The 62497-nt window shown below is 46.1% G+C and overlaps 2 protein-coding genes across 2 annotated transcripts; one reads left to right on the plus strand and one right to left on the minus strand.

Moving 5' to 3' along the window:
• The first annotated feature begins 441 nt into the window (after positions 1-441).
• On the plus strand, positions 442-48758 carry LOC149336145 (lysosomal alpha-mannosidase-like). Its single transcript, XM_089552617.1, has 16 exons — positions 442-591; positions 2774-2920; positions 3748-3817; positions 5336-5375; positions 5471-5544; positions 7349-7476; positions 9679-9804; positions 17139-17330; positions 21843-22055; positions 25600-25718; positions 32929-33048; positions 36164-36236; positions 39658-39744; positions 41961-42179; positions 45849-45980; positions 48522-48758. The coding sequence occupies exons 1-16, from the start codon at positions 442-444 to the stop codon at positions 48756-48758; spliced, it is 2127 nt and encodes a 708-aa protein (XP_089408743.1).
• LOC149336146 (uncharacterized) lies at positions 27251-31262 on the minus strand. Its single transcript, XM_089553606.1, has 2 exons — positions 30527-31262; positions 27251-27323 (listed from the first exon to the last, which is right to left on the minus strand). Exons 1-2 carry the CDS (start codon positions 31165-31167, stop codon positions 27251-27253), a joined length of 714 nt encoding a protein of 237 aa, XP_089409732.1. The 5' UTR covers positions 31168-31262.
• Positions 48759-62497: the final 13739 nt, after the last annotated feature.

Here is a 62497-nt window from a genome sequence, read left to right on the forward strand (position 1 = left end):
ACGCGAACACACTGAACACAGGGTCTCCTGCGCATCACTACTTTTCCGTAAACTTTGCTTCTTTTCACACAAGGTTTTACGGTGTCTTCTGCATATACAAGCGGGGTCAGCAATAATGGAAACACTATTATCGGATCTTGATTTCCTGACGCGACTATATGACATTTAAGAAGTGCCCTGTGGGGAGGTGTGCAGCGTTAATATGTGATGCAATATGAGGCAACGTACTTGCTCCCAGTATATATCATGCTCCAGGCTTCAAAAATGTAATCGTGGTCAACCGCGGTACCAGTTTGCGTGTACTAACGATACACGGTGTACTTTACGATTACTGCTATGACCGCATCTTGTTTCGCATCCGTATAATATGCATTTTTGTCTCTTTCTTCACGTGGTCCATGGGTGCAGGCCCGTGTTTACACGAACAACACGGTAGCAGTGATGTCCGGAGGCGACCACACTTTCACCACCGCCAGGGAGCGCTTCGAACGGCAGGAGTATGTGTCGGAGGCAGCGAACCGCATTGGCTCCGAAAGGGGAAAGGAGCCGCCTGTGAACGTCATTTACTCCACTCCAGCCTGCTACATACAGGTATAAGCGCTTTTTTCGCCGCTCTCAATGCTCGCTTAGCTCGTATACATCAAGTGAAAAAAAAAATTAAAAATTTTCCTGGTGCTTCATTGAAGTTACGGTCGTATTGAAGCTGCTCAGGAGGTCGGCTTTGCCGCTCTCAGCGGACTAGTGGAATCTGATGCAGGGCGAAATGTTGAGCATGTTGGTAGTACCTGATGACGGATACTTACCACTGAAAAAAAAAGGAGGTGACAAGTAGAAAGGCACACACGGTAATCACTTGTCGTGTGCGTCTTTGTACGTGTCTCGTCTTTAGGCACTACGGTGCCGGTAGAATCGTGCCTTGTCACCGACACCGTGGCGCTCTTGCCGGCAAGAATTAATAGACAGCTTTAGCATCCCCTGTACCCTGTTACCGTTACCGCTTTCAGAGTACAGAGATCCCGCGCGCCGTCAGTTAGCTCATGCGTAGATCATCTTGAAGGCGCCAGATGGCGCCAGCTACCTGGCCGCTGCGCAGATGCCTGCCGTATCGAGGGCAATAAGCACGTGCTCACTGGCGGTGGGAGGGCTCCTGGTACTTTGGTAACAGTAACTGCGACACTCTACACGGCATGCTAAAAGAGTCTAATGTAAACGCCGCAATCTCTTCGGGTTGGAAAGCTCGCCTGCAGTTACCATCCGTTGCCGGTTCCACCAACTGCCCTATTTCCTTCAGACCTCGTCCGATGCGACGGATGTTTTGGCAATATCGTTAGCTTTCTGTTTCCATGCTTGCATCCTGGGCCTGCTAATTTTTTCCGCTTTGAGGGGTGAAAATGAACATCTTGTATGATCAATCTGCTCATTCTTTAGCAGTTTTATTTTCGTTTGGTCGTTGAAGTCTGCAGGGTGTACCTCAGCAAACTTGCTTGCAAAAATGCTCCCGTGATTGCATGTCTTCTAGACTAGTCGGTCTGTAGCAATGGAGGGACAGCCAGAAACATGCGCCATCAGCACGGATTCGGGACAAGTGATTCTAGTTCCCTTGGAGGCCACCACACGGTGCATGGCTTTGATTAACAACGAATTGTGTGCTGGCATCATGTGTGACATAAGAAGGGAATGGCCTAGCCACATTCCTCCACTCTCGCATTACCCTCCTTCCCCGGTAAACGCCCTCCTCACTCTTCCAAGGTTAGCACCCTCTTGCGCTCGCTGCGGTGGTTAAACGGACCACCCACTCCACCAGTACCGACACCCAAACCTAGGGGCGGGCGTTTAATAGCGGCGCTTTAATACTGCTGCGCAGATACAGATCCTTGGCTTCTTATCGTTAAGCGAGATTTTATAAAACCCAGTTTTTCTGTCCAGGAGACTCAATACTTTCGATCCAAACAATTTTTGCTGTATATCCTCGTCCCGCGGCATCTGGTATTCCGGCCTCTTTTATGTATGCATCGATTGTCAGGTGTATGCATATTCTTAATTTTCCGTCTTCCTTTTTACAATTACTAGAGGGCTTACCCATTCCGTCAGTTAAGAGTCATTTACTATAATTTAGCCTGTTCCATTCCTTTCGGCCCGTCGCTCAATGTGGTTCCCGCAGTGCCAAGGGTACACACCGGGTTTCTTCAATGACTGAAATGGAGCTTCCGCGGTGCACCACCTTCTAAGGGCGTTGACTGCTGCCGGCGCCTTTAAATATCCCGCTACATTCTTCACGCTTGTAAAACTAATCGTTAGCACGCAAACCGTATTTCGGGAAACCAATCCGAGCCATTCACTTGCCTGCAAACTGAGCAGCGAAGACGTCCTTTCTTGACCAAGAAAAACGTCATTTAACACCATAGGCTACTGATGGCAACTTGGTCCTTTCCCTAGCTGGTGAAGATAATGACGAAGTCAGTTGGTCAGCCTGGAGCTAATAAACTCGTTACCTGTAAGCTCTCTTGAACCCAAGCGAGCGAGGGAAGAAAGCTGAAAGGGAAGAGGATGCTGTTCTAGTATGAGGTAAAATAAGGGGTGCGTGGTTTTGCTCCACGTTTAGAATATTGCAGACCACCACTTCTTGCGCAGTGTGTGCCCGTTCGTTGTAGGCGCAGGCGCCGAAAGATGTGCAAACGCCAACAATTTTAAACACTTTTGGGAGGTGCCTAAAAGAAAGAAATTTCATTCACTTTAGCCATTTCGTTTGTGTTTTTGTGCGTCCTCTATACAGGCGCTGCACACGGCTCGTAGAGGCTGGCCACGGTTTAAGCAAGATTTATTACCATACTCGGACGAACCAGGCCGAACTTGGACAGGATTCTACACGACCAGACCGAACCTGAAGATGATGGGGCGATACGCTAACGGCTTTCTTCAGGCAAGCGCCCCGCCGAAGTGGTGTCCAGAGGCTGGCTGCGTTGCCTGCGCTGTTGCGCTGAGAGCTCTATAAAGGAATCATATGTAACCGAATTGAAAGGAAAGAAATGAAAGCAAATTTTTTGAAGGAAGCGGGGAAGGATCACCAAAATATTGTGAAAAAGAAGGAGGTGTTCCACCCGGAATTGTTCTGTTGTGAAAGAACTAAATCATCCGGTCTGTGTCTGAATGAAGAGCTTTCGCTATTCCAGTTTCTTTGCAAGACTGGATTTTATGGCAGTAGCCAACATTCTTTCCTGTTACCTTTAGCAGCACTCATGATTTCTCATGCCAGCCAAGTTCGCCAAAATATGTCCAACAGTGAGGCGCATCACTGGCGCCTTTCTTCCGCGGTGCATTTCTGTTCGCAACCTACTGAAATTAATCGCACAAAATGAGCTTTGTAAACAAGGTGCCAGACCATCGTTACAAGGGCGCGTTGCAGGGTCAGGTCCTTGGAGGCGAGCCAGATGGTCCACGAAAGGGCGGAGGCTAAGCAGGGGATGGAAGGCTGTATAGCATTGTGTGAGGCGGTATTATATACCTGCGTATGTGTGTGCACATTCAAAACACTAGAGTGGGAAAGGGGGAGGGGAAGGGGTTGGGTACCGGCACAATTAAAGTTTGGCTGCACCAATGACTGAATTGTACTCGGCGAAGGATACGAGCCTCACGGATCGATAGTGCTGCGTGTGTTTTTGGGAGTCATGCAGATTTGTTTGAGTAAATGCTATAAACTGTACATTAGAGCACAATCTTCATCTTCTCCCTCTCTTCAATCCTCAACAGGCTTGCAAGCAGCTTTCAACTCTTGGACGTAAGGACACTACACGACATACACGACAAGTGAGGAAGCTTGGTAAGCTGCAGATATTGCCTTTACGTTTCGCTAAGTCACCAATTGTTTACGTATCACTGTGGAATGTTTTCTTTTGCATGTCTCTAATGTGTTTTGAGCGCTTCTCTTTCCTATCTACTTCGTAAATATACGGTTAAACATATTCTAGAGAAAACTGTGTTCACGGCGCGCCCTGCGGTACATTCGAATAGTGGGAAGATCTGAACCACATGTGGGCACCAGGAGGGACGCCTAGCTTCCTGTGGAAGTGATCTGAGTTATTTAGCCAGTTCCTTAATGGCTACCTTCTTTCTTAAGCCCATGCTCGACTCTCTGCATATCGTTATTCCTTTTGTCGGCTAGCTTACGCTTATATGGCTCAGTTTTATAGCTAGGCCAGTTCTGTTCTGTCTTGCTGTTGAGGCATTCATGCTTCTACGTTTCTTAACCACATCTTGCGTCTCCTGAGAGGACTTACTAGTATCCTGTCCAGCTGACCGGCCGCTTACTTCTATTGCGCGCTCAGTATTTATATTTTTCAGATTATCATTAAGGACATGAATACAATACCGTCGTCCTCATTGGCTAAAGCGTTATATTGTTGTGCAGTGGAAATGTAAATTTACCTTATTTTTCTCTTCTTTCTTACCAGTTTCCTAAGTTGTTTCTGCAATTCTAGGCTAATTCCAGGCCTTATCACCCTGTGGCCAAAACATCTCACCTTCGAGCACCTGGTGAACCTGCACAATGTGAGGCTACGCGCACAGAGTATAAAATCTGAGTTTCCATTAGTGGTCTGCCCGGAGCCAGAGATTCCTAGCACCATCCGCTTTGTCGTGGGTCTGACCACCGCCTTGGTCAGTGGTTCCGCAACCGCTGGAGACGGACAGATGGCGGTTAGTTGCTGTATGAATAAATGAGGATGTAGAGTACAACCAGAGTGACAAATCCTGATCTGAGGTCAGAGTGCGGTTGTCGGCTCTGGCGGCCGGATGTAGGCCGACTTGTGCTGTAGGTATTTAGTGTGTTTTAAAAAGACACTGAGAACGAATGGAATTTCGACTATACCGATAGCTTAACCTTGCTTAATCCAGAATGCACTACTCTCAGGGAATGTGTTTCGATAAGTTATAGAACAGGTCGAAAAGTGAGATACAGGTGTCGCCGCTATCGGCTGTTTTCGCAAGCTAACTGTGGTGACGCCTTGTCATCTTCTACGGCTCGTATCCCAAAAATCACGATGTGGCATCACCTATATTCAGTTCGCCACCATGGAAACCAATTGGATCTCCACGTCACCGATTTGAACCAACTAGCCAGAAAGAAATGTCCTGTTCTGAAATCTAGTTTTCTCAGCTACAATTACGACTTTTCCTGCTGAACAAATATCCAACATAGCGTTAGAAGCTATAAATATGATTTTTCGAAGTACATGAAGTGAATGGAATTGATCTGAGTGTCCCGTGTGTGGTATCGGCGGCCCCGTTTGCTATATAACAACGCAACTGTCTCTTCTTTTTTATTCCTCTTGGTGTACAGCCGAAGCAGTCGCCACGCTTCAGCATCACGACGGCATGACGTGAGTGAGAGAAGCGGCAATCGCCGATGGTTTTGAGCCACCCTCATAGTTTAAAAGTGACCGATTCCTCTTCGTGGGCCCCTCCTTCCATCCAGGGGCACATGCAGTGAGAAAGTAGCCAAGGACTACGCCCACAGGCTCTACCAGGGCATACAAGAATGCGAGGCAAGCAGTCGCATCACTTCGTTTGATTCAACTGTCACTTTTGTTCGACGAATTCAATCTTTTGCCGGGTTACGTAGCTTAGAAGTAGGAAGATGTCCTAGAAGTCCACTTTACAAGAGGCGGTCACGAAAGCTAGACCTCTTGAAAAGTTTTCTCCGTCCCTCCGCCCGTCACTACAGCATTGGCAAGGTAGTGTGGATGCCTGAAGGTCATTTGGCCTAATAAAATGACCGCGAGCTCACTCATAGGTATAAGCAGAAATCACGGTCTCCTCCAGCTTTTTGTTTTGTTTTGTTTCCCGTAGCGCCTGAGTTCAGCTCACGCGTTTATCGCACGGTGGCTATAGACTATTTTGGGGCAGTGCTCGAACAACAGTCAGCCTTTTTCGCAATATGTGGCGCCCTCTGGGGCGCGGCGAAAATTCATCTGGCATTGCTTGAAAACAAATACGCTAGGCAGGCGCAGGTGTGATCTGATACCACGAGGAGCTAGCTGAGCCTGCGAAGTGGCATGTGTGTGCCTGACAGCTGCCGCCATCTGTCGCATGCGCCTATCACTAACATGAACTGCGCATGCGCAGTAGAACCTTGCAGTTTTGTTTCAACCAGTGGAGTTAGAGTAATAAGAGGCGCGCATGCGAGCACCGGACTTGTCAAAAAGGCCGATTGCACAATGAAAATTGTTATCTCGTCGACCGCTTAATAAGAAGGAATTTCAAGCGGTAGCGTCATGTTGGCAGCTTCCATCTAAGAAAACGTCTTTCCGAGTGGCAACAATAAAGAAGTAGCTGAAATAAACATTTCCTCCACCACTAAGACACTAAGAGATGGAACTAAGTGTTGTCAACTTTGCGGATGCTGAGGGCACAAAACCATATGTAGAGCAAGGTCAAATTGAAAAGCAAGTAACGCCTGTGAACAAAACAAAATATTTTACCTGGGTAGTTCGTGTTAGCCCCTGTGTAACAGTAGCCTGATTCATGTTTCTCGGTCGAGGGTCTAATGAAGAACATCTTCATTACCGATTGCAAAGGAACATCTTGGTGCACTGCAGGAAAGAAAAGTACTTCAGAAAAGTACGACATTTGCGCATCCGCGTTTTATTTCAGCATGAGAGTACCTTTCCGGCCGTCGTGACTCTAGAATTCAACCAAGAGCTCGGCCAAACTCCATCACAATGCCCTTCCGCCCATTACACTTGGTTACTGTGTCGGATAAAAGACGTTACTATTGGAATGAAAGCAGCTGAAAAGAACGCCGAACCGGAGCCTTAACGCCATTTTAGACATCGGAGTTGTAAGACGCGGTTCTCTTTCGATCTACTTTCCCTTAGACCACAATCTTATCTCCTGGCTGGCTTAAACTCACTCTGTTTTAATCAATTATCTGCCATCTCCGAAAGATTGCGAGTGATGAGAGCTATACTCGGAAACAACTCAAAAGACAGCAATTGGCCCCAATCATCTATGGTCCGCAAGGTAATATGTGTTCCCGCTAATCAATCAAACTACGAAATGAAATCTACATTTCAATATTTTACTATAATAAACATGTCGCACGCACGAAACTTAATCCCCTTAAAATTTTGTCTTAGCCTTTAGTTAAGGTAGCCTAGAATACTTTACCACAGGACAATACACATTTTTTCCAGGAAGAGCAGTCTGAAGTGGCCGTAACTCAAAGAAGCTTCATTTTTAACTAATATATTACCCGACTATACCTAGAATTTTATTGCATAGCTGCTGTAGCAGCCGCAAAGCGGTTGTCTGGGTGAGTAATGCCATCTCACTTTGGTCTCGTTGCAGCGAGTGATCAGCGCCAGCGTCTGGTCGTTGATGAATTCCGGCGATGCAGAGTTCTTCGACCACTCCGATCGCCTCGGCTTCTGCCATCTGCTCAATCAAAGCGACTGCGTCCACACTTTAGTTGAAAAGCAGGTCAGAGAAGTTTTCTTCGTGAGCTAGACAATAATTCCACACGTGCGGGTGCCTCGGGCTTTAGGCTGCATAAATGCCGTAGCAGCTGTTGTGCGATGATGGCGGAAACTCTCGCGTCCGCCACTTCCAGACGGAGAATAATGCCCACGAGCAGCGAAGCCATAAAATAACGCGGGTCAGGAATGGAGCTCTCACGAGATAACGTCAATTTAATTTGCTAGCCCAGGTGGCACGTGCTACCTAGCGGATTCGAGAAGAATGCCAGTAACATCTATACAGGGTTTTTAACCTAAGACTTTACACACTTTTTAAAAATAGGTTTTTGAGTCAGAAGAGCGTTTCTTTCGGTGTATCATTGTCAACGGTGAAGTACATCAGAATACACCTAAGGCGTGCTAACTAGCAGGCTAGTTAACTAATATTGAACAGTCGACTGTTTAACTATTCTTGTTAGTGTCCTTAATTATCGAGACACATGTAGCCCAGCCTAAGTAATATTCATATCAGTGTTTGGAATTTCGAAAACGCCCTTGATCTCGGCGCTGGGGCAAAAAAAAATCTTGCTTCCGTCGCACCAAAATACATGCGCTTTCGAGAAGCTTGCAGGCAAAGCAACCTCTATAGTACACGTAACTCGTCGATTACCCTCGCCATCGAGGCGAGGGTAATCGCGTTCTCGAAACTGTAAAAACTGATATTGATATTTCGGAGCAATAGCGCAAAGAGGACAAGGGACCAAGAACGAGAAGACACACACAGCGCTAGATATTCCTTGCGGTGGGCTACACGCCTCTCAATAACTAAAGAGCCTAACAGTAATAGTTAAAAAGTTAACTATTTAATATTAGGTAACCAGCCTGCTTGGTGCATTTCTTAGCATCACTATGAGGTACTTCGCCGCTGGCAATGCTATGGCGAAAAAGAGTTCTTCTAACTCAACAAGCCTTTTTGAAAGTTTTGTGCAGTCTAAGGTAAGACCCTGTATATTTATGGTCTACGACGGCATGGAACTGCGCGTGTTCAGAAAGATGAGTTTCTTGGTATGGTATGGTATGGTATGGTATGGTATGGTATGGTATGGTATGGTATGGTATGGTATGGTATGGTATGGTATGGTATGGTATGGTATGGTATGATATGGTGTGGTATGGTATGGTATGGTATGATGTGTTACGGTAAGCTATAGTAGGGCATCGTGTGGTATGACATGTGCGATATCGTATGATATGATGTGGTAGGTTAAGGTACTGTAATTGCATGGTATGTACAGTACGGTAGGTATACTATGTTAAAGTATGGAATGGTATGGTGTGGTAAGGTATGGTACTGTTCATTGGGGTATGTTATGGTGTGGCTGTAGTACACAGGATCTGACGTCCTAAAGGTGCGCGGGGCCAATGAGAGGCATTATTGAAGCCTCCGGAGTAACCCTTTTCCCAAGCATTTCCCCTCAGAACTGCCAGGATCACCACGCTCGCTACAAGGCCTAACCAGGGCTGAAGATGACCTCACTTAAGGTCCAACAAGAGGAAGTCCCCGGTATATCGGTCTACCCATGTGTGGGCTTACTCTTCGGAAGTGGCCGTGCCGTGGTCTACACCACGTAAGGCTATAGGATACTTTTTGAAGGGCTGTATTCTTCGTATCGCAGCGGTGGCCGTGGCGTTTCCCCATCCCCATCGCTTGTGGTAGGCGCTGGTTTCGATCGCTAGTGCCGCCGGGTAGAACAGTTCCTAATGTATACAAGCTACTACCGGCCTGGTGATCAGCCTGTCTGTGGCTAACTCCTTGGAGAAAGTCTTTCTGGTGAATAGTAGTTCCTCCGGAGACTGAAATCTCTTGTGTTACAATGCCCAGATATAGGACATGGGTCGTCACACATCCGACCCTCGCATGCGGGGTTTGCAGCCTTTGAACTTCAGTGCCACAGGGTACACATCGTCTTTCTAAGGTCATCATCTTTCCCCCGGACTGGTGCTGGTTTCAAACGGCGGAATACTTGCCAATTAAGTCTTTCCCATGACCCAACTTCAAACGTTTTCTCGCCCCGTTTTTTACAGCTATCAAAGAGAACAGACCGATCCCTGAAGAAGTGTGTCATTTGCTTGCTATATGGTTGCTTCCCTCTGCAATAATGACGGCGGGGAAGTTGTTTGAAAGTGACCATTAGGTTAAGTATTGTCTTTTTTTTTGGCACCGCAGTTCGGGGTTATTGTGTACAACCCCGCCAGCGTGACGATCTCACATTACGTTCGACTGCCGCTGAGGGTCCCTGAAGAGTCCAAGGTCACCGTTATCGGACCCGGGGGTGCCAAGATAGAGTCCCAGGTAAGGCTCTTGGTTTCCATGACGAAACACAGCACAGCTTCTTCCCTGCACAGCTGGAAGTCGGGCAGAAGAGTGTACGGAGGGTCTGTCGCGTCCGTGGTGTCCAGAAATCTTCATACCACTAGCAGTTCACTTCCTCTGACGTTCATTATGCTGCTTTCTAGTTCTTTTCACAATGTCCCATCACAGGCTGCATGCAAAAAAAAGATTTCTTGTGTAAAAGAACCGTCCATAGATAAAGATTAATAATCTCATTTATATATATGTATCATATATTTTACCCGCCGCGGTGGCTCAGTGGTTACAGCGCTCGGCTGCTGACCCGAAAGACGCGGGTTCGATCCCGGCTGCGGCGGTCGAATTTCGATGGAGGCGAAATTCTAGAGGCCCGTGTACAGTGCGATGTCAGTGCACGTTGTGTACAGTGCGATGTCAGTGCACGTTAAAGAACCGTATAGGTGGTCTAAATTTCCGGAGCCCTTCACTACGGCGTCCCTCATAGCCTGAGTCGCTTTGGGGCGTTAAACCTTAATAAACCAATAAAGTATTATATATATCACAGCAAACTCACGTGCGTAACACTCCGATAAGGCATTAGTACCCGTGACCCTCCTTCCTTTCTTTTCAGTTTTCATGTTTTCATACTGTCATTAGGTCATAAAGAATTGCTTATTTTCCTACTGTCAATCTTTTTCAGCAAATTAAGGCTACTTTCGCTTTAACCTGTCCTTTTATCACATCCCGTTTATTTTATTAGCCGCATCTCAGGTGTATGATGAACAGGTACCAATCAAAAAATCAGTGTAGGCCCGACATTAGGCCTCTAAAGCTGGCCAACACTTCAACGCGTGGCCCAAGACTGACCAACGAGATTGGGCCCTGCCAGCGCGGTTGACAGAGTGCTTACATTTGCCGACCATCGCAGACAGCGTCGCCTTGACCTAGGAGGTCAACATAACATTATTCTCCAGCTTAGCGTGGTCAACTGCTAATTACTATTTAAAAGTTACCTTTATTCGCATCTGTATACTATGGTGACATTAGCGCTGTCCTGTACAGTCTCAGGCTTACCTCATTGAGTTTTTGCCCTCTACCTGACCTCGATGTTTGTCTTACTTCCCTCCGTTTCTATTAGTTGCAGCTAGCTAGGATAAAGTACGCAGAAAAATACACGAATTATTAATCTTTATTTTCCAAACAGTGACGCTTTGACACTCCGAAGAGGCTACTGGTTCCATTTTTCATAATTTTCGGCATTGTTCGATACAACAAAAAGCCCTGCTTCTCTTTTGTGCCTCCTGAAACGTGTGCAGCAGCTTAGGAATGGAGATGCCGAACACTGCCTGCCCTTTTGTCATGTGCGCCCATTAGCGACTGCTTGGTTACTGCACTTTCAACATGAATTATGCCTGATCCGGGTAGTCAACCTTGACGTAACCGAAAAATTAGAAAACAGATTGGGAACGATGGATCTAGTAACCTTATGTGACCAAAAGTGTAATGGAGGCACACATGTTAACAAGGACGTACCTGAGACGCCAGTTGTACCACACGCAAAGTCGCGACACAACAGGTTTGTGCCTTAAATAATGTTAAGATACGAAACAGCTTATTTTTCAGTTTTCTTGAAGTATTAACAAATGCCGGCAATGTAACTAAGCAATCTCTCAAATCAAGGCATTGATGCTCCTGAGCTGTGTAAAAGTGGTCTTTCCCCTGTTCGAGCCTGTACAGCTGCACTTCTATGCAGCTGCCACTGCCGACAAGCGCCTCATCAGGATGCCAACAGAATTGTTGAAATCTTTTCATCCGCACGATGCGAACTAGCTGGTCTTCACCAAATAAGAAAGAGTTGTTAATACAGATTTACGAACAGAAACATGTAATTATATATACATGTCCGTATATACAGGGTGTACAACTCAAATCGATCATTTAATTATAATTAATTAGGGAACGCAACTCCTCGAAGAAAGCTGTGTTCATATATTTTTTTACAAATATCTTGCTGGAAGAAAAAAAAGGAATACTTTTTGTAACAAACAATTTTACTTCAAGATAACTTGCGAGTTGTCCATTCGAACCCGATAGTAAAATTAAAATATCCACAGGACTTATGAATTGCGTAGATTGTAGATTTTACGATTTAATGTCTCGAAAGGACACGTGGAAAATGAGAGGGGCCCCAGTGGAACGCTCCGGACTGATTTACGCAATCTGTAGTTCTTTAACGTCTGCTGATATCGAACTACATCCAAGCATTTTGTGCTTCACCTGAATCCAAAATACGGGCGCCATTGCCTGGATTGAACCCGCGACCATGACACCTGCAGCCGAATGCCAGAACAAGTGAACCACCTCGGGAGCTTCATAAATTATGGTTCATTTGCTTTCGTAACGGTATCGCTCATGGCACTGCTCTTATTTTTAGCGATCTCAATATTCGGCAGCATATCTGCAGCCAAATCCCGCTAATTACGCATGCAAGGCAAGGACGATCAACGCAAAACTCTTCCCATATGGCGCTAAGTGCGCGTGATGGTTCAATTCCCAGAGGCGCAGCAACACGTAAACCTGATAACTGGCGCCACACTTCACGTTCTTCTAGGAAGAATAAAGAGGCTCCTCACATAAAAGCGGCGTAAAACAAAGAAACAGTTTCGCGCAGAACATCGGCTACGTAAGTATACGCAGTTTATGATGTAAATTTCTAGTTGAATACCTCAAAGCTATGGCGTGCTACGGAAATTGTTCCTAACGAAATAGTTAAAAAATATGCCTCAAGTATCCATTCACGATATCGGGAGGTACTAAAATAGTTCATCATCATCATCATCAGCCTGACTACACCCACTGCAGGGCAAAGGCCTCTCCCATGTCTCTCCAATTAACCCTGTCCTTTGCCAGTTGCCGCCACTGTATCCCCGCAAACTTCTTAATCTCATCCGCCCACTTGACTTTCTGCTGTCCCCTGCTACGTTTGCTTTCTCTTGGAATCCACTCCGTTACCCTCAAGGACCAGCGGTTATCTTGCCTTCGCATTACATGCCTTGCCCAAGCCCATTTCTTCCTCTTGATTTCAACTAAGATGTCATTAACCCGCGTTTGTTCCCTCACCCACTCCGCCCTCTTCCGGTCTCTTAACGTTACACCTATCATTTTCCTTTCCATAGCTCGCTGCGTTGTTCTTAACTCAAGCTGAACCCTCTTTGTTAGCCTCCACGTTTCTGCCCCATAGGTGAGTACCGGTAGGATACAGCTGTTGTATACTCTTCTATTCAGGGATATTGGTAAGCTACCATTCATGACCTGAGAGAACCTGCCATATGCGCTCCACACCATTCTGATTCTTTTAGTTATTTCCCTCTCATGATCCGGATCTGCGGTCACTACCTGCCCTAAGTAGACATACAGGGTCTGTTCTGAAAGTAGTAGGACTGGTTTTTTCCTGGGCGAACGGGCGAACGAGAGGTGGTCTGCGCGTGCAGGATCGTTGAAGGGGGATATTGGGAATGCTGGGGAAAATCGGCAGTCGGCTCTCGGCCGTTGAAGAGAGGAGGTCGCTTGTACTGTAAACCCCTGTCGAAACGTCTCGTCACGCAGAATCGTCGAGCGTTTACTGGATCAGCGATACGCGATCAAATTTTGAGTAAATCTTGGTAAAACGGGCAAAGAGACTCTCAACATGATTAAGGAGGCCTACGGTGACGCTTCCATGGGTAGATCAGGTGTTTTTAAGTGGCACAAGCTTTTCTGAGAAGGTAAGGAAAGAGTGGAGGAAGACGACCGCTTCAGACGCCCTTCGACCAGCAAGACTCACGAAAATCTGTAGCGAGGGAAAGATTTACTGAACAGTGATCGTGGAATGAGTATCAGAATGATTGCTGATGACTTGAGTCAAACCCAAGTTTTTGGGATCGCGACAGAAAACTTATCCATGAGGAAAGCGTGCGCGAAGTTGGTGCCGGGAGTGTTGTCAGAGGAGGAAACGGTCCTCATTCATCATCTGAATGAGGACCCCGATTTTTTGTCCAGCACAAGGCGGCAACGCTGCCTCAGCCCCCCTACAGCCTCTACTTGGCCCCGCCAGACTTTTTTCTATTCCCAAGAATAAAATCGACGCTCGAGGGGAAACATCACGGACCGGTAGAGGCGGTTCAACAGGCCGTGACGAGGGAGCTAAACAGCATTCTGGTCCAGGCGGTCCTGGAGGCGTACGAAAACTGTAAAACTGATTGGCAGCAGCGTGTAGGTGCGGAAGGGTGCTACCTTGAAAAATTGTAATCGTTTGTACTATTCTCTTGAATAAATTGTGTTTAAAAAATGAGTCCTACTACTTTCAGAACAGACCATGTATTATCTTACTACTTCCAGCACCTCGCTACCAATTGCGAACTGCTGTTCCCTTGCTAGGCTGTTGAACATTACTTTGGTTTTCTGCATGTTAATTCTTAGCCCCACCGTTCTGCTCTGCCTGTCTAACTGATTGATCATGCTTTGCAGTTCTTGTCCTGAGTGGCTTAGCAAGGCAATGTCATCAGCGAATCGAAATTACTCAGGTATTATCCATTAACTCTTAACCCCAACTGTTCCCATTCTAGTCCCCGGAATACCTTTTGTAAGCAGGCAGTGAAGAGCATTGGCGAGATCGTGTATCCCTGCCTGAATTTTATTGCTGACTTTATGGAGAACTATAGTAGCTGTGCAATCGTTATAAACATCTTCCAATATTTTCACATAACACTTTCACATAGTTCCAGGAGGCACTTAACACTGCTTACATGCTTGAAGACGGAAGTATTAGTGCATCATCATGAGCGTTCGACCTCGACGCAGGTTGCGCACTGACAAATGAAACACAGGCGCGCCTCGGAACGCTGATAAATAAACGATGAATCCACAAAGGTTCCAGTGGAACACTTGGACACTCGGTTCAAATACCTGTCGCGAGCTAGCCTCAAACTTGACTACCAGATGTAGGTTATGTGCAACGAGAACTCGAATCACACCACTCGGAACGCTGTAAGACACACGGCTAATAATTTTGATATGAAAATCACTGTTTGGAGGAAGGAAATGGCGCAGTAGTCTCACGTCTCGGTTTACACCTCCACGGCGCCTTAAGGGAAGAGGTAAAGAGTCAGGGAAGGCATGCAATTAATGTGCGTATGTCGTCGGTCCAAATCTCTGTCGCAAGCTAGCCTCGAATTTGATTAGCGCATCTAAGCTATATGCAAAGAGAAATTGTATGGCACAACAAAGAACGCTTTATGACAACCGATTGTGTCAGAGTTTTGGTACGATTGTAGTCGGAAAACGCGCTGCATTGAGGTCGTCCAGTTGAGAGCATACATAGGCTACCAACATGCGTATGATTACCTGAAATAGTAGTGTTCCGCTTGCTGCGTGTGTCCTACGCCCTTTTGATTGCGGCGCTCTGTTTTTCCTGAAAACGCGCTGCATTGAGGTCGTCCAGTTGAGAGCATACATAGGCGACCAACATGCGTATGATTACCTGAAATAGTAGTGCTCCGCTTGCTGCGTGTGTCCTACGCCCTTTTGATTGCGGCGCTCTGTTTTTCCTGCATTCGAAAGGATTTTCTCAACCACTTTCGAGTACACACGTGCCAACACTCACACGCTGCAGGCTTTTCTCTTCATAGTACTTGTAATATTTTAGCATTAAAAGTGTACTATTTAATATTAATTCACTAGGTGAATCTCGACATCAAGCAACCTAATTCACCTTCTTTTTTAAGTATAAATTGAAACTCTTCCTTCCTAATATGTGAATCTCATTACAGCGCTGTCATTTATCTTACGTATCACTGCATCCTACAGTGCGTTATTGTACTTTCTTCTATATTTTATTTCTTGTATTTAAATCTGTCGGTTTCGGCACTTCACGCTATGTACTACCTTGTTATTAGGGGTGTGCGAATATTCGAAATTTTCGAATATATTTCGAATATTACATTTTTAGTATTCGTATTCGATTCGAAATCCAAGTATTCGTGTTGTTTCGAATACTCGACACGACGCGAATGTTCGTATCTAGCCGAATATTCTATTGCGAGCACCGGCTTTCATTTCGGTCCGCAAGTCCTATCGACAGAGACATAACAACATGGCGGCGCCCAGAGCAATGCTCCTTCTAGCCACCATAGCAATGCGTAACGTTGGGCCATGGAGTAGCTGACTGCTCTGGTGAGCTTCTTTGTGGCTATACCTGCGAAGCTGGTATAGTCAGGGCTGTGCACGAAATACCTCGCAATACTTGCCAGTTCAGTGCAAATTGAGAGGGCATTTTCTTTGGCTGGAGAAGTCGTTTCAGCTAGAAGGGAACTACTTCTGCCTGACCATGTGGGGCAGCCGGTTTTCCTTCATGACAACCTTTTATGTTCATCCAAGCAACGCGCTTTTGTGCTTATGGCAAGCTAGCCTTGATCAATGCTGTGTACTAGCCATCTTATCTGATATTTCCACTCTTCTAAGAACAATGTTCGAGACTTCGATACTTTTTGTGCAGCCACACACACCTTTTGTGCTCATTTCATCACTGATAGTTGAACTGTGATGTTTTTGGGTGCTCAAATAAGTGTTTTGTAGTGGTTAAATGCGTCTGTCCTTGATTATTCGATATTCGATTCGATATTCGGAACCAAGTATTCGTATTCGATACGTATTCGAAAAATTTGATATTCGCACACCCTTACTTGTTATTTATTCTCTGTGTTAACCCTTCTGGTTAACATCCCTGCCTTTCCCCTCTCTTTATCTCTCTCTCTCTCTCTGTGTTTATTCGCAATAAACTTTGCAGAGACTGATCTTTTTAGCTTCTGTCTCGCATTTCACTGATTATTTCTATATTGAAATTTATTCTCTTGAGGGGTCCCACCTGCGGTCTTGCACCATGGTCGCTGTAAATTCATGCAACTGTTTTTAGAATCTAAAATAAACTTTGAACTTCAACTTCTGCTATGGCAGTTATCCACTCACTAAATTTAAGCCGCCCGGCCATCGCCGACAACGCATCGTTTGTTTCTAAGGGGTGCGGGAAATGCAAATTTTATAACACTGTATACTGCATGCAGTGAAAGCAATTAGGCACTAGAATAACCCCGTACAGAATGAGCCGTTTCTTTGACTCAAGTTTTCTTTTATACAGTCTGAAGTTTTCATGGCCAGAACCCGCCTTTTTTTTCTAGCTTTTAAATATTATATCTTTATTGAAACCACCAAAATGACCAGCGCTTGGAAGAGCTAAAAACTGGGCCAGTCCCTGCACTGCCACATTCCGAGTGGGCGCACTTCTTGGGTCCCGTGTCTCGCAGGTTGTGCCAGTGGCATCGCACCCCCACCACATCCCTGAGAGCATGGGTTTCGCCACGTCGTCGCTGGTATTCCATGTAGAAGTGGAACCTATCGGCGCCAGCATCTACAGAGTGCATTGCGACACTTCGGCTTACGAAGTGCCTCCAAAAGCCTCCGAGGCAGGCCAGCAGGATACCTTTATCGAAAACAAGGTACGTAATAATACATTCCCGTTTTCTTGTTTTAGAAGGCAGCTCTTGGGCGCGCGTTTGTTGCTTGCGTGTCGTCGCCGGCGTTGTAGATGTAGTCGGCGTAACATGCTGCCTGACCATGCACAACAATTCTGGACAAAGCCATTTTTCAGCGGAAAACCTTTATGAGCTGCAATTTCTTTAATATAGAGTAATATTTCACTATAACAATCAATGTATCATCACACGACGGCAGTCTCGAATTTTTTTTTCCTATAATACATTCCCGTTTTCTTGTTTTAGAGCGCAGCTCTTACGCGCCTGTTTTTTGCTTGCGTGTCGTCGCCGGCGTTGTAGATGCAGTAGGCGCAATATGCTGCCTGACCATGTGCAACAATATTGGGACAAAGCCATTTTTCAGCCGGAAACCTTTTATGAGCAGCAATTTTTTTATTATAGTTTAATATTTCACTATAAAAATCAATGTATCACCACACGACACCAGTCTGGAATTTTTTTTCTATTAACGTTTTTGCTATCGCCAAAAGCGTTCCCCGTTGATTTTCTATGGGAGTCTTAACTGTTAGATGCGATCGATGGAAACACTTTAAAAGAAAGATTTTGCTATATATCGGAAGAATTGACCAATACAACCAACATTTCCGTAAAAATATCCTACAAATTTCCAATTTTCAAACTTTTCGTCCAAAATTGTTGGACGTCAATCGTGGCAGGTAGTAGCAGAGCGAAACGCCACCTGCCATGGTGAGAGCGGCGGAATGGACAACCTGAAGGTGAGTATTCCACTGGAAGACCCTGGAGGGTGGCTTGTATTCCGCCACCTGCCATCGGTTGGCCCAAATTTTGCATTACCAAATATAGTAATCGTCTGTGAATTTTTCTAAGCCAAGAAACGACAAGTTGCCGACTATCTCCTCCAGCACTAGACTAAGTGTGTGGTATTAATTACTTTTTAATTTACCCTCAGGACAACTCCATCCTATTTTTCCTCTGAGTGAAAACGGATTACATCACTTCTTTTGGTTACGTTTGGACACTTAATCGGCATTAAAAGAAGCATTTTTGCTCAGAGAATTTGGCTGGAAAATGGAACATTTTTTTCCTCGCCAAACCACTCAAATCGATGTCGTCAACACCGAAAAGGCCTCCACGATCACACACCTGAAGCAAATGAGGGCGTATCCTGGGCTCTATACTTCGCGCAAGAAAATCTACATAGATGTTATTGCAGTTTGGTTATGAAAACGGCTGATGGCAGCGATACATGTAGTTAGTTCTCAGGCGAAAGCCTTTAATGGGTCATTCTCCCGTCCGTCCGTCCCGCGTTGCATCCAGCGCCTAGGGTTACTCATCGATGAGCGCAGCTGCCAAAAGGTGACGTCATCTTCGTCGACAGGTGGAGCTGTCGACGCGGCGGCGTCGAGCGCTGCTCCGTCGTCAGTCGGTGTGCGGCATCTAGTGGAGGAGGATGGCTCCTAAGCGGTGCAGCCGTAACAAACATAGGCAGTCAATGGCAATCGAAGTAGCGCGACAAAGGCTTTCGCCTACCGCACTTTAGGCTGCCAAAGTGCCCCCATAGTTTTTTGTAACTCTTTCCATGATATAAATGTTTCGGTTTTAGTAAAAGCAGCCTCTTTGTCAATAGGACTCGGTAATATCTCGAGGACAACCTCAAACTGCCTTCATTGTCCTTCTGACGCCATCATCTGAGCCACTGCCTCTATATGTGCACCGTACCATATATCATGACGGGCGTTTTGCTGAATTACATTTCAATAAATTAGCTAAATTTCGTTTTATTTAAATTTAGTTCAGTTTAATTAGTTGGTTGCATTTAATTCTGGCTTTTGTTTTAAAAGCAGAGTTTCTTAAATTCAATGCATTTTAATCAAGTTTTCAAACTGAATTGAATTTTTCAATTGAAGTCAACCTCATCGCATTCATGCACAACCTAAGCAAAAGACAACTCTCAGGGCACAATTTTCATCTATGCCGCAGATGCTCTGAATTAAACGCTTCATGTGACGCATGCAGCTTCAGGCACATTCGCATCAGCAAAAAGCCCGTGTACACTATTCAACCGGAAGTAAATGCGCCGATGCGTCTGTTTAGGAATAGCATGCTTCTGGAAACTGCGGGTAAAAACTGAGCCAAAAGTTCTTCATGCTCGCAAGTTCTATTCTTGATTGAGTGGGACTCGTGAGGTAGCCTTTTACATTCACTGAAGTGGCCCGCAATCAAGCGTCGTTACTGCGTTGCAGCGCATTGCAAATGCAAAGCCTACATTACATACTTTTACAGCCCAGCTGTTAGTTGCTCATTGCTGGTGCGTCCGGCGTAGGCACCATTGCCGGCGGGGTTGTTGAAACCTTTTTACGCCAACAGCGCCGCCCATAGGATCAGCGCCGGTCACGTGACCGTGCACAGTGTCGTCACCGCGAGCAGTCAGCAGTCCGACAACGCTCCCCGCTTGCTGGCACATTACGCAGCTACTGGACGCTTCTGATTGGTTGAACTACGAACGCCCTCACGCTGGCGAAGTTGATGAAGGAAGATGAGACTAACATAGGTAGAAAAAAGGGGCTGTGGGGCGTAACAAGCCCAGAATGATGCCGGACAGTGCGCGTCGAAAAAGCACAAATAGCAAAAGACTGTAGCAGCTGCGATGCTCAATTCAAATAATGTAAGAGCGTGCTTGCAGAGTCATTTTATTTTTTATTTCGCTATTGCCTCTGCACGTCCATACTTGGAAGTGTTGGTTATATTTGAAAGAGCAAAATAGCAATGCTTTTAGTTAGCAACAGTGGCGTGAAGTCAAAACTCTACAGACGTCATTGCTAGGCGGCAAAAAAAACAGCGGACTGTGTCAATTCATCTAAGACTCTTGGAAGGGACAAATGACCGATTCCTTATTTCATTTTTTTTTTCATGCTGAACTGTGCTTCACTGTTTTGATTCAGTGGAGGTTTATCTTTGCGCGGGAATCTAAATTAGGCTCATATTTGAGTTTCTGTGAAAAGAAATGAGCCGCTCTGCCTCGCCTAGTTCATTTCCCAACCTGTCTTCAATTGAGACTTCTATGCACATTGTAGCTGCGCGTACAAGGGACGAGTAAAAAGGAGCAGACAGGGCGGATCGCGGAGCTTCAGCTGAGTTTTACTTCAGTTTTACTTTTTCCCCGTCCCTGGTTCGTGCGGTTACAATGTGTATACAAGTACGAACCACCAACCAGCCCGCCTTTCCCTGTTAACTTCAATGTGGACCACTGTCAGGAAGAAAAATTGCCTGTATTATTTGTTATAGAAAAAAAATTCTCAAAACTGGTCTATTTTTCGGATAAAAATTAAAGGTGCACCTAAGCCTCCTTACGTGCGGAAATGCGAAAGCATTTCGAGTTTTATTGTATCATCTGTTACTTAGTAATGTAATTAATCATTGATGGTAATTATATAACTATCAATTGATCGATCATTTAAGCTAATTAGGAATTTATTATCAGTAAGCCTGTTGCCGATTAACAAAAATCTTAAATAGTGTTGATTGTTTTATTAGTGAGTAATTAGTTATATTAATAATCAATTGATTTTCCTTGCTTTTATGTTCATTCAGTACTGAAGGGGTTACAACAATTCGCCAATATGACGAATTACTAATGCTGTTTAGGAAAAATAATTGCCTTATTATTTAAATAACTACTTTATTTCATAACCCTGTCGTTTAAAGTTTCCATTGAATCATTATTAATCATTACAAATCATAATTACACTCTTACTGGACGATCGAATATTCGAGAGGGCACACTTTCTCCACATTTCCTGTCCACAGCCCGTGATGACACATCCTATCCACGCCACCCATGAAGAAAGAAATGCTTTCCCATTAATATATTATATTTTCCTGAGCGTGCATCCTTGTTGCAACTGACGCTGTGTCTCCGCTGGTTGCGAGATTGCGCCTGTGATTGGGATTTTTTATTGCGAAAGCCATACTACTTGCACTTTCACGCCTTTGCCGTGCCGCGGCGGTGACCACCATTGACCTTCGTTTGACCTTGATTGCATTAGATTGGATTAGATTGGATTAGATTAGGTTATATTAGATTAGATTAGATTGGACTGGATTGGATTGGACTTGACTGGAGTGGACTGGATTGGATTGGATTAGATTAGATTTGATTACATTACATTAGAGTAGATTACATTGGATTGGATAGGAGTGGATTGGATTGGAGTGGATTGAATTGTATTGTATTGGATTGGATTGGATTGCATTGCATTGCATTGGAATGGATTGGATTGGTTGGGATTGGGTGGGATTGAATTGGATTGGATTTGATTGTATAACCGATGCATCACCACAAGTCTAACCACAAGCACCACCACCAGCTACACTACCAGCTGTACCATGGCGTACGTACGGATACTGCTTTCGCAATTACCGGGTTTAACCAAGCTAAGCCACAGCGATTTTTTTACGTCGTGTTCTAAAGTGCTCCACGCCGTCTCTTCGCAGCGTTACCGCGTCGAGTTGGATCCAAACACGGGCCTCGTGTCCGCAGTCGTCCTCCGTGATGGCAAGCGAACAGTGAAACTTCGGCAGACATTCGCCGCCTACATCTTTGAAGGAGGGACAGCGGGCCGAGGGAAAGACCCCGGCCACTACGTGTTCAGCGCTGACAGTAAGGCGGCGGAGGCCAACCGCGTCTCCCAGTATCGTACAGTAAAGGTACGTATCGCGAAGGTGAGACTGCAGTCGCTGATATTGAAGATGATAGCCTAGGTACGCGCCTGACATGCTACTCTTAGTTGCTGCGTTGTGTGATGAGACATTAGAATGTAAAGCACGCGCACACAGTTCAATGGTGTGCATTAACGGGGCACGGAATCTTATAAACTGTACCTGAGAGAAGCTAAAAGGGACTACAAAAGCACCAAACGGAAGCAGAGTTCCTTTGCGAACAACGAACATGACCCCCATTGAGGCTCGAGTCTGTAAGCACGTCCTAGTGCAGCACCTATGACAGTCCTCCTTGATGGTGGAACGGCGCTTCATGTGCGAGTGATGTCCACGATACGCTTCCATAGTTTGCGTGCAAAGTACAATACAGCCCTCCGTTTGCCAACTTTTATAAGAAAGTGAGCTGCGCAGTGAAGCCTCTGGTTCAGGTAAACAAACTTAGGAACCCATGGTACAGCAAAGTGCCGACTTTGGCCGAGGAAAATACCCTCGGAATGGAAGCAGTAGCAGAGCTTGCACCTGACTAGTTCCTGGAAAGTCCATGCATTAGAAGTTAGCCGATGTGGAGGCGAGTTGGGGGGATATAGCGCAATTGTGACGATTATGGTACGGGTAAAATACTGCCCGTCACCTCTGATTAGTTTGCAGTTGCATGTCTTGACACCCGGGAAAAGTGAGGGGGAGAAAGACTAGGGGGAAAAGTCTTTATCAGTTACGAGGGTGAGGGTTAGTATATAAGAGTGGGCATGAAAGTTCTGCGCGCAGCTAGATTGGCCATACATAGGATCAACCGGAATGACGTTATTCCGCGCATCCAGTCGCAGGGCCGCGCATAGATTTTTTTCTGTGGTGCGAGAAATGAGACTAGCGGATCAGCCTTCACAGGAAGGCGAAAATGACAACTAAACCGCTGTATAACGAGAAGTTGGATTTATCGGCTTGCTGTAAGCACAAATGAAATATAGGAGCAGGAATACATTGGCATGCAAGCGAGTTCAGTAATTCGTCAGTTTACAGGATCCACTTGCTCTTCATTGGGCCTGCCACCTCCTTAAAGCCGCATACACAATGTGGCTCAGTCCAACCCGATAATAAAGAACCCCCTGGGTGGTTACGGATCAATAACGTGAATGTTCAACAACGGTAGCGGCAAGGAAAGGGGAACTTGGATAAAGGTCTTTTTTTTTTGTGGGACGAAGAGGAGAATTGACAGGAGACAGACGGGGAGTTTTCATTTAACGCAGTGGTAAACCATTGCGATCGCTGAAGTCGGTGATTATGTATTCAACGTAAGTGACAAAATCTCTCTTTTAGAAGACGAGTCTATTGCAAATAATTTTAGACGATATTTATTGACAATTTTTCAAGAAATAACTGCCACGACGCGGTGGCGCCGCGAACTAGTTTGAGTGGTTCATCGGCACATTCAGATGTTGATGTCCGAGTCTTTCACTGAAAATATTCCCCAGAAGCGCTATTGCATGGATATCTGCAAGCTAACGAGATAGAAGAGACGCCAGGTGTCTCTCCTTGATTTGTCTGGTGCCACCAGTAGAGAGAGGGCAAGCAAATAGGAGGTTTCCACGCTGCATTGAAACTCCCGCAGGAACATTGTAGCAGAGTTGTTATAAGCCTCTATTTCTTAAAAGGTTATCTCCTTGAACAAGAAGGCCCTACGTAAGTGCGAGGCGCTGTATGTTTAAAAGAAAACATTATCTGAGCACAGTTAACTAATGGGAATATTTAAACTGCGAAGAAATTTGGGTGCGACTACGTCTTTAAATGCAGATCTTATACAGAATGCATGTGTGGTGACATGGAGCGTTCTTATCCTATGATGGTTTGGTTTGGTTTATGGGGTTTAACGTCCCAAAGCGACTCCGGCTACGAGCGACGCCGTAGTGAAGGGCTCCGGAAATTTCGACCACCTGGGGTTCTTTAACGTGCACTGACATCGCACAGTACACAGGCCTCGAATTTCTCCTCCAAAGAAATTCAACCGCCGCGGCCGGGATCGAACCCGCATCTCTCGGGCCAGCAGCCGAGCACCATAGCCACTGAGCCACCGCGGCGGCCTTATCCTATGAGAGGGGCGATGTAATGACATCGCATCGATGTAATGACATTGCATATAATTTTTATTATTTTCACGCTTCAATAGCCCAATGCACTAGGTGTGGCTGAAATCAGACAGACGGGCGGATAAGGAAGATCGAATAGAAGATAACGAATATAATTGTATCATAGCGGCCTTGCATATATTACATGTTTTTCATTCACTGTATATTAACAAACTGTGGGCACAAGGTGCCGGTCATTGCTCCAAGAAGATCGCACACGGAAAGAATGGCGACGTCATTAGTAACTCTTTCTTCCTGCGCATACGATTAAACAACCATATTCATTTATTGTAGCACACGGTTAAACAACTATGTAGGCATATAGATATAAAAAATGGCGCAAGTCTGTCAGGTAAAACCAAAGCGACGGCGACCATTAAACTTTTCCAAATTGTTTTGTGTGAAGCAGCAAGAAAAATTAACAACCGCTGAGTCTTGTTTATCTAACGCAGTTTTTTTTTTAATTACAAACTGTACAAAATCAGTACAAAATTCTACGTTGTACATGTCGCTGATTTTCAATTCTTTCCAAAGCGTGCGTCAACTGTCTACCGCTGCACCTTCACTTTTGCTGTTTTCAAGTTCGAAAAAGCGATTTCTGCGTTGTTTCTCGCCTATTAGACCTTTCGTTGACTTTACACGTTCAAAGAAATAGACTGCTTCACTCACGCGATATTGCTTGCATTGAAAAACAAGCCCCGGTTTATTGTAAAATGTTAAAGCGAGCGCAGTACAACGTAGACTGACCTCGGGAGCAGTCCTCCGTTACGCCGCCTTACTGGATCAATTGAGGCGCCCCCTCCAGGTCATGAAAATCACCAGTTCCTGTGGGTGTGGCGAGCAGCAACAAACAGGAGCTTTGAAGACTCTTCGCGAAAACATTTTCTTCGCTCTCTGTTACCAAAGCTGGCTGATCGTTGATATTCCTGAGCGAGGTTCATAAAAATCGGTCAATGAACACCAACCTATTTTGATAGCAGCGTGCTTCCCGGAGGTGATGGACAAGTGAATCATCCCTGCGCATAGAGAAGGCGAAGAATTTGACGAAACATTTCCAAACAAGTTGGTGTCGCTTGAGCAGTTGGGGAAGAGGTAGATCGAGTACATTAGAATACATTATTTCTCCGTTCTTTCTCCGGCAGGGTTAACCAGCCGTATAGTCAACACGCCTCAGCTGTATTCTGATGCACACCACTAAAGACAATGCTGAGCTGAAAACAGCGCTCTTCAAGCTCGAAAAGCTTAATTTTTAGAAATTTCTTACAGTCTTAGGCATAACACCCTCTATATGACACTTACGCTAAATGGAGTTCCCAGAAGGGAAGGTTTCCCTCCTGGGAACTCGTCACAATGTTCGTAATTGTATACGTTTTTGCTGAAAAAGCTCTTTTTTTTGTGTGTGCTCTCAAAAGGGTCCTGTAGTCCAAGAGATCCACCAGGTATTCAACGAGTACATCTCTCAAGTTATAACTCTGCACAGGGACAGCCCGTTCATCGAGTTCACCTGGACCGTGGGACCGTTGACGAAGCTGTAAGACAGATCATGCATCAGCGTTTAAGGCGATGAATTTTGCACCCTGAGTGTACAATACATAAGATTCTGTGGCGCGTAATGCCTCCTCAACCATCGTGGCGAACTCTCAGGGCAGGCCCGAAGTAGGTATAACGAAGAACTCCCATACATTTCGTTTCCCCCTAGAACCCGAGTAGTGGTGGCTATGGGTGCATCGCGCATCAGTCTCAAAGTGACCGACCGCCTTCAATACACTAAGTTTCACTGGGACCACATGGCACATAACAGGCACAATCTCAGGAGCACTCGCTCACCTGATCACATGTCCTTTTGACGTGCTCTCATGTCCCACTCATGCCACATTGGCTTTGGTGAAGAGCTCAGTAAAATTTGAATATCTGGCTCGTTCGGGGTATTTTGACGATTGTCCAGCAGCTAAGGACGCATGTTTGGCCGAGAAAATGGAATTTAAATATATTCCCGCCACTTGATTCAAAATAGCGACGTTCACGCCAGAAACGACTGGTTGCCACCATTGTGAAGTAAACGGCGGAGCAGCCTAGCTTTTGGTCTTTTCTACCTTATAAGGGCTCCGTTTTCTGTGCAAGTCTTTTCGTTGTGTTTTGAAGGCAGTACGCTATCAATAATGATCAGCTTCCGTTCGTCCTCAATGTCTCATTGAGACATGCTTTGACTCCGAGTACGGCACTTTTAAGCCTGGAAAAGTCTGCAGCTTAACTGTCCTGATATCAGCGCTGTTAAGCCTGTTTGTACATATTTTGATGCTCAGAAGCGGACGAGAGAACTCCCGCGCTCAGCTGTTAGTCTAAGAGACGATGGTTCAAGTTGAATAAAAAGCGACCACTGTCTGTAATAGAACCATGTATAGCCCCGTGATGCTGGTCGCTATAACAGGCCACCGGTTATATTGTACAGAAAGTGTTCTGCTGTGTAAGTGATGGCCCAAATTTGTGAGCCCTTTAAACATAACTCAAACAATCCAGGCAGGTCTTAAAATTAAAGATTAGCGATCATGAAATAATGAAAGTAACAACTGATTAGAGAAAAAATGGTAACTGTAGGTAGTGAAGCATTTTAAAATAACATAAACCAATTATTGAACTTTTCGCTTTGCCAGGAGCATTTAATGTTACTATGTTCGGCTCCTATAAAATGTTTGGTTTGGTTTGTGGGGTTTCACGTCCCAAAGCGACTCAGGCTATGAGCGACGCCGACGTGGAGTTTGTTGCATTCCCAGTAAGCAGGCGTAGGCTTGACGAAACGGCTTTATTCACAGTGCTGCATACTGGCAGCTCGAAAGAAAACTCCCCCCGAGTACAGCACATGACACGCATATATACATATACTCAGCAGCCCGGCACATGCGCAGAACAGACAGATATATCTTATCACACAGCGGTACACGCACGTGTCGCGCCCCAGATACCGACACAACACCTCCTCCCCTACTAGATCAAAAACGGTCATAGCCCCAACGCTCAGGAGGTCGCCTTTCCCGATTGCTCCTTCTTAATGAAATGGGTTCATTTTCAGATGGCAACCGGCCCAGTGGACTGGGTGCCACCGGAGGCTGCGCTGAAGGCATCGGAGGAGAGGCGACCTCTGATGCGTGTGGCAGGCATATTTCATTTGCAGTTGTTTTTTCATCATCAAGAACGGAATGTCGCAAATGATCAGCATGCACAAAACGCACTTTGTTTCCAATGACAACCAAATACGTAGTGGGAGACTTTACACGCACAATTTTGCCAGGACGCCAGTTCACCGAATCACCACGCACAGAGCGCACCAGCACCCGGTCACCAGTCGCAAAGAATCGCGGCTTCGCTCTTCGCTTATCTGCAGCCTGTTTCACCCTTTCGCTTTTCTCTGTCATTGCACTGGACAGTTTTGGTCTCAACAAGGAAAATCTGGTTCGTAACTGTCTTCTTAAAAACAATTCAGCCGGTGTCCTTCCGGTGAAGGTGTGCGGCGTTGTTCGATAACAAAATAGGAAGTTCTCTATTCTGTGCTGCAAGGTTCTTGTAGTTCCCTTTTCTCTGTCCTCCAGCAACTGCTTGAACAGTGCTGTCTTGGTAGTCTGTACAGCCCGTTCCGCCGACCCATTCGACTGTGGGTGGTACGGAGGGGTGCAAGTGTGCTTTACTCCATTTGCTTTCAGGAAGTTTTCAAACTCAGCGGCACGGAATTGCGGCCCATTATCAGTTATAACTTCAGCAGGTAGACCATGAGCAGCAAACATGGATCTTACAACTTCAACGGTTTTAGCTGCCGTCGTCGTTGTACACACCTTCACTTCCAACCACTTGCTATAGGCATCAACTGCTAAAAGGAACATTTTTCCTTCCTTCTCCGCAAAATCGAGATGAACCCTTTCCCAAGGGTGCTCGCACACTTTCCAGGGAGCCAAAGGCGCTGATTGTGCTGCAGGTTGAACACTTTGACAAATGTGGCAAGTTCGCACCGTTCGTTCTAATGCTTCGTCGATACCTGGCCACCACACCATTGACCTTGCGACCATTTTCATCTTCGTGATTCCAAGGTGCTGCTCGTGCAGCAAGTTTAGTACAACACTGCGCAAACACTCCGGAATGATTACTCTGTTTGTCCAAATAATGCAGCCCGCTTCAATAGAAAGTTCGAAACGTCGAGCCCAGAAAGGCTGCAGTTCCTGAGAAACAGATTTTGGCCAACCATGCCATATCATGTCGCGAACCGCAGTTAGCAGCGTATTGCGCGTTGTTTCGCGTTCAATGTCTTTTGCCGTCAAAGGAAGCTCGTCAAGTGTAGAAAAATAAAAAATGTCTTCAGTGTGCTCTGACGTTTCTGGCAAAGGAAGTCTAGATAAGGCATCGGCTTGGGCAATTTCCGTACCGGGCTTGTGCGCTATCTTATAGCTGTAGTTTGCGAGGAACACAAACCAACGGTGCACCCTAGCAGTTGCCACAGCACTGCTTTTTCTTTTCGGGTCGAAGAGTACGGTTAGTGGTTGGTGGTCTGTCAACACCTTAAATGTTCTACCATAAAGGTAGTTATGAAACCGTTTCACACCAAAAACAATGCTCAAAGCTTCTTTTTCAATTTGGCCATATTTGCGCTCTGCAGGTGACAGTGACCGGGATGCAAATGCAATTGGTTTATCTTTCCCGTCCACGACGTGCGACAGCACAGCACCAAGACCATATTCGGATGCGTCACATGTTAGTTGTATTTCTTTTTTGACATCGTACAACTCCAGAACATGCTCGTTAGTCAGCATCTCTTTAGAAGTCTTAAAGGCAGTATCACATTGACGCGACCAGTGCCATGCAGTTTCTTTGCGCAACAAGTTATGCAGGGGTTCGAGAACTGTAGCCAGATTAGGCAAAAATTTTGAATAAAAATTGATCAAGCCCAAAAAAGCCTTTAGCTGGGTCACGTTTCCAGGTTTTGGTGCGTTCTTTATGGCTGCTACTTTATCAGCTGTGGGATGTAATCCATCTCTGTCGATTTCATGGCCCAGATATCGTATTCGTTGCTGGAACAGCTTACATTTCGCAGTGTTGACCCTTATGCCATGTTCTCTTAGGCGTATGAGCACCTGCTCCAATCGGTCATGACACTGCTTTTGATCTTTTCCCGCGATGACAATGTCATCTAAGTAGCAGGCTGTGCCAGTCAGCCCGTGTAGGACTGTGTCCATAACGGCTTGAAACACTCCTGGCGCGCAGGCTACGCCGTATGGCAAGCGTCGGAACCGGTAAAGGCCGAGGTGTGTATTGACGGTGAGCAGTTCTTGCGCTCGCTCGTCTAATTCCAGCTGCAAGTACGCCTTCGACAAATCTAAAACTGAAAAAACGGACCCGCCTTGTAACATTGTAAAAATGTCCTCTGGTAGAGGGAGCGGGTACTGGTCAACCTCAATTGCAGGATTTACCGTGACTCGGTAATCACCGCACAGCCGAAGCTCCTCACCATTTTTCTTTGGAACAATCACCAGTGGTGTCGCCCAAGCACTGTGGCGCACCTTATATAAGACTCCAGCTTTCTCCAAATTAGCCAATTCCTGCTCAACCCGTTCTCGCAGCGCATACGGCACTGATCGTGCCTTACCAAATACAGGGGACGCATTTTCCTTAACTACAATGCTCGTCTTGAACCCTTTTATCGAACCGTAGCCAGGCTCGAACACTTCGCGGTATTTCTCGGTCAAGGTCATCAAGGGCATTTCTTTCGTCAGTGGCTGCACATGCATCACTTCATTCCACCGAATTTTGATTTTACTCAGCCAGTTCCTGCCAAACAACGTAGGCATTCTGGCGCCTTTCATCTCTTTTACAATTACTAGAGGCAAGTGAAAACACTGATCGTAGTACTTCACTACAACATCAATTATCCCCTTGATATCAATAGGCGTGCCATTGTACGTAACCAGTTCGACGTCTGCTGGCCTGAGCTCGGTGTTTGGAAAGTGCTTCGCGCACTCTGCCTCCGACATTACGGAAACCGCTGCTCCTGTGTCCAACTCCATGGGTACGTTTTCCCCATTTAACTGCACACTGACTACAATGGCAGGACTGGCCGCACGGTTGTCGGTGTGGCAAAGGGTCAGAAGTTCACTGTCCGACGATTCCTGCTCTAGTTGATGCACAACTCTAGTTTTGCACATTTTAGCAACATGGCCTTTCTTTTGACATTTGAAACAAACACTGTTCAAGAACGGACAACTTACAGGTGCGTGCCGCCCACCGCATCGATGACAATTCGATTTAGTCCTTTGAGTCGTATCCTTTCTTTTTGGTTGATCGGAGGAGTGACAGCTGTACGCCGTCGACGACTTGCTCTGCCAGAGGACATCACTGCCGCTTGACGCGTGCTCCCCACTGGTTTCCGACATCATTGCCACTGTGTCTCTCGCTGCCATTTCCATGGCCGTAGCGACGCTGCAAACACGGTCCCAGGTGAGCTCGGTGTCGGTCATGGCCAACAGCCGGCAACGTATCGCCTCCGAGTGTAGACCAGCAATCAGGCGGTCCCGAAGGGCTTGTTCCAGGAAGCTGCCGAAGTCGCATGAGGCTGCCGCTTGCTTGAGCTTCACCACAAATTCCGCGACACATTCTTGAGGTCCTTGCTTCCTTCGATTAAAATCATATCTTTCGCTCACCACAGACCGCTTCGGAGTGTAGTGCTTCTGCAGAGCCGACACGACTTCCTTGTAAGTTGAGTTGCTGGGCGTCTTTGGAAGAAGCAGGCTTCGGAGCGTCACATACGCTTTTTCTCCTACGGCGCTGAGGAACAGATGCAGTTTCTTCTCCTCGGCCACTCCATTCCCTGTGAAGTACAACTCGAAGCGCTCGATGAAGACGTCCAAGTTGCCGCTGTCAGGATCAAACTCCGGTAGCTTGCCGACTGCGAATGCCATTCTCAGTTCGGGTTGGATCCCATCCTCGTCGCCAATTTGTTGCATTCCCAGTAAGCAGGCGTAGGCTTGACGAAACGGCTTTATTCACAGTGCTGCATACTGGCAGCTCGAAAGAAAACTCCCCCCGAGTACAGCACATGACACGCATATATACATATACTCAGGAGTCCGGCACATGCGCAGAACAGACAGATATATCTTATCACACAGCGGTACACGCATGTGTCGCGCCCCAGATACCGACACAACAGAGTTCTCTGGATAATTTCTACCACCTAAGGTAATTTAACGTGCACTGACATCGCACAGTACACGGGCCTCTGGCATTTCGCCTCCATCGAAATTCAACCGCCGCGACCACACGCTCCATTTTCCGTTCAAGAGCCGAGCGCCATAGCCACTGAGTCACCGCGGCGGCTCATTGAATAAACGTTGAACGGGGTCAGCAGCGGCACAAAATTTGTGCCACTGTAAAAGATTGGATTCTGAGAAAGCGTCCCAATGTCAACAGGTAGTACTGTTGAGAGAGTAGCGGAGAAAATTCGCTGAGGTGGGGAGGCACCTCCGGCACGGTGGTGACTTGTGGGCACCAGTGATGAATTTGACTTCGCAAAGCAGCATTGTTTTCTTTGAGAACCGCCGCAGTGGAATGCTCATGATAAATTTTTAGCGTCCAGTGTTCCATACGTGCGCCCGAGTCTCAATGCACAGGCATTTCTGCGAAGCGAAGCGCCTGAGTCTTTTTTTCTATTGGAGTTGCTTGCCATTAGGCATAATTTAAAAGGGAAAGAAAGTTATAAGAAGGAGTGTAAACAAGCCTCGCTTAAAAAGTGGCAAAAGTTCACGATAGAGCGGTTATCATGAGTCCAATTGCGATAGTCGCCTGCAACGTCCCCTCGCAGGCCCACCTTCTTTAGGAAGCGTCGTCTCACGGCAGCTGTAGCCGGGAAGTCCCAAGTGTTTTTGGTCACACTGGTCTGGCGCAGCATCACAATGAGGACATTTTTCAGTCACATCGAAACGTTTGTCACACCACCGATGACGCACAGGAGTCAGAGCCGCTCCTGCCCGAATCCGGCGCACAGATACCTCCACCTCCCGAGTAAGACTCCGGAGTAGAGGGTACGAACACGGAGGAATTAGAGCGCGTGTTCGCTGACGCAAAGCCTGTTTCTCCGAAACATGGGACAGGAACGGTTCTGGGGGAAGAGGGGAAGGTGGCGGGATGCCTGATGTGTCAAGATGTGTCATTGCAGCCACATGATTATGGGGATCCTGTGCATGGCAGCGAATCCAGTGTATACGCACTGGACAGGAGTATTTTGTGCAAAGTTGGTGAATGGACTGCGTAACTTTGAATGTGAGCCGGACAGCCTTAAGCTGCTTAAGGGCGGCAAGGGAGTCGGTGTAAATGTGAACAATATTGAAAGTGGAAACGAGTCTAAGGGAAGCAATGGCACTGTGTATCGCATGAAGCTCCAAGGCAAGGGGGGAGCAAGTATCCGAGCTATATGTAGCGCGGGAGTTGAGATGAGGATGTGAGGGACTGTAAACTGCGGTAAGTCCCTGCGCCTGAGTCGAATTGCGACCGTAGCGAGCCCGGTCGACACGGCACACCCGTGGTCAGCAGCCGTAGGCCACAGCCGCTGAGGAAAGGCGTTCGCTGGACAACTCTCCCTCCTCAGTGGCAGTTTAGTTTCCCAACAACAAATTAAAGATCAAGCGGCCCCGGTGTCAGTGGTGCGCGAACTGTGTCGCACGGATTCATTATTGGTACTTTACACGTGTTTTTTTTTTTCTTTCAAGTACGGAGGACAACGGCGAAAGCGATATCGCAGGATGCGACGTAATCACCCAGTTTCAGAGCGACCTCCGGAGCGAAGGATTTTATACTGACAGCAACGGCTGGAGAAACATACACAGAAGGTGAGTACGTTGGCCCATTGCGGTACAAACTTGAGACAGTTGAGAAAGCAGAAATGAACTCCATGACTACCTTTCCTTTGAGGAGGACGTTGTCTGCATCGGAGTGACGGGGATAGCATTTTCACTTCCTAACAGCCAACGCTTGAGTCTCCACGATGGGACTAAATTATTGGCGTCTTTCCACACTGAGCGGCAGTGCAATAACAGATAGGCTTATTAAAGTTGTGAGTTTCACGCAAAAAAAAAGATGGAGTTGTTCCTCTGTATACGTCGAGCTTAGCTGCGTCATGATAGTTGCGGCTGCGATATTCCGACGAACGTTTGAAAGCCTGAAAGCTGGTTTGAAAGCCTTCTGCGAAGAATTTAAATATTGGACCACGGCGAACGCGAGAAAGAAAAGAAACCTGTGCAGGTCTTTCAAAGAATTTGAAAAAGTGTCATCTAGACTTGGTGTGGAGCTAATTTTCACGGCTGCCGGGAAGATGGCCCGATGGCTATGAAAAACCGTGTTAAAAACTTCCTGTAGTATCAAGCATCAAACCATGTGCACACAACGTACTGCCAGCGTTGTGTATGAGGTCCCTTTGACGTGCGGCAAAGTTTATGTGGAGCAAACGAGAAAATGTTTCAGTGAGCGCGGCCGTAAGCACAACGTAACCCTGACGAGCAGTTCTGGAGGGAACATATCGTTACGCTGTTGCTGTTGCCGAAACTACCGTCCCAAGTTTCACGAAACTAGGTTTCTAGTCAAGGCTCAGGAAAAGTCTAAGGTAGAAGTAATTGAAGCCTTCTTTCATTCACAAAGCTAAAAGACAAGTGCGTTAGCACGCCTTCTATTCACCTTTCTGGAAATGAACTACCTTTTCTGGATGTTTGCATCTAGTTTCTTGCCCCCTGTTCTACTCCTTATTTTAATTCAGTTTTAGAATGTTAGTGTGCCCTTTACCTTGTTTTGCCGCCCTTTACGCGGTTTTTATTCCCTTCTCACCCGTTTCTTTTCATTGCCATCTTTCATACACCTTTTTTTCCACGTTGTTATGTACGCTTATCCGCACATGTGAATGCGCATTTTGGTCGGCTTTCACGCAGGAGGCCACACTGTCTCCCAATTCTACTTCTTCGTAACAATATTGGCACATCTTTTTATGATCAACTACCTCATTTTTTTAATATCGCTTAGACATACCATTTCGTTCTTGTTGTTTGTAGGTTCACTTCACGTTTATTCATGCAGCCATCATCTGGGTATAAGCTGATATATAAGGTAGGCGGATGAGATTAAGAAATTTGCGGGAATATGCTGGCCGCGGCTGGCGAAGGACAGGGTTAATTCGAGAGACATGGGAGGGGCATTTGCTCTGCAGTGGGCACAGTCATACTGATGATGATGATGATGAAGCGCGTCTGGAATCGTTTGTCGTTTATTAAAGTAAAAAGTTGCGCTTCTGTTCTCTCATCACTCCTTTTTCCGACGTGAATTTAACGCACACCATTTCTAAGAGATCATCAACCAACTAGCCCGTCAAAAATCTTACTTCCGACGAATGAAGTCGCAAATTCGCTCCTGCACTATCTAACAGCTGCAGTGGGGCGCACGTTTTTCAAGCTCATGTTTGTAACAGAGGAGAGGTGCCCTTGAGCCAGAAAGCGAATAGAAGTGTTGGAAAGCCGCAAATTTATCAGGCTAATACCCGTGCCACACGGACTGATTTAATGCCATTAGGTGCTTACCGCCTTAAGTTTCAATGGCATTCGTGTGGTGCCACACGCATATATTTAATGGCATTAGCCTTACTGCCATTCGCTACCTACTGCGTTCGCCACAACTCCTTCGCCCGTGCAATGCGTACTCTCGTTCCCATTCCACACGCAGAAAAGCCTGCGGCTTTGGCAGTAAGAACTTCCTAACCAGTAGTAAATGGTTAATTCTTAACTATCAGTCAGATGAGGCATATAGACCGCATTTTCAATGCGAAGAGAGCCATTTTAACCAGCCTTTTTGACAGGTAATCTCGACTTGCGTGCCGACATGCGAGTTTATGGCCACTTTTTTTACTTGTAAAGCAAGAATAGCCGTATTTTATGGAAAATCATTTTTACATTACACTTGAACCACATTCCTGATATATTGTGCTCATTAGCACTGTTTACATTCAGATGAAACTTTTGACTGCCTTGCGAGCGTTGTCGTCATCCTCACTTTCGATAATGGCATTAAATATGTTCGTGTAGCATGAACTCCGAAAATAATGGCATTAACAAACTTATGGCCTTAAGAATTTACTGCCATTTGTTGTGCGCGTGTGGCACGAGTATAAGTCGCTTTACCGCTATGCCACTTAGAGGGTTACCGAGCTTCTGTACGGAAGTCAAAAGTGATGAACGGGCCCAACGACGAAGCTTTTATCACTTCCCTTTCACGTGGTTCAGGTGTCCATCGATGTATGTGGGGCAGTTCATGCGTCGTTTCCTTTCCTGAAATACAATTTTCAGCTTTTTTTTTTCCAAGAAGGAAAGGGCAGCCTTGGAAGACTAATAAACATGATGACTGTCTAACATCATTTCACACGATACGATCGCTTCGTGACTTATACAGCATTTTTGGCACATCTGATAGCATGCTATTCTGATGCGGGTATGCTAACCGCGTAGCTGACGCTAGCAAATCGCACGCAGGCTTTAATACCTGAAGCTTAGATTTCCCGTTGGGCTCTGCTTTATCTAGAGGGAAAGCATCAAGCATAGTCAAAGGGTACGTATCATGCTTGCCTACTATATGCTTAATGACTGTTGTTTATTTATTGATATGAGGAAGCGGACTCAGTTGCATGGCAGGTCAAGAGAGATCATATTCGAGCCAAAGTCCGCAGATGGTTCATTTTCCAACTTTTCAGCGTTGTTTAATTTTTGTCATACGTCTCCGGGTCGCTTGAATTGCTTTGGAGTCTTTTCATGGATTCCATACGGCACACCTGAAAGCGATAAGGTCTGCAAATCATGCTATAGCGTTTACAGCTTCCGGGGTGCGCGGTAAGCTCGTCACTACGCAATGTGAAACCGTACCATTTCCCCCGGAAACGCTTTACAAAGGCTGTGCTTGTGATTCTTTATGCAGAGTGACAATAAAAAGGGAAAACCTTGCGATTCCTTCGAGCTACTACCCCGTCGTGTCCTGGATCTATATAAAAGTAAGTTGCTCTGCCCTGGTTACCGCTAATGTCTGGGCCACTGCGAATCAGTCGACATTCTGACCGCATGGCATAATGTGAAGCGCGCTAATAATTCAATCCATCTGGAATCCGCTAATCCTGGCGCAGCAGTCCTAGGCCGTAGCGTCCGTCTAGGCTGATGTGGCATCTATGAGGTGGAGAAGAAATCTTTTTTTGGTCTCCCATGCGCTTAAAAACAGTTTACAGCTCTATTCAACGCTTTTGTTTGTTTGTTTATTGTAAATATATCTTACATAGCTCTGTTTCGCTATTTACTAGTTTCTCCGGCCACGCAAGACGCATTTATTCTACAGTAATTCAAGCTGGTGGAGTCAGAATATGGGAAACAAACTGTAATTACCCCTTCAGTTTAAATAGCGTGTGAGCATCCAAAAAAATCATTAAGTTGTACCACAGCTTCGTCGTGCAAAGAACCGATGGCCGTAGCATCTGCGTTACAAAGTTTTTTTTGATTATTTAATTACAATACTGTTAGCCCTAGAGAAGGGGCCGTGGCAGGGTGGGAAATGCATCAGTAAGCATCGAGATGGGATACAGTTACAAAAAATATATAACGTTTGAAAAATATGCTATGAATGAAATATCAAGCACATGGAGGGATCTACAAAACTTTCAAGAACACTGAGGGCTAAGGAACAGACACCATATACTAAGTTTGGATTTGGATTTATGGGGTTTAACGTCCCAAAGCGACTAAGGCTATGAGAGACGCCGTAGTGGAGGGCTCCGGAAATTTCGACCACCTAGGGTTCTTTAACGTGCACTGACATCGCACAGTACACGGGCCTCGAATTTCTCCTCCAAAGAAATTCAGCCGCCGCGGCCGGGATCGAACCCGCGTCTTTCGGGCCAGTAGCCGAGCACCATAGCCACTGAACCACCGCGGCGGCATATACTAAGTTCAATCAAAGCCTGAAATTGGGCCCCCCAAAAAAATCTAACGTTTGAAAAAGATGCTATACATGAATTATCAAGCACATGGAAGGAGCTACAAAATTTTCAAGCATACTAAGCGCTAAGGAATAGACACCATACACTAAATTCAACCAACGCCTGGAATTTATGCACGTCATCACTTCATTTCACATACTGTCAAGGTCATTCCCCTCGACTACCCAGCATGGAAAGAATAATTACTTGCAAACATTTTTTTTTTGTTTGAAAAGGCAGCAAAGTAAAAAAAATTCTGCGTCTCTTGGCATAGCCGAAAGAAAATATCACACATTCATGAGCGTTGCTTTTTAGTTCATATTTCATAATTTCAAAGAAGGAACGCAAGCGCGCAATCTTATTTCTATTGTCACGTAGTGGTGACTGCAGTTCGGCGAACAGGAAAACAACGAGGATGTCTTCGAAACGGAACTCTTTATTTGGGCTGACACTCGGCAGCGGCGTAGCAACAAGCGTGCTCGGCGGTCGTCGAACAGAATGACCGCCGCTGTCGGCCGTGCTCTTTTTAAAGCTGATGCGAACTTTCGAGATAAAGCTTAGGAGACTACTAGAACATTCTGGCACAAAGCAGAATCGGCTCCGCCTGGATGCGATCAATCGAGATAAATCTAGGCGCGTCTTTCGTCACAAACGAAGCGATAAAGCGGCGTGTCGGCAGCCTTGAAGCATAAACAAACAAACGCGACAAAGATTCGCAGCACTATTAGATAATGCCATCACTATTCTTGCCTATAAAAGTTCCGTTTACAACAGCAGCACCGTCTTTGTCACTGTCATGCCGTAACCTATCAATACTTGTCAGCTTCATTTTGTTGCCTGCGTGCATTTAATGCCTGCGCTGCTTGCACGGGCTCACTCTCAACTTTTCACGATCGAGGGCGGTGGTCTCTAATAATTGGATGTGTATATTTGATCTAGCTTGCCAGATTAAATTACTACGCTCTTCGCATTCGTTCCGAAGTAAACATTAATTACACTCTCGTCTTCCAAAAGCAGCCGGGCCGCGGTACTATCATAGCAAACACAGTGGCAAAATAAAAGAATGTGTAAACACACCTAATAAACACTGGTGCAACTACTGCACAAATTAGGGTTTTTTTTTTTTTTAAGACGAAAGCCTTTAACGCCTCATACTGTCGTTAGCAGCCGTGTCGAGAGATTTGTCCGCGTTTCGGCGTCACTACTTACAAAGAACTGTGTCGGGGCTGGGAATCGAACCAGGACCTTCGGCATGTGAAGTGGAGACGCTACCACTCCGCCACGAAGGCCCAGGGTTTGAGCTTGAATAAAGGCGCATCTAGTGAATGCATGGGTTTATAAACAATATGAAAAAAATACAAATAAGAAAAGAAACAAACATAAAAATAGAAATAAGAAAAGAAACAGAAATAAAAATAAAATGAACAAAATAAAGTACGTCAAATAAAAAAAAAAATAAAAAAATAAACAGTGCCTGTCTTTGTGCCTCTCTTTTCGTTCGTTCGTGCTTATTTGAACTTCTAATCTCCTCCACATAGCAGTATAACCACTCTTACCATCAAGGTGGCCACGTATGGTATGGTGGCGTGTATGCAATGTAGGCCTATAAAGACCTGGTTATATTCGTCGTTGTTGCTCCATAGAGTGTGAAACTGGGTGGTTATCTGGGTGCAATTCACTTTTATCTAGCTGAAAGTAATGCCACAAAAATTCGTTAGATTACGCACTCTTCCCAAGCACATCATGTAGGCGCCGCACTGCCCCCCAAAATCTGGTGCGGACGCCTCGGAATACATTTCTGCATTAATAACAGGCTGGCTGCTTCGTTCATATATCCCCAAAAAATATCTTCACTGATGTGCACATGAACCTTTCAGTTGTGGTATATATCAAAAACTCTCTGTCGAGTAGCACGATTCAACACAGTTGCCCCTAAGAAAGATCGTGTGATCTACGGAGGACATTGGGCTGGTCTTCTGCTTTTTATATTTTCTTTTCCGGGCAGACCCGCAAAAAGGTACAGTCTTTGTCAAAAGTAACCAGGCTGCATAGTTTGCTTCTCATTTGTAGAGTAGAGCCTTTACGGCTTTCCTTAAGGTCGATAAGTTCTTTGAAGGTGAGGACAGGGGTTCTCCTTACCATACAGAGATTTAGAGCCTAAGGGCTGGCGTAATAGTTTAAATATACGACTAAGAAGTAAAACCATGCAGCCTGGTTACTTTTGACAAAGACTGTACATCATATAAGTAGACATCAGCTCATAACGAAAGAGCTGTGGCTTGTTTTCTAGAACGCTGACCATTGCAGTATATCGGGCACTGGAGTTCTGGCGCCTGCGTTACGTAACGGCGGCTACAAATGAAACACTGCTATTTACCCTAAGCTCTTGCAGACACAGTGCGCACAACCCTGTGCACAGCAGGCATTAAAAAGCACCCTCTATTCCCAGGATAAAGCCAAGAATCTGCAGATGCTGATTTTCCCTGACCGAACCCAAGGCGGCACAAGCTTACAAGAGGGCCACCTGGAGCTAATGGTAAGGTTACGGTCGCAGACGCGAAGACCCACACCTCTTGCACTGCGTCGTGGTGACGTAAAAACCTTGCGCACTTCCTTCCGTACAGCGCAGCAATGGCAAAAAGAATCGGCAGTGGCTAAGCTCAGCTAGGCCAGGATATACGTACCGAAAGCAGTTTCGTCTACTGACATTTCGGTAGCGACACGCCATCGTTGTCGTTCAGCAGCTTGGCGGCGTCTCTTCGGGAGACGTTCCTCTCGTTCAACGGGCGTCTCAGCCGCCCGCTTATCCTTTCTCACCTCGTTTTCAAGCTGTCGGTCAGCCTTGTACCCCGCGACGACTTCTGGATCGGAAGACTCAATTTCAGGCAGCCTGCACAGCTGCCGTGACGAGCACGGCCGCTCTCCTTCTGCAATGGTGCGTTTCTGAGGAGCGAGCGGCTGCGCCGCCATGGTTGCCAGGTTACCGATTGCCTTGGTGACGGCGCATGCGCAGTAGTGGCCTTTTGGCAGGCACCGCGAAATGCCGTTCTGCTACAGAGTAGTTCTGCTAGCCTAGTGTAGCGTTCACTACAACATGTGCCCGGCGCCAGTTTTTCTTAAGGCTCATCTCCGTAGACATATCGGAGGCACACGAGCGCAGCGCCTACGCGCCCAGCGCCGCGCCGCGACAAGCGTCGGAAAACATACGCAACTCAGTGGCCTGTCGCCTCCTGTCGCTGGTATTCGCGCTCCGCTCAGCGATGAAAACGGCGCGAGAGGGGCCGTACCGGATGCCGAGAGAACTGCGTTGTCTGATTGGTTACACCGACTGCAAACCAGCGAGCCAATTCCGGCGCCGGTGCGAGCGCTGCGCGAATTTCTGACAGACAGATATTGGCCACGCTCCAGCTCCAGGTCGCCTCTGCGCCTCACGCATCCGTAGACCGGCTCCGGCGTACGCTGGTACGCGCAGTCACTGCGCTCGTGCACCTCAGATGGGCCCATGGAGATGCACCTTCGCGCGCATACGATTGACATGAACACAAGTGGGTTGTAACAACCCCAGCACTCGCTCTACTGTTCATGGTATTCTCCTGCATTCTTAATGTAGTAGTATTAAGAGTATGCTCTTGTGAAAACCACCCTGTTTCTCTGTAACGACATTCACTGATTGATCGGTGACAGTCGTGACGTCATCAGCTCCATCAAATTTGAAAATCTGTGGACTAGAAAAATGTTCGAGTAGCCTCCGCTGGATTATCATATGGGACTATACTAACCGGACCCACTTCTCCGCCTTAATGTACCCGCTAATCTCCACTAATCCATCTTAATCTACCCACTAACTCACCTTATCCACGCACTAATGCCCACTAATCCAATTTAATTGATTTTCTGGAGGGGGTCTGCTCCCAAAATTTAGGGACCCTTTGGAAAATTTGGGGTGGGTCACTTCACAAATCGCGTTTTTTTTTCTTTAAGAATGGGGTTTAGAAAGCCCCTAGTTATCAGTGCGAAAGCATTATTTCGATAGGTAAACCCCAAAGCACAATCTAGCCATGTTGTAGGTTTCCGATGTTTGCGCGTTTGTGCTAGGCGAAATAAATAAACAAAAAGAAGCCAAATAAATATTCGCAACTGGTAATCGCATCCGCAGCGACACGAACAGATCAGCTTCGCTGGTCACTGCATGAGAGCACTAGGCTCTCGCCGCACTCAAACATGCGTAGTGTTCAACTCAAAGTTGCAACACACTCTCGCGCTGTGCATTGCACATCATCTTCTTCTTCATATAATAACTACTATCAAACTAATATGCATTGTTCGGGTTATGTGGCGGCAGTGACAGAGAGATGTGCGCTGCATGCGTTGGCGCGGACAACGTTGTGGCAGAAACACGGCACTAGAGCAATGCACATTGGCATTGACAACACTGCTGCTGAAACGCAGCACTGGAGCATAGGCCACCGGCATAGATGGAGCAAATTGGCACTGGCGATTTAAAAGTTGAAGACACGGATAACTGACTGCCTGCGTCAATGGACACCTTAATCGCGCTTTCAGGTATACGTGACGGTGGTGTTGGCCTGCAAGAAGCTGTGCTTACGCACAATATTTCGTGCTTAGAAATGCCACACCAGCAGTCAACTTTTATCAAAGGTTCCCAGGGAGGAATTTCTTCTCGCGATTTCTGCCGACAAAAAACACTCAGGGAGCACTCCTTAAACGCCATCTTCCTTAAAACTCCCGCAGGTACATCGGCGGCACGCCACGAATGACGAACTAGGTTTGCCCGAGGCACTACGGGAGACCGGAAGCGACCATGAAGGACTAGTGGCGAGAGGAACGCACCGGCTTTTCTTGGGGTCCCCGTCAGAGGCCGCTAACTTCATGCGGCTTCAGGCGCTGCAGCTGGTCTACAAGCCGGTACTGCTATTCGCCCCCGCACAATGGGAACCCATCAGGGAGACGGTGAGAGTCGTAGCTGTACGCTTGACGTGTCTGTTTGGTTTGGTTTCGTTTATTGGGGTTTAACGTCCCAAAGCAACTCCGGCTATGAGGGACGCCGTAGTGGAGGGCTCCGGAAATTTCGACCACCTGGGGTTCTTTAACGTGCACTGACATCGCACAGTACACGGGCCTCTAGAATTTCGCCTTCACCGCAATTCGGCCGCCGCGGCCGGGATCCAACCTGCGTCTTCCGGGTCAGCAGCCGAGTATCATAACCACTGAGCCACCGCGACGGAAATTTTGAAGGGCCGAAAGGCAATGACAAGAATAATGGCGGACGACCTACCGTGCTTAAGCCGAATGTTAATTAGGTGTGCTATCACTTCGGTTTTGGTTGCAGGCCCTGGTTTCAATGTCAATCAGGCTTCAGACAAAGAACAGTGAGATTGGTCTTAAGCTCCGCTTAAGGGTTTGACGTGATAGCATCCATGGGTCAACACTCATATATTCGGAATTGGTCATTGTAGACGTTACATTCATAGATCGCGAGGAGATCTCGTACCAATCCTGGTGCAGTGGTGCAGCTGTTAAGCAATGCGTCAATGCCGTACGATGGCAGGTGCTGCAACCGGTGCGACTTTTGAAACACAGGTTGCTCTTCGCGAGCAACCTCTCTCTACCGATTATTAACTTTTAACTGCCACCTGCCGCGGTGGGCCGGTTGCTCACAAATCGGTGGGCAAGTTGGGATGACGTTAAAAAGTCACGTGACATAGGTGGCCCATCTGCCATCCAGGTTGCTTGTCTGGAGGTTTATTGTGGATTTTTTGCTAACGGGCAACGACGTCGAATTTTCTGCGTTAAGAAGCAACGTTTGCTTTCTCGGAAACATCGGAAGTGATGCCAGAAACGACTTTACTGACAAGCAAGCAAACGATACAGGCGACAAGAGCTGGCCTATGTCTATTGATTACCGCTTTCTAATGACATACTGACTGAAAACAAAGCTCTTAGACGCGGTAAAAGGCCAAGGAATATAATACAACTGCAACGCATTTACTTTCCCCGATACTGGCGATGACGTTAGTTCTTTAATTACCGATATCTACGGCTAGACTATTCCGCTACCCGCTTCCAGCGAGTGGTCACAACGTACATAATAGTACCGACGACACCATCAAAATTGTCAGCTTCTCCAAAGTAGCGGGACCACAAATATTACGGTCTTCACACAAAATCTCTCAGCGATAAACAAGTATTTTCCAGCCATATTAACCTCAATACGGTCGCAGAAATGAAAGAAATAGACATTTCCTCGAAAAAAAGTTGAATAAAACGGTTCTCAATACATCTTATGGCATAGCAAAGCATGCTCATATGTCTCTCCTGTCTTTACCTTTAAACTTATTGAAGCCCAAGACTCCTGGATTACGCTTTCTAGAGCGGAGTATTTTGGGGGTGTTCGAACAGTGCTTTCTGAAGACCGAATCGAATACGAATAGTGTATCTTTGCTACTAAATCGAATAAGAACAATGTAGGCAGACAACGAATGGTATGCGAATCGAATAGTGAAAGAACCGAATCGAATACGAATCGAATATTTTTACGAATGTTCGCTTCCTGTGCGAATAATTGCGCAGAACGAATAATGGTGCAAAACAGCGAAGGGCTAGCGACGACGGGGTTGCGGTACGGCGCTATAACTTGTACAGTTATAGCTATTTATATATTGGATCAATTAACACGCAGAAAACAAAAGTAATGTTCAACAGTCTTGCAAGGGAACAGCAGTTCACAATTGGTAGCAAGGTGCTGGAAGTGGTAAGGGAGTACGTCTATTTAGGGCAGGTATTGGCCGCTGATCCGGATCATGAGAGGGAATTCACTAGAAGGATAACAATGGGGTGGAGTGCATATGGCAGGTTCTCTGAGGTCATCGATGGCAGTTTACCGAAATATCCCTCAAGAGAAAAGTATACAACAGCTGTATCTTACCGGCACTCACCTACGGGGCACAAACGTGGAGGCTAACGAAGAGGCTCAGCTTAAGTTAAGGACAACGCAGCGAACTATGGAAAGAAAAATGATAGGTGTAACGTAAAGAGACCGGAAGCGGGTGGATTCGGTGAGGGAACAAGAGCGGGTTAATTACACCTTAGTCAAAATCAAGAGGAATAAAAGGGCTTGGGCAGGGCATGTAATGCGAAGGCACTATAACTGCTGGTCCATAAGGGTAACGAAGTGGATTCCAAGAGAAGGTAAGCGTGGCAGGGGGCGGCAGAAAGTTAGGTTGGCGGATGAGATTAAGAAGTTTGCAGGGATATGGTGGGTGCACCTGACAAAGGACAGGGTTAACTGAAGAGACATGGAAGGGGACTTTTCCCTGCAGTGGGCGCAGCCAGGCCGATAATGATGATCATATATTGGATCGAAATTAAATACATGATTCTCATGCAATCTGTATATAAAAATTATCATTCGCGACTGAGGGTCTTGACGAAGAAACAACGCCCCTGCTCAGTAGTTGAGAGGGACGTATGAACGTCGGCCTCCGAAATCGGGCATCAAGGCACGGTTTGCTATACCTGCCTGAGCATCATCATGTCACCCATTGTTGGGAGCTATGTATGAGCATTATACACGCCGGCCAGACGATTGAACCGCATCATCGAGCAGTACCTTTCATCCCGCAGACCGATCACTACAACAAACTGTGCGTTGTCGGCGAAGACCCTTTTTTTAACAGTTGTAGGAAATAACTGCAGTGCGTCTTATTTGAACATCGCTCCAATTATCCGAAAACTAATCGAAAAAATGAAGTACATTCGGTTCGTTTCGAATACTTTTAACGTGCACCATCTGATTCGTTGAACAAATCAGACACGCGGATAGTTGGTTTCCTATAAAATGTTTTACAATAATCGCACACAATTTACAGTACTTTACTGATCAACTTCAATTAAGGGCATATTCAAGATTTGTTGATAAACTGTAGACGGATCTCCATGCAAGGACGTGCCGAGTAGGAGCCGTGGATAAAAACAAGGCGTTTAGTCAATCAAATCATTGCATTTTAATTTAAAAGGCAACTAAAATATTAGGTAAATAATCAATTAACATTTTCAAGTGTCTTGGCATCGACCCAGGTCCCCTGTACCCTTGCAAAACTAAAGTGTGCTCAAAGATTCTTTTGGGCAAGTACTTTCTCGCATTCAGCTACCCATAACTTCTGTTTTATTGCTTGCTGATTCCAAGCCTTACACACGAACCTCTGTGCATAATCCGTCTAGTAAAATTGTCTCCATGTCATTACTGTGCGCGTGCCCAACATATTATCCGCCACTCTTTTGGACGAAGCCGCCCTTGTGCCATTTAAATCACCATCAACATTCAATAACCTTCTCCAAAATCATATTCACAAAGTATGGAGGATCAAACAGATGTTGTCTAATTATTATTATTTGTATAAAAAAACAGAATCGAACAGAGAAAATCACTAGGTCGGTGTAGCACAAAAATGGAGAATTTTGTCATTCCTCTAAATTCTTCTACCTAAGCTCGCCTGAGCAGTATTCATGCCTCTTGTCTTCCCGAGAAAAAGACTCGGGATTGGCGAATGACACACCCCTTAAAATAAAGCTTGCTCAAGTTCTCCTCTGAGGTTTATGCCGGCCGTTCTTTTATTCCAGTTTACCGCGCTCAAGTCATCGCTGCCCATCACGGTGCACGTCCTGACGCTGGAGAAAGTGTCTCCGAGCCGCGTGCTGCTCCGTCTCGAGCACTTGGGTCTTCAGGAAGGAAGCGTGACGGTGAACGTGACTGTGAGTGACTTTCGAGTGGAAGCATAAAGGACAGAAACTGCTAATTTTAAGGCGGAAGCCTTTAATGCCTCATCGTTGTAAGCAGCAGTTGTCGACAGAAATGTCGAAATGGTCGTGACGCCACTGTGCGCGAATTTCAAACGGGGAAAATTGTACTTTGGCTAGTAATCATGCAACCAATCAAAGGGATCGTATAGTGACGCTCCAAGTAAGTGGTTATGAGTTTAGTTAATTGCTTAATCGCCCAATTAGCCTAATTGACGTTCCTAATCAGGCCAGATAAGTAAATAAAACCGAGTAGGAAATTGGTCGAGTTCGGGAATCGAACCCCGGTCTCCGGAGTTCGAGACGAGCATGCTAGTCACTCCGCCATCCCAGCTTTCTTTTTTTTTTGTTCAATGATTTGGAATGAACAAAGGCGCGTCTAGTGATTACGGTGTCTTCGTTCACTCCCACCTTCCTCCCTTCCCGTTTCGGCGAGGTTTAGGTGCCCACCTAGATATGCGAGACAGATACATTTCCTTTCTTCAAAAACCAATTTACTGACGAACAAGGCTGAATGGGCGATGGCGTTCTATAGACTCCCTGGCAGCGTTGCAAGACGCTGTCGCATTTCACTCTTAGAGGCGAAGCCTAACATCTTAACCACACATGAGTGACACAAGCAGCAACTCCGCGCTTAAGGCTTCCGCCTCACCGCACTCTAGGTCAACAAAGTGTCCCCCTGAATTTTAAGTAAACTCCTTTGAAATTAAAAAAAAGAAAACAAAGTTTCCTGCCAAGTCACAAATTCGCGAGTGCTTCCTCCCAGTGTTCTTCATAAGATGTGTCGCCATATACGCTTGAGAGTGAACACCGCAGCTTGAAGTATTTCAGCGCGGTAGCGTTGGAGCGGACGTTATATGCAAAAGCCCTGCGCAGTGCACATTGATCCAGGACTGGTGGACATGAATATGAAGTAACACATTGCGCTGTTGAACGAAAATTATTAAATGTCGAGATAAATTGCGCCTATGACGTTGTAGCATGACTCAAATGTCATTTTTACATGAAAAGTAATTTAGGCTGGAAAGAATACGTGGGTAATTACTTGAGAATCGAACCCATTCCTCTTGCGCTGCGAGTCAGACAAGCTACTTGTAGGCTACTGAGGCATGTTTGTTTTGGCTATGTTTGAGTCGGTTAACGGGAGCCTGTCTTGTGGCGCATCACGTGGTCTAGTATGGCTATGTATGGTAATGAGTGTATTTAATTAGAAAGAGAGAAACTAGAAATAAAGATTCAAATAAGATCTAACGCTGTCGCGTCATGCCTCTTTGGGCACGGCTTAAGTGCCCCTAAGTTTTTGCGCCACCCCAACAAAGTTGCATCGTTGTAAGTGGCAAATTGCAGCGAAGCTGTACTTGCACTTCTCTCTGTTTCACTCTTTAACAGTATATTCAAAGGCTATCGCATATGTTCAGCGCTCTTCAACCGCTGCACCGTAACCCTAACTACATCCATCGTGGTAGCTTCCCCCCTCTTGCGAAGAGTTGATGAGAATGCACGGTATCTCAAACGTCCGACACCATAGGACTCAACTAGCTTTCCATCCCGTATAGATGAATGACTCAGTCGACCACCTAGAACCGACCGTAAACGTATCAGCTTCTCTTTTAGATTCCTATTCAGCACGCTTGACCGGTGTTGGGTGATACTTCAAAAACGCATATTAGTGGAGTAGCATTAAAAGCCTCATCGGAGAAAAACTACGTTGTCGGTCGTAAAATTCGCTGATTGGCTGAAAGAGATTCACGTCGCTAGACCGGAAGTGGCATCATTAGAAACTGTTGACGTCACTTCCGGTAAAGGCATCAGCAGGTTCTAATGCTTTCGCATTGCCGACACAAAAGGTAAATGGGTGTCCCTGTGAATTTTCATGTCTGGAACAGCCGGCCTAGACGAGGGGCTGCAAAAGGCTGTCTTGCGTTAAGCTCAACACCACATAAGCCGTTATTCTCGTCGTAAGCCAAACACATTGTTAGCGTGTGATGACTACATTCAAAGTTGGAAGTCCTCGGCCACGGAGGTAAGACAAAATAAGCGTGAAAGAGGACGTGTAAAATACTAATACTTTTTTTTTACTCACTCTCTGCCTTATAGCCAGACATTCTTTCCATGCGGGTGAGAAGTTGAGCGGCAATTTCTATGCCTTTTACGGTTTCTGATACTGTGACTTAGCTACATACTGCTCGACGTGTGAACACTGAATGAGGTTTTGCGGCAAGGACTGCAATTTTCGGGATCGCTTACTCCCGCATTGCTTCGCCCTTAGACCGCACGGACGTCAAAATTTTGCATCTGATGAGGTAGAATTTGGTCATCTTGATATCGGCGCCATTGCATTCAAGTCACCTGTTCATCTTACAGACACGTAGGTTATTCCAAAAAACCTTTCCCTTCACATTAATCTGAAATTACGGGTCATTGACTTTTGAGTGCAGTTCGAGGTTCTTCAAATTGTTTTCTTTCCCTTAACTATTCCACATCCAATCCTTGCAGGAACTCCTCGCTGGCCACCGGTTGACGGACGTCCGGCCAGTGACGTTGGCGGCAAACCAGTACCTGCCGGGCCCCAGTCGCCATCGCTGGCCCACGCCACAAGCCGGTGGTAGAGCGCGTCTCATTGAAGACCTGCCTATGTCCCCACCTGACTCTGTGTACGACACCGGAGATACTGTTGTGAGACTTCAACGAGGACAGATCGCCTCCTTCTTGGCGCAGCTAGCCGCCGACTAAACGTGTCTTCCTCATACGAGTGCGCACTGTGAGAGTTTCTGAACCGCGAAGAAACTCTTTTTATTTTTTTAGAAAAACTGCTTTCTCGAGGGAGAGACATAGCAGAAGTGGGTACATACATTATTAAAAACAAATAACATTAGTAGCATAGAAATAGATAACACAGAAGTATTAAAACAGGTCAACAGGTCAAACTGTCAGGCAACTGAACAACAAAATCTTCAATTGGCAATAAGCGAAGTGAGCCATCCAATCTATTCCAAATTTCAACAGTTAGAGGGAAAAAAAGGAAATTTACAACAATCTATGTGTGGTTTGAAAGGAACAATGTTTAACTAGGGGGTTCCGTCGCGTTGCACGTGCGCTTGAGGACACAAATGTGAAGGGTGCCTTAATGCCATATGACGTGTGAACAATCTTGTGCAGCATAATGATGCGTTCATGTGTGCGCCTATGTTCTAACGTTTGTAAAGATAAACTGTGCATATGGGAAGAAGGTGAAAACTTCTGATCGTACCGCCCGAAGATGAATCGTGTTGCTTTTTTTTTTTAACTGACTCTAAACCGTCATTGTAATTGACACACTAAATTCGCTGAGATTCTTGAAGCTCTCAGTGTGTAATTTACGTTAGTGAATAGCCAATGCAAACCCACTTCATTTCATGCAAAGTTTACGCGCACCGACCTTTGTTGACAACATAATATTAAAGGGCTCTGGTTGGTCATAGCAGCGTCGTTATTGTTTTGATTATTTTTTTGCAAGCAGCACCTCAATCTGAGACTTGCCTAGTGGTATCTCTAACGAGTTTGCCTAGGGCCGGATCATCCTCGTTCTTGTCCAACAGGTCAACCTTCACATTGAAACCACAAATTGGTAGGCTGGCGCTCTCACGACGAGCATCGAGTGACTGCGGAAGAAATTACCTGACGGCCGGGGATCCGGTGCTGCTGACACGATCTCAGGAACCTTACCATCTCACGGCTTTCCTAATAGAGCCTCGCATTTTCTATGACGCAAAGGCAGAGAGAGCGCTCGCCCCTGCAAAAAAGGCATGCATTCCCCACAAGGTGTCGATACACGTTAAGTTACTACGCCATTATGAGGTTCATTCGGAACTGAGAACGGCTTGGCATTCGGCAGCTCCCAATCTTTCAACAAGGAAAAATAGCAGCGCAAAGGAAACAACGTCGGCATCGGGGAAACATAAACCACAGGACACGCGCTATGACAATCGTTGACAGTCGGGCAAGTGACGGAGACTGAATCTCAACGTTTGTACTGCGCTTTCAACCGCATCACAAATTTTTAATTGCGACCACTTAATAGAGCCGTGTGATGCCTGTCAAAATCAGTGTCTTTCAAATTAGCTTTCATTATCTATGCATAAGAAGATCACATAGAAAATAAGCCGCAAAACTAAGCAATAATTTCGAGACAGAATGAACCGTAGTCAAGGTACAAGTAGCAGGGGCATACGATGGGGTAAGAGTGATCACGAACCACTAAAAAGGTACAACTCATTTTCTTATAAGGCGAAGGCGGCTAAACTACGCAATAATCAGCGTTCGTAACACTCTAGATTTATTCCGCAATTTCGCGAGTACGCTGTTCGTGTGCCCGTGCATCTAAAAATTCTGTACAAAAGCACTTTTGCACGGCAAAAAGTTTATGAGCGCACTTCTTTCATATACTATCACAAAATGAACAAGGGAGGGGAAAACCTCAGTTTGCTAGAGCCAACGTTTCGACAAGGGGACTTGTCTTCGTCTGGGCAAAGCGTTCATCATCGGCAGGGATTATATAGGGCCTTCGCTCCGAGGAGGAAGGCCCCGGGGGTGGGGAAGGAAAGTGGTGTGGGAGGGGATGCGTGTCAGGAAGGGGAGGGAGGTGAATCATCATTCGCTAGGCTGCAATAGTGCAACAACCTATATCCGGGTGGTTTGCAATGAACAAAAGGCTTTGAAGGGGCTGCGACGGGAGGGGGGGGAAGCGCTGGGTGAACCTGCAAAACTCAGATAAAAGGATTAGTCAGTGTGGTACAGGGACATGATAACAAGGGAAAAAAAAAAAAAGGGGGGGGGGGGCTGGCACTGGAAGGAGAAAGGAAGGGGGGGGGATTTTCCAGGAAGGACTAGGCAGGGGGGGGGGGGGGGAATGGCTCGTGTTCAGAGAAAGCCAAAAAGTGGGGGCAGAGGGGGTAACAGGAGTGTCTTGGTTTCCGAGAACTGGTAGCAGGGGATTAGGAGAAAAAGAAAAAAAAAAAGAGAGAGAAAAAAAAAAAAAAGGTGAACAAAGGAAGAGGGTGACAAGGCCGGAAATGGGGTGGAAGATATGACTTGGGAAGGGTGCAAGGAGCGACAATATACTTATGTGAGGTTCTAGGAAATAGTCTGACCACGTGCAAGACATTTGTTAATTTAAAATTATGCTGAACCTGGAATGTACCTGAGAGATTCCAGGTTTCCTCTGGACATGTTGATCCCTGTTGGTTGCAGTGTTTTAAATTTGTGGATTAGGAATGCTTCTCTGTATTTTCTGTCCCTAGTCGATTTGAAGCCTGACTGAAGAATGAACAATTTGAGTTCGTCGAATTTGTGATGGCGTTGATTAAAATGGGTCGACACTGCCTTCTGTTCATTCCGTGTTGTGTCAGCCCGGTGCCCGTTTAATCTGGCACTCATTGTTTGTCCGGTTTCTCCGATATATTGTTTCTGGCAGTAGGAGCACTGGAGCATGTAGATAATATTGGACGATGTGCAGTCAAAACTGGTCTTTATATCGAAACTGAAATCGCTTGCCGTACTTTTAATCGTAGTGTCCCTTTGTAAATGTTTGCATGTCTTGCATCTGGGTCGAGAGCATGAAGTTACTGTCGGTGGTGGTTTCTTACCGAGCCTAGCATGCACCAGGATGTCCCTCAGGTTTGTGTTGCGTCTGTATGTTACCCTTGGTGCGTCGGGAAATATTTTCTTGAGACGGTCGTTACCAGTTAAAATGGGGTGGTATTTCCGCAGGATATTGTTTATGTTTGGAAGCGCGTTTGAGTATTTCGTTATAAGTGCAGGAGGTCGTTGACTGTTAGCTTTTGTTCGTTTTTTAAGAACTACATCTCGTTTCAAAGTGGTTGCTCGTTGGAACGCATTATTAAGGGTTGTCTGTGGATGGTTTCTGGTGATTAGTGTGTTTTTTAGCGAGTGGAGGTGTTTCAGGTAGTCATCGTCGTCGCTACATATTCTTCTTAGTCTCGTTGCCTGTCCTACGAATATACCTTGTTTGCAGTGTCTTGGATGATGGCTAGTGAAATCTAAGTATTGTTGTCGGTCAGTAGGCTTCCTGTAAAGTGTGGTTTTGAGCTTGCTATTTTCTAAATGGACAGTGGTGTCAAGGAAATTGACTTGCGTTTTCGAGGAGTTGAAGGTGAATTTAATGCTGGGATGGAATGAATTGAAATGTGTGACGAATGCCTTCAGGGTCTCAGCCCCGTGCTCCCATATCATGAAAATATCGTCTATGTACCGCAGGTATATGAGTGGTTTTTTTAGAAATGAATTTAGAAGTTTAGATTCTAGTAGCCCCATAAAAATGTTCGCGTAGGTGGGTGCGAAGGGAGTGCCCATGCTTGTTCCAAATACTTGAAGGTAGTAAGAAGAATTGAATTCAAAGTAGTTGAGTGTTAGTACCAATTCAAGTAGCGTGAGGTACACTTCAGTTTCGTGCGGGTGAGGACTTTGAGTTAGAATTTTTAAGAGTGCGTCGATACCTTCATTAATGGGAATATTTGTGTACAAAGCGGCGACGTCAAGTGTGACAAGTATGCTATCTGCTGGGATAATGGAAGCGTCATTCAGAGACTCTATTATGCGGAGAAAGTGCGGTGTATCCTCGACAAAGGAAGGGAGGTGGGTGGGAATATCTGCAAGATAGTTGTTCAGGAAAATTGATAAGTTCTCTGTGGGCGTGTTATTGTTTGAAACGATAGGTCTGCCGGGGATATCTGCGGTAAACAAGTCTTCTGCGGAAACCTTATGGATTTTGGGAAGTAGGTAAAAGCGTCCTGCCTGTTTGTTTAGCGGATTTAAGAAGTGGTAATCAGACTGCGTGATTAGTTCTCTTGATAGTAAGTTTGCCAGTTTGTTCAGAATCAATTTGCAGAACTCTGAAGTGGGATCTGAATCTAATTTCCTATAATGACATTGTCATTATAGGAAATTAGATTCAGATCCCACTTCAGAGTTCTGCAAATTGATTCTGAACAAACTGGCAAACTTACTATCAAGAGAACTAATCACGCAGTCTGATTACCACTTCTTAAATCCGCTAAACAAACAGGCAGGACGCTTTTACCTACTTCCCAAAATCCATAAGGTTTCCGCAGAAGACTTGTTTACCGCAGATATCCCCGGCAGACCTATCGTTTCAAACAATAACACGCCCACAGAGAACTTATCAATTTTCCTGAACAACTATCTTGCAGATATTCCCACCCACCTCCCTTCCTTTGTCGAGGATACACCGCACTTTCTCCGCATAATAGAGTCTCTGAATGACGCTTCCATTATCCCAGCAGATAGCATACTTGTCACACTTGACGTCGCCGCTTTGTACACAAATATTCCCATTAATGAAGGTATCGACGCACTCTTAAAAATTCTAACTCAAAGTCCTCACCCGCACGAAACTGAAGTGTACCTCACGCTACTTGAATTGGTACTAACACTCAACTACTTTGAATTCAATTCTTCTTACTACCTTCAAGTATTTGGAACAAGCATGGGCACTCCCTTCGCACCCACCTACGCGAACATTTTTATGGGGCTACTAGAATCTAAACTTCTAAATTCATTTCTAAAAAAACCACTCATATACCTGCGGTACATAGACGATATTTTCATGATATGGGAGCACGGGGCTGAGACCCTGAAGGCATTCGTCACACATTTCAATTCATTCCATCCCAGCATTAAATTCACCTTCAACTCCTCGAAAACGCAAGTCAATTTCCTTGACACCACTGTCCATTTAGAAAATAGCAAGCTCAAAACCACACTTTACAGGAAGCCTACTGACCGACAACAATACTTAGATTTCACTAGCCATCATCCAAGACACTGCAAACAAGGTATATTCGTAGGACAGGCAACGAGACTAAGAAGAATATGTAGCGACGACGATGACTACCTGAAACACCTCCACTCGCTAAAAAACACACTAATCACCAGAAACCATCCACAGACAACCCTTAATAATGCGTTCCAACGAGCAACCACTTTGAAACGAGATGTAGTTCTTAAAAAACGAACAAAAGCTAACAGTCAACGACCTCCTGCACTTATAACGAAATACTCAAACGCGCTTCCAAACATAAACAATATCCTGCGGAAATACCACCCCATTTTAACTGGTAACGACCGTCTCAAGAAAATATTTCCCGACGCACCAAGGGTAACATACAGACGCAACACAAACCTGAGGGACATCCTGGTGCATGCTAGGCTCGGTAAGAAACCACCACCGACAGTAACTTCATGCTCTCGACCCAGATGCAAGACATGCAAACATTTACAAAGGGACACTACGATTAAAAGTACGGCAAGCGATTTCAGTTTCGATATAAAGACCAGTTTTGACTGCACATCGTCCAATATTATCTACATGCTCCAGTGCTCCTACTGCCAGAAACAATATATCGGAGAAACCGGACAAACAATGAGTGCCAGATTAAACGGGCACCGGGCTGACACAACACGGAATGAACAGAAGGCAGTGTCGACCCATTTTAATCAACGCCATCACAAATTCGACGAACTCAAATTGTTCATTCTTCAGTCAGGCTTCAAATCGACTAGGGACAGAAAATACAGAGAAGCATTCCTAATCCACAAATTTAAAACACTGCAACCAACAGGGATCAACATGTCCAGAGGAAACCTGGAATCTCTCAGGTACATTCCAGGTTCAGCATAATTTTAAATTAACAAATGTCTTGCACGTGGTCAGACTATTTCCTAGAACCTCACATAAGTATATTGTCGCTCCTTGCACCCTTCCCAAGTCATATCTTCCACCCCATTTCCGGCCTTGTCACCCTCTTCCTTTGTTCACCTTTTTTTTTTTTTTCTCTCTCTTTTTTTTTTCTTTTTCTCCTAATCCCCTGCTACCAGTTCTCGGAAACCAAGACACTCCTGTTACCCCCTCTGCCCCCACTTTTTGGCTTTCTCTGAACACGAGCCATTCCCCCCCCCCCCCCCCTGCCTAGTCCTTCCTGGAAAATCCCCCCCCCTTCCTTTCTCCTTCCAGTGCCAGCCCCCCCCCCCCTTTTTTTTTTTTTCCCTTGTTATCATGTCCCTGTACCACACTGACTAATCCTTTTATCTGAGTTTTGCAGGTTCACCCAGCGCTTCCCCCCCCTCCCGTCGCAGCCCCTTCAAAGCCTTTTGTTCATTGCAAACCACCCGGATATAGGTTGTTGCACTATTGCAGCCTAGCGAATGATGATTCACCTCCCTCCCCTTCCTGACACGCATCCCCTCCCACACCACTTTCCTTCCCCACCCCCGGGGCCTTCCTCCTCGGAGCGAAGGCCCTATATAATCCCTGCCGATGATGAACGCTTTGCCCAGACGAAGACAAGTCCCCTTGTCGAAACGTTGGCTCTAGCAAACTGAGGTTTTCCCCTCCCTTGTTCATTTTGTGATCGCCAAGGACCATCTACCGCACCCTCTCTCTACCATGGACTTCTTTCATATACTGTAAGATTTAACTGTAACAATCAATATATCCCCAGATGACCTGTCGGCAGGCTCATTTTGTTTTTTTTTATTTGCTATTGACAATTTTGTTATCGTCAAATTGTTCCATATTGGTTTTCTTAGGGCAGTCTTAATTAACCGATGCGAGTGATAGAAACACGATAAGAGCAAGATTTTCCTACATATCGGAAGTATCGATCATTACCTTCAATATTTCTAATCCGGTACCTTACAGTTTTCCAATATTCAAAATTTTTGTCCAGGAATACTAGACATGATCACGAAAGATGTCTTGTACCCGCTATGGCTTCTCAAGTGCTTTGGCGTTGGGCTACTAATCCAAGGTCGCGGGTTCGCGTCGAGCCGTCGCTGCCGTATTTTGAGGGAGCCGAAATACAAAAATGTTCATGTTTTGTGCTATGTTAGGGCATGTTAAACAGCTGCGTGGGATCTGCGGGGAGCGTTCAAATCAAACAAGGAGTTTTTTCTCATCATGAGCCCGACATCGCCCACTGCGGGGCAAAGACCTCTCCCATATCTCTCCATTTAACCTTGTCATATAAGCCAGCTGCGGCCACCCTATGCCAGCTAATATCTTAATCTCACCCTCCGACCTAACTTTCTGCCGCGCCTTGCTACGCTTACCTTCTCTTGGAATCTAGTCTGTTATCCTTAAAGGGAAGCTGGAACAGTTTTTTGAGAATTCGAGGTTATTCAAGAATTCGAATCTATCGAGCTTCTAGATAAAGCATGCAAAGTAATTTTGCACTAGCATTTAAAATGGTGACATAATCGTCGATTAAAACCGCGACGATGTTTAGGCTGTTTAGGATGTTTAGCCCGAGGAAACTCGGCACTGACGTCATTGTTGCCGAAATTTCCGTCAGCTGCTTACGCCTGCATGCGGCTGACCGTCGCCAGATGGCGCCAAACAATTCATCGTGAGCTTCACCTTCGATGGCGTCGGTTTTCTTCCATGGAATAACCGTTTCTTCGCTGGAAACGTAGTGCCATCCTACGTGACGTCATTATCGGGGCCTCCGCCCGTCGCTGTGCACTTCAGAGAAGCCTGAACGCCGACGACGACTTTATTCGGCGATTACGCCATCATTTCAAATGCCAGAGCAAAACGATTTCGCAGGCTTTACCTGCACATTTTGCACAATCGGTAACCTTAAACTCATCGAATTCTAAAACAGCTGTAGTTGCCCTTTAAGGACCAGCCGTTATCTTGCCTTCGCATTACATGCCCTGCCCAAGCACATTTCTTCCTCTTGATTTCGACTAGGATGTCACTATTCCGCGTTTGTTCCCTCAGCCCATCTGCCCGCTTTTGTTAACGTTACACCTACCATTCTTCCTTTCATAGCACACTGTGTTTTTCTTAACTTAAGCTGAACCCATTTCACTAGCGTCCACGTTTCTGCCCCATAAGTGAGTACCGGTAAGAAACAACTGTTGCATACTTTTCGCTTGAGGGATATTGGTTAACTGCCACTCGTGATCGGAGACAACCTCCCATATGTGCTCCACCTCATGATCAGGATCAGCGGCGACTACATGCTCTAAGCAGAGGTATTCCTTTGCCACTTTCAGGGCCTCGTTACCAAGTGTAAACTGCTGTTGCCTTCAAAGACTGTTGAACATTACTTTTAAGCATGTGAATTTTTCAACTTTCAGTAATGCTCTGCCTGTCTTACATTGATCATGTTTTGAATTTCATCTACTGAGTCACTCTGAAAGGGAATGTCATCACCTAACCGCACATTACTAAGGTATTGTCCATCAACTCTTATCGTGAACTGTTCTTAATCCAGGCCTCTGCATATCTCCTTTAAACAGGCAGTGAATAGCATTGTCGAGATCGTGTCTAACTGCCTGACACCGTTCCTTATTTGAATTTTAGTGCTGTCTTTGTGGAGGACTAGCGTAGCTGTGGACCCGTACAGTCTAGCGCGATTTGAAGGTTATCGCGCGAGCGTCGACCAGCCTAGCACTCCAGGCACCTAGCGGCCGACTTTGGAACAGGAAAAATCATGATTTCGCACTCTCCTCTTCCTCGTTCGCTGTTCCGTGCAACAAGCTTCACCCCCGTGATGAGATCACTACCCTTTCTCTCTATTCTAAGCTTTCCATTGGTTGCGATAAAGTGTGGACTTGGTTACCTCTCGTATCTTGCGGGCGATAACAAAATTGGTGGGAAAGAAAATAAAAAAAAGCTGATAGCCCAGAGGAGGGAGTGACAGCTGCTGAAGGAACAGCAAAAAGAGTGAGGGAAGCTGGCCTGATACCTCCCTCGCCTCGGCAGAGAATTCTGGGCCATGGCGCTGTTCATGTTCTCGGCCGACACTCGCGCGATAACCTTCAAATCGCGCTCGACTGTACATAGATATCTTCCAGTTTTTCTACACAAGACTCTCCTGCGCCTTATTTCTACAATACCTGCATGATTACTGGAAATTCGATTGAGTAGAATGCTTTCTCGTAATCTGTATAGGCTATATATGCGGCCTGATTATACTCTGCGCATTTCTCTATCCCCTTACTGATAGTGTGACTCTAAGGGCTTGCATAGAGCATGTACCATCGGTGTTCCTGCCCCGATTTGTGTGGCAGCTATATATATTTTCTATTCTCGTTCTGCTTTCCTTGTTTTATTGTTGCGAAAGCAACACTACGCGAGTCGCCGAGCCATTTCGCGGAGCTGACGAAAGGCCATACTGCGCATGCGCGAGGAGCAGTGATGTCACCTGGCACACAGCCGGCGCCCGCCACCGTCGCTGCGCGGGTGACTCAGAGGTGCCGCCGCCTCGCTCGCCAGTTGCGCATGCGCAGTAGCGGCGCATAGCTAGCGTGCCGGGGCCGCCGCCGCTGCGCGCTCTCTCCATTGCCTCTCTCTCTCCTCGTTGCTGTCGCAATTCTCCACGTTTAACCAGAGCTAAACAACTGCCAATTTTTCTTTTTTGTTTGCTCTTCACCTGTTTGTTCTTTCCTGATAAGCATCGTAGGAAGCCGGAACAATGTTCGCTTTTACCCTCTTCATTTTTATAATCTGCCCTCCTGCCTTGTTAAGCTAAAAACACGTCATTTCTCTCCTTTGTAATTGTAATTTATACACGAGCTCATTTTCCGACACTCAGACAGAACACCTTGATAAAATCTCAAGTACATGATGCTGCGGCGATTTATCAAGCACAACTGCAAGTTCATTTTTGTTGTAACTTAGCACATGTGTAGTGCTTCGGGGTCTTTATGCCTTAAAATGCCATATTTTTCATACCTAACTGTGTTAGCGTGGACCTGCTCTTTCGGAAGTCATGTTGAGCAGCTGAGAAGATTTCATATTCAGAAAGAGAGGGTTCAGATAACCAGTGACTAATGTTTTGTTTCTGTGGGGTTTAACGTCCCAAAGCGACTAAGGCTATGAGAGACGCCGTAGTGAAGGGCTCCGGAAATTTCGACCACCTGGGGTTCTTTAACGTGCACTGACATCGCACAGTACACGGGCCTCTAGAATTTCTCCTCCAAAGAAATTCTAGCCGCCGCGGCCGGGATCGAACCCGCGTCTTTCGGGTCAGCAGCCGAGCACCATAGCCACTGAGCCACCGCGGCGGCACCAGTGACTAAACGTTCAGGCAACTAGCAATGACAAGTGATTTATATTGCTCAGTAATGTGAAACTGTTTGCTCATCCCCTCTTTTGTGAATCGGTACGACGCGGGCTAGCCTCCAGTCTTCCGGTAAATTATTCGAAAGTAAAAACAAAACACTAAAGGTATTCACTGTAATTCAGTTTAGTATGTGGCCAAACGTCCCATAAAGACATTTGTAAGCTCATCTGTGCAAGCACATTTTCAATACGTCTTTACGTCGCACAATCATGCACAGAAATAACTTGCATGTCAATAACAAGAGGCAATGCTCTAACGCTTTTCTTTTAACATTAACAACTCCATCATAGAATGTTTGGCTAACAAACAAGAGGTATGAAAAAGAAGACTCCCTATTGTCCTAGCAAGGAGCATGATTAAAGTGTAAAGAAAACACCAGGCCTGCAATATAATATTTTGAAATACAATTGCTGTAAAACAGTTCAGCCTAATCGATCACAGAGAAGTTAAAATTTCCCGTAAGAATGAATGTCCGATTCGGGTAAAGGATTAAGGGCAGAAACGGACTAGACATAAACGAATCTGTGGTATTACACGCACAGCAAACCGCAGAACAAAAAAGCATCCAATCCTGCGCAATCCCATGCAACAACAACCTGTCATGCTAATGAATTTCACGAGGCGGTGTTATATTCACCGATCGTTCCGCAGTCACAGCACCATCTCTATCAACTCAATGCGAGGCGATAGCGAATACGACATACCAATTGCTTGACTCTCCGGCTTCGTTCAAACGTACTATTCGTCATTTCGCGTGAACGTGGCTATCATATTCCTAAGTGGCTTCTACTTTGTTCGCCGTCTCGTCTGTCTGTCTGCTTTACATCCCTCCCCCACCCCCCTCCCCCCTTTCAACCGCTCGACGGCAGACAGCGTGAAACAGTGCACTAGACTCCTCAGTGTCAGATAGGCGCAGGACCGTGCGTCGAGCATCTCGGTTTTCGTCATTCCAAGCGCAATGAGGCTCTGCGCATCAGCACTGGCGTGCCTTCGGCTCTCTCAGCCGGCGTGTTTGGTCCTGTTGTACATCCTATGGCCAGTTCACCTCGTCCGAACCGCCAACGTATGCGAGCTGAAGGTAAGCACGTGTGAGTTTATTTATTTGTTCATTTATTTGTTTATTCGCTCCTCAAAGATCCGCAGGCGATATTACATGAGGTATGGGCGAACAAATAGGTATTAACTTGTTGTTTGTTGGTCAACACCTTATTTGCTAGTTAAGCAACACTGAAAAACCAACGATACCTAGAACGGTGTGGATTGCTCGTGCCTTTAGAGGTCGTAAATTCTAATTGCGAGAAGGACACGAACGCAGGAAATGCATGGTGTAGAGGAAGAGCGCCACCTTGTATTTTCTGTGTTTGTGTGCTTCGCGCCGTTGGAGTTCGTAGCATGAACCAACTGTCCCTAGAGCAAGCACTACTGCTTTGCAGGTCTGCCAGAAAAGGACTTCACGACAACCCTTGAAGAGAGTGGCCAAGGGGAAAGGGGGATTGCTCTTTAACAATACATTTCTTCTGTGTATCCCGTCGAACAGAAACCGGGGCCAGTGATCTTTTCAAACTTGTTGTGGAAAGAGTGGCAAACAGATTGAAGATGGCAGAGGAGTCTAACTAACACAGGCGCCGACTCGCTATTCCAACTCAGTTCTATCTAAATTAGCTCGTATTCAGCCCGCTCTAAAACACATTTTCGACTTGAAGTAGACGAGAATGATCGCTTGAAGGAACCTTCTGTTATGCTTGGGCGGTGAGAGCGAGTTGAAAGGTCTGCAATTGCAGTTGTGCCCCTTTCATGTTGCTCGGTAACTCAGATCTGAACGCTAAACCCTCTTATATTAGCGGACCTTATCCTTCCAGTTGAAAACCACCTCAATGTCATTCATGAACGAAGGACACTATATTAATGACACTGGATGAGCACACGTGATTTTCTTGAAATTTTCAGTTTTTTGCCTGCGATGCCAAGCAAGCATTGTTCGCTCTCTGTCTAACCTACACTTATCTGTGCTTAACACCTCATCTGGGCACACTCAGCCATGTTGAAGGTATACAATTCCCGCAGGGATATTTTTGCCTGCCCAGTCATCTGCGCTTCTCGATAAAGCAGAGAGAAGACGGCAGGGTTCAGTATCACGAAAGGCGCAGTTGGAAAGCTTGTTGACGGACATAAATTGAAGATTGAATTCGGCCATGAGGGTTTCCTTTAGGATGCTCGCCTGCGCTATTCACAAGTGGTTACCATCACATTCAGTCCATTAGCTGTTTTGTCAATGATTGACTCGAAATGTATCGTAAGGACACTGCGTGCTCGTTGGAGCTGAGGAACCTTATGATGTGATGACCATACAGTAACCCGCAGAATAAATTATTGAAAGCAAAAATTTAGGGCATTGTGCATTTCAAAAAACGTTGATTGTACATACCCAGAAAATCTATCTTTCTGCATATCTTCTTCTCCCTACTTCCTATGTGTAAATTATCAAAAGCCGGGGTCGGACTGCTTGACTTGATACAGATATGAAATCCCAGCGCTCCTACAACTTCATAGAGCGGTAGGCCGGGGAACGTAACGCGTGCACAGGCAACCTGGATAACGCGGGCGGGGTTTACCTAACAACTGTTGATTCCTATCGACGCTTTCTGCGGGAGACAACATCAAGGCATGTGTTAAGGGTAAAAAAACCTCCCGGGCAATAAGAAGTACAGCGTAGCTCAATGTGAAAGGGAACACGGGAGCTTGCGGCCTCCGGCTTTCCGATGCACTTTCGCCAACTGTCGAGAATGTTTGCGATTAAAATTTGTGTTTAGGCTAGTTGGTTCATAATTGAATCATAATAGGGCAGCTCAAATAGACGACACAGAACACAGCAGCAACACAGAAGACAGGAAAGGCGCTGGCTGCCAACCTGGAAGGAGCCACCTCCACCCAGGCATTTCAGGTTGTCAAGGAGAGTGCCAAACGTGCACCTACCATGTGACTTCCTCGGAAACTATAGTTCTGAGAGGGCATTCGCATTTGTGAGTCTTTCCTGCGAAGAATATTTCCAGGCACTGAGATTCTGCCCCCTCCACACTCATCACTAACCGATGTAAGGGCACTGTGAGAATGGCCGGCAAAAAGCACATGCGCGGCCAGAGAAGTCAGCCGTGCTAATTGCGCGTGAGTCTTTGTTGCCGATTCCCGCCAGAGTTCGGTGCCAGTGCTTCGGGAAGTGCGGCTGCCAAGCGTTCCCATGTTCCCTTTCATATCAAGCGACCCTGTACACGGAGGTAAAAGAGTCCCAGCGACCGTTGCATAGCCCCCGTCGCATGGCAC

This window comes from Amblyomma mixtum, chromosome 7 (assembly GCF_055824585.1).
Source record: "Amblyomma mixtum isolate Tamu chromosome 7, ASM5582458v1, whole genome shotgun sequence".
NCBI classification, from domain to species: domain Eukaryota; kingdom Metazoa; phylum Arthropoda; class Arachnida; order Ixodida; family Ixodidae; genus Amblyomma; species Amblyomma mixtum.

Coding starts and splice junctions, on each gene's coding strand:
- LOC149336145 (XM_089552617.1), top strand. CDS start 442: ATGTCCGGAGGCGACCACACTTTCACCACCGCCAGGGAGCGCTTCGAA. Junction 592..2,773: donor CTCCAGCCTGCTACATACAG/GTATAAGCGCTT, acceptor TCCTCTATACAG/GCGCTGCACACGGCTCGTAG. Junction 9,805..17,138: donor GTGCCAAGATAGAGTCCCAG/GTAAGGCTCTTG, acceptor CGTGTCTCGCAG/GTTGTGCCAGTGGCATCGCA.
- LOC149336146 (XM_089553606.1), bottom strand. CDS start 31,167: ATGCAACAAATTGGCGACGAGGATGGGATCCAACCCGAACTGAGAATG. Junction 27,324..30,526: donor CAGAGCAAGTCGTCGACGGC/GTACAGCTGTCA, acceptor CACACGCATCAG/AGGTCGCCTCTCCTCCGATG.